The 72,089-nt window shown below is 35.7% G+C and overlaps 1 protein-coding gene across 1 annotated transcript; it reads left to right on the top strand.

The window, feature by feature from the left end:
* Positions 1-47,114: 47,114 nt before the first annotated feature.
* On the top strand, positions 47,115-49,269 carry IAA31 (indole-3-acetic acid inducible 31). Its single transcript, XM_090018367.1, has 3 exons — positions 47,115-47,475; positions 48,928-49,033; positions 49,130-49,269. The coding sequence occupies exons 1-3, from the start codon at positions 47,115-47,117 to the stop codon at positions 49,191-49,193; spliced, it is 531 nt and encodes a 176-aa protein (XP_089874493.1). The 3' UTR covers positions 49,194-49,269.
* The last annotated feature ends 22,820 nt before the right edge of the window (positions 49,270-72,089 follow it).

The following is a 72,089-nucleotide window of genomic DNA, read 5'->3' as shown; positions in this document are numbered from 1 at the left end:
TGTTGGATCTTGAAATGACCTGCAATGACATGAAATGCAATGAAATGATTACAAAATATAAACCTTGAGCAAGGGATTTGAAGTCCCGAACCTCTGACAGAGACAAGGATTTGAAACTTCCCGTTCGAGGTTGAGAATTGATAATTGGATTCAGATCTGACACTGGATCTAATCAAATGTGAATTGAGTCTCGGATATAACTAAATTTTTCAAGAAGGAAACTGATTCAAGCTTCGGTTAGTGGTTGTACCAGCTGGGGGAATGATAAAAATAAAGTTTTGAACAAAATGACTGAGAAATGATTTTGCCCCTGCAGGGCATGGAGTGACACTAGAAATGAGGTTTGAACTAGTCTTGACTGATTTACACTGAATCCTAGGGTTTCTGAACTCAGGTGAACTAAAATGACATTGACTCAAACAATCTCCCCGACTGAATGATTGAGAAATGGTACAATTCTTAGAGAAATGACCACTGAAGTGAAGTGGGTAATGATAATACACTGTGTTTGAGCTAAAATAAAGGTCAGTTATACTGAGATAAACTATATCTGAAGCTCAAACACTAGCTCAACTGACTGAATTTAGCTCAATTTCGGCTGAAATGAGTTGAAATGGGCTACAATGGACTCTGACATTATGGAAAATGGATTTGAACTGAAACTGAAATACTTAAATTCCTGGTGAGCTGAAGTTAGACTCAGAGGAACATGATCGACCAAAATTAACTGACTTGAGAACAATTGGCTACAATTCGAGCAAGAAATGAGCTCATTTCTTAATAAATGAACTGATTTTAGCTGAAATGGTCTGAAATAAACATGATTCGCTCATCATGAGCTCAGAGGAGCTAGAAATGACAAACATTCTAACTATTCTGAGCTTAAAAATGAGCTTGGTCGACTCTGACTGACTGAGATCTAAGGTGACCTAGGGGTAAAATGTGAATTTTACTAACAAAAATGGTGACATGACACCTAAACTGAGACAGACTTAGGGTTACACTCCTAAGGGGATTGGCATCTACTGAAAAGGGGTATATGAGGATGGATGAGGAAAATTTGGGGTGTTTACAGAAGATAGCTCATAAAAGCAAATCATAATTTTCATAGTATACAACGATAAACGCTTGTTCAATTTTTATTTACGAAGTCCGATTATTACAATGATTTATTCAGTGGCAATTGTGTGTTGCACTTATTAAAATACATTTATACACTTATAGAATGTCATGTTATAAAAAAGAATTATAGAATTACAACAAAGAATTATGGAATCCCAACAAATAATTAGTAGTATGTCAATTTGTATTTATGAAGTTACCGCGACAACGATATGACTTTGTTTGTCTTTGTGAACGATATTGATATGTTTGTAAAACACTAATATAGATCTGTGTGAAACCCAATTCTATGTAAAACCCTACTTGACCTGACCCGACCCACTGTCTAGGTCTAAAACCCTAATCTATTTAACCTTTCTTCCTCTTTTCTGCGGCAATGCAACTTCTTCTTATTCTTTTTTCTCCTCTGCCTTCATCTTCCTTCTTCTTCTTCCTTGTATACCGGGGCAAGCACAAATATTCTGCATGATAGACAGGGAGTGATGCTGATGACCATCTATTTGATCTATTCCTACTGTCGTACCCTTCATCGTTCGCAAACCATCCTTCGCAGTTGGAAAAATATATGTGTAATATTTGATATACTTCATGACAAATATGCTACAGTTGTGCGAGCTTCATCTTCTCCACGTGTTCGTATCCCATACATTTTGTATCTTCGTCAGCTATGCCTTGAAGCTTTCTGCGCAAGCAAGTTGTATTTCATGCGCACCTGGATTGTATTAAAAGTATATCACTATTTGGATGTATCCTCAGCTGCACATAGAATCGGTTTGCAGCAGGAGGGAGGATGAGGAGCGAATGATGGAGCAACAAGAAAGGTAGAGGAGGGAGAATGAGGAAAGAATGATGGAGCAACAAGAAAGGTAGGGGAGGGAGGGAGGGGTTGAAGTGGAAAAAAGTGTAACCAAGGTACATAAATCGCTCCTGTTTATCATGATTTACTGTGATAGGTATTATTATGTATATCAATTACTGTGATAGAAGTTACTATGTATAGCGATTACTGTGATAGTAATTACTATGTATAATGATTACTGTGATAGTTATTACTATGTAAAGCAATTACTGTGACCTATGTATAGCGATTATCATAATAGTGATTAGTACATATAGTGATTACTTTGATATTGATTATTGTGTATACGATTACAGTGATAGCGAGTGTACAACGATTGTTATATATAGCAAAAACTGTATACAACAACGTGTAAAAGTATAAATGGGACTAATTGTGATTTGATACGAATAATATGCTATTTTGTATTACAGGAAGGTCAAAAGAGAAGTATATCACCAGGTGAAAAGCTCAAAGAGTGGTGTCAGTGGCTTGTAGTTTTGTCGTGGTATGAACAACTGAGTGAATATCAGAATGACAGATTACGAAATATGCACTTCAACGGCCTTCTAGATGAGCATTATTTTGAAATGTGCTGGAACACCATGACCAACCTGGTCAATAAGTGGAATCATAAGATGAACACATTCCAGTTTGATGGTTTTGAGATCACCATGACCCTAGAAGATATGGCATAAATTATGGGTCTTAATTGTCATGAAAGTGTTGTCCTAACATGGGATTCAAACTATAATGCAAGGGACAAGTGCATGACCCTTCTAGAAATATCGATGGAGGGCTGAGGTCAATGTATTTTTGGTGGAAGTAATTTTATATCGATGAAAGTTTCTTCTTTTCGTAATAAATGGGAAGGTCGGTCCGCTACATGTGCATCTAAAACAGCTAACCAAGAGTTGTGCGACTTCTTTATTTTTTGGACTTACTTTATTTTTGGATTTGTCTGGTTCGAGGTTAAGTTACCTGTGGCTGCAGTTTTGAAAGACTTAGATGAAGTTGACAACTATGCATGGGGTGCTGCTGTGCTCGCACACTTGTACAGTCAACTTTACCATGCGATTAAGGGTACAAAAATCGTCAGAAGGTTTTGACCATTTGTCCAGGTAATTGTTTATTACATATTTAGTAGTTGTGTACTAAGATCGTTGATGGTTATAGTCTTACTAATATATTGTTTTTGTAGGCTTGGACGTGAGAGCATATTGTCGACTTGCATCCTCAGTGTGACCCTGCGATTTGTGTTTTTTCCAAGATCATCCAGTGGGCTATAATAAATGTCATAGATGGTCTGTAATTAAATGAGGTAAATGGTTTAAAATCATTTATAAGCATTTTAACATTTTTTATTAATAGAAATCATTGAAATGTTTAGCATTCTTAAGTAATCATCGCTGCAAGATTTTGTCTTCATTAGTACAAATCGTTATCACATTAGCATTTAACATTCATTAGTATAAATTGTTCTAATGTTTAAAATTCTTAAGTATTGATCGTTACAGGATTTTGTATTTAGTAGTATAAATCATTATCGCTTTAGCAAATAACTTTTATTAGTGTAAATCATTGTAATGTTTAGCATTCTTAAGTAATGATCGTTGTAGGATTTTGTCTTCGTTAGTACAAAGCATTATCACTTTAGCATTTAGCATTCATTACTGTAAATCGTTGTAATATTTAGCAATCATTAGTGTAAATTATTTTAATACAAAACACTCATTAATAACAATAATTGTAATATATATAGTACTCATTATTATAAATCGTTTTAGTATTTAGCATTCATTAGCATAAATAATTATGTTTATACCTAAACCACAATATCCAATGTACAGGTTGTGTGGAGACCATATGGAGATGAGGAGGACGAGGACCAAGAGGTTGTTGCTAAGGCTGCAAGACTGTCTGGCTGCGATATTTGGCTGTTTAACAAATCTGAAGCTGAGTCACAGCATGGTAGTCGAGTTCTCCTACAAGCTGGCTTGGGACAGTCGACCCCAAAGCAGCCTGTGTGGGGCCAAGAACGTGAATTGGCATGAACGCTTCAGGAAATAATTGGATAGCTGGAACAAATAAGGTGTTCGTGTCATAACATATGATTATAAAGAACGACAATATGACCCCAACTATTTCAAAAAATATTGAAAACCCATGCATTGAAATCTGAAGATTGAGAAGAAGCAATGTGGAAGTAAGGTCCCTCCTGTCTCCCAGCATGTCATCTCCTAGCATAGAAATAACTTCCATCATGTCCCTCCGGCTACAACTACGATTCCCTTAGTTGCAGTACACAATAAGGAGCCAACACAGCTCACAAAGAAGAAGGTACTCTCTGCCACATGGTTAGAGATATTGGAGAGGGAGAATAAGGAGTTACGAAAGCAGGTGCGAAATTTGGGGAGAGAAATGCAGTCATAATATGATACACTGGTAGAGATGATTACCAGTGGTTTTAATTTGATCGAGGGAACCAAGAGGCCACCGAGGAAAGAGAGACCACTAAGGAAAAAAAAGTGACGATTTGTATGTCATAGTCCATCTGAGTCATCAAGTACCACTGAATAAACATTATGTAATTTTTGTATCTCGATAATTATTTATTATAATTTTATAGTTCTTTATTGTAATTCTATAATTCATTTTTGCAATATGACATTCTATAATTGTATAATTCTTTTTTTAATAAGTGTAGCACACAAGTGCCACTGAACAAATCATTGTAATGTTTGGCCTTCATAAATAAAAATCGAAGAAGAGTTTAACGTTGTGTACTGTGGAAATTATGATTTGCTTTTATAAGCTTTGTCTTCCTATTGCGATTTACATAATGATTGATAAAAGGCTTAAACGATTTGTACGTATGAAGGCGATTTACACAATGACTGATTCATAAAAGGTGGAAAAGAAAAACTATAAACAAATCAACATGATGTTTAGACTTAGTAAAGTATAAATCGAGGTAACTTCAACGATATAAATCGAGGTAACTTCATAAATACAAATTGATTTAAGTTTTATACTAAAACAATATTTTAGTAATAGTTGAAAATCAATATGAGTAAATCATGATATTACATATCAATATCATTCACAAAGACAAACAAAAATATATCTTTGTTGTGGTCACTTCATAAATACAAATCAACGTGATTTACAACCATATTCATTTACAAAAATATAAGTATTTAGTTATAATACATCATGACCAATGGTTTGACTTAAATACAATACATGATTATCATCATCAAAGAAAACAAACAACAGCATCACCCCCACGTCCAAATAGTGATGTGCTTGGAATGCAATCCAGGTGCGCATGAAATCCAGCTTGCTAGTGCAGAAAGCTTCGAGGGAGAGCTGACAAAGCTGCAAAATGTATACGATCCCATCATCATTGATATGTTTCTACAGGCAGAGTTAATGGACACACACAACTGTAGATTAGACAAATATTTTTTTCAACTGTGAAGGATGGTTTGAGAATGATGGAGGGTCCGACAGTAGGAATAGATCAAATAGATGGTCATCAATATCACCCTATGTCAATCATGAAGAATATTTATGCTTGCTCCGGTATGGCGACAATGATTGAGGATGATTATGGTCGTTATATTCTGCGTAAACTTCAATATACTTCATGACAAATATGCCACAGTCATAGTCTCCTTGTTTGTTTTAGATCGAGCACATATAAGGCTTCGCATGACCAGCAGGCAACCAAGCCCTTCGTTCATGCCTGCGGGTATTGATTTAGGGACGGCGATTGTGGCGTATGTGTTATGAATATATCGATGTATACACAGAAGATAACCACTATAATCATCATCGAAGATTATCTAGATCTTTCCTCATGGCGTGAAACAACTAGGTTATCAACATCAAACCCCAGCTATCAAGCACAGGTAGAAGAAACACAGAAGAACAAAGAAGAAAGAAAAATACAAGAAAGATGAAGAGGATGATGAAGGCGAAAGAGAAAAAAAAAGAAGTTGCGCTGCCGTAGAAAAGAGGAAGAGAGATTAAATAAATTAGGGTTTTAGACCTGAACAACGGGTCAGGTTGGGTAGGGTTTTACATAGAATAGGGTTTTACACAAATCTATATTACGGTTTTACGCACGTGTACATCTTCTTCTTCTTTGTTCTTCTTCGTATGTCATTCTTTCTTCTTCTTCTTTTTCTTTTTTTTCTTTATCTTTTTATTTTTTCTTCTTCTTTGTTCTTCTTTGTTCCATCTACCTGTGCATGATAGATGGGGGGGTGATGCTGATAACCGAGGATAGATTTGTTCTGTCTACTTTGATATACTTCATGACAAATATGTCACATTTGGTACCTCTTCGTTGCCTTGGTCGTGATGCTGATAAATGTTGATATGTGCTTGACCATTGGATCCATTCTAAATGGTATGTCAAGTGGAATGCTGATATATACTTCGAGGATGAAAACATCTATGTTTTCTTCAATGATGAGGATGGCATCCTCTGTGTAAACTTCGATGATGATGGCCATGCATTGTATCTAAGTCAAACCATTGGTCATGATCTATTGTAACTGTAAAGCAATGGAGTATCTAAGCCAAACAATCTGTGTTTTCTTTGATGATGATGTTTTAACTTTGATGATGATGGCCATGTATTGTATCTAAGTCAAACTATTGGTCACGATGTGTCTATGAAATGTTTGTGGTTGTAAATCATACAGATGAACTATGATATTTGTTGCAACATTTATATCTCACAACTAGCTTGGATCAATACATGTTACTTGGATATAAAAACAAAAGTTGTCATGTTACTTGATGACTTAAAAGTACAAGTCAGAAATGATTTGTCCTATCATGATTTACACAATGATTGATAAAAGGCAAAAAAGAGAAAGAAAAAACAAATTGACATGATGTTTATTGGTAAAGTATAAATCAAGGTAACTTGATAAATACAAATCAACTTACAACCATATCGATTTAAGTTTTATACTATAATAATATTTTAGTAGCAAAGACAAATCATTGTGGCCGACATAGCCGTCATTGCGTAAATCATGATATTTGTTGCAATATCTATATCTCACAACTAGCTTGGATCAATACATGCTATCTGGATTTGAAAGCAGAAGTTGACATGTTACTTGATGACTTTAAAGTAAAAGTCGAAAATGATTTATCCTATAACGATTTACACAATGACTGATAAAAGGTGAAAAAGAAAGAAAAAATAAATCAACATGATGTTTATTGGTAAAGTACAAATCGAGGTAACTTGATAAATACAGATCAGCTTACAACTACATCGATTTAAGTATTATACTATAACAATATTTTAGTAACAAAGGCAAATCGTTGTGGTGGACATAGACGTCATTACGTAAATCATGATATTTATTGCAACATCTATATCTCACAACTAGCTTCGATCAATACATGCTATCTGGATTTGAAAGCAGAAGTTGGCATGTTACTCGATGACTTTATAGCAGATCTCCAAGCATAATCAGATTAATTTCTCGAGATTTATATCTCACCACTAGCTTGGATGAATAAATGCTACCTGGATCTAAAAGCAGAAGTTGGCATGTTACTCGATGACTTTATAGCAAATCTCCAGGCATAATTGGATCAATTTCCCAAGATCTATATCTCATAACTAGCTTGAATCAATACATGCTACCTGGATCTGAAAGCACAAGTTGGCATGTTAATCGATGACTTTATAGCAGATCTCCAGGCATAATTGGATCAATTTCCCAAGATCTATATCTCACAACTAGCTTGGATCAAGACATGAGAAAATAATTTGCTTATATGAGCTATATTTTTCTGAAATATATGTTATATAATGATTTACAGAATGACTAATATAAGGCGGAAACGATTTGTATTATGAAGATCTTATCTCAATATTCTATTTTCTATAGCAATTTGCAAATGAAATAATGTTTTTTAATTTATGCACAATGTAATTTATTTGTTTATTATATACTTTGCATGCAATTTTTGAAAATGAGCGAGATGTAAAATGATGTTTCCTTTATAAATGAATGACATGTCGCACAAGTTCAGGAGGGTGTTGCTTTGCTTTGCTTTGCTTTGTGAGTAAGGAACATATGAACCAATGTTTCCTTTATAAATGATATGTTCGGGAGTTGAACATATAACGTGCTTCATTGTAAAGGAGGTATCGATAAAGAGGAAAGAGACAACGACAACTACATGGCCAGCAACAACGAATCAGGCATATATTTTATAAACCTTGTGATGAGTATCTTCAAAATTTGTCTCTTTTATGTCGTATATTAGATTTTTTTGTGTGCTGTAGAAATGAATTGCAATATAATGTGACCAATCATTTATTGAATATTTTTCTAATGTTAGTGGAACATCCACAAAAAATGGTGTCCAAAAACTCAACAAATTGCTCTAAGAGAACATCAACCGGCTACAAGATGAATTTGCAGAAGGAAACACTATCAGTAATTTTGTATGTATAAAACCAATATTAGTTATACATTTATGTATGCCATGGGTATGTATATTAACACGTATATATTTATTATAAACAAACTATATATGATTTCGTCATGTATATTCAAAACAATGCAACAACCAATACTAGACGTGTCATCAGCCCTTATTTCATGGTATATCAGTTCTCTTATATGTTTATTTTCTTTTTTGATTTCCTCTTGTTGCTTCATAATTTAACCTTACTATTATCAATGTTTTGTTCAACAGAGTTTCATCCACCGACTGCCATACACCATTGGATTTTAAGATGGACTATAATAATGGGGTAACGATGATCATTGTGGAGACTCTTGGTCAAGTGAAAAGGTAAGTAAAGAAACTTGTTGTCCAAGGTTTGTGAGGCATAACAATCCTAACACGATTTCTACTATCAATTTGTAAGATATTATATTGATTTAAGATATTTTTTTGATTCTTAATATCAATTTGTATATTGATTCTTAATATCAATTTCTAAGATATCAGTAAGAATTTCCATATCAATTTGTAAGATATTTTATCATCAATTTGCATATATTGATTCCTACATTGTGGCGATCGTCTAAGCATTGTGTCTTATATGTGATGAATTTACGAAAACAATAACTATGGTGCTACAACTTATTGGACTTTCACACTGTTATAGAATGTGACATTATGCATTTGGTAAGTTTCTATCTATAAGTGTATCGTATCATGTACGGTGGCTCAGAATTTACTTGCTTCTACATTAACCACAAGTGGGATTCTTTAAAGACGTCTTGGGTGTCGACATTAGCTAGTGGAGGTATCACTGCACACTCGATGCTCCTTTACAAAATACTGACATCGATTGTGGCATATTTGTAATGAAGTATATAGAAGCAATATACAATTGACAAGAACCTGATTTCGACGTTGTATGCTCTACACTTAAACATGTTTTATTATCCTATATTATTGGGGACTCAATTTTTATAGTGGTCTCATATTACCTTTTTGTTGCAGGATGGTATACATGGATTCCGCACAAAACTATGCAAAAAATTGATGGAGTTTCTAATTGCAGAAGAGAAAAAAACTCAGATGGTAAGAATGCCTAAAAGGCAATGAACGATGCCAGCCCCCCAGGAGTAATATGTTGTACAGAGATTTGTAATAGATTTATAGACTGGGTATACAAATTTTGCAAGACTGTGTATACAAATTATATAAATCTCTCTAGGTTGAAATAAAAATTCAATAATTATCCCGATTTCAAGAGGAATGCTGATAAATACTAATAAATGATGATATCAAGAGGAATGCTGATAAATACTAATAAATGATGATATCAAGAGGAATGCTGATATATACTTTCAGAATAGAAAGATCTGTGTTTTCCATCCTTTTACATAGGACAATATCTAAATTGATGTGGTTGTAAATTGCACCGATGGGCTACATGATAAATCGATTTTATTATACACATCAATAAGTTAGACTATTATTTGTAGGAAAGGCAAATCGTTGTCTCTGACATAGACGTTATTGTGTAAATCGCTATAGGACGCTATATGGTATAACGATTTATATAACATGTTGGAAGAAAAAAAGTATTTTGTATTTACAACGATTTGTACATGTGAAGGTTAGATGAGACAACAATTTTTATTTTTAATATAATTTATTTACAGAACAACTTTTTGCACAACGATTCAAATACAATATATGTACAATGATTTATACATGTGAAGGCTAGATGAGACAACGATTTTTACTTATAATACAGTTTATTTACAGAACAATGAACGATGCGAGCCCGCCAGGCGTAATATGATGTACAGAGATTTGAAATAGAATTTGTATTGTATATAAATTTTGTAATAGACTATGTATACATATTGCTATGTACATTCCTTTTTAATCAAATACAAAATATATACATCTATCTCAATTCAAATACAAATTCTATATATTGTACTTTTAATTGTACTCATATAATCTGTGTTTAAAAGGTTAACTTTTACCACGATTTGTACTCATGTACAGTGCAATTTTCATCCACTTGTGGCCGACATAGATGTCATTGTGTAAATCATGATAGGACACTACATAGTATAATGATTTATATAACAAGTAAATCGCCATAGAACCCTACATGGTATAACGATTTATATAATGTAGACGTCATTCTTATATCATTAGTAAATCATGATAAAAAACAACAAAGATGATTTACTAATGATATAAAAATTAAACCACAGTGATTTAACAATGATCACGCACAGGTAGTAAATGTAACTTATCGACGTGGTTTACAACCACAAACGTGTCAATGATAGCGATTTAATACTAGCGATTTACCAAATGGGGGAAGTCGGTAAATGCTATATTAATTAGCACCCCTTGTACAAATCGTCATCACACGTTTAACATTCATAAATAAAATTTGCACTGAAAGCAAAAAAGTATTTTATATCTACAATGATTTGTACATGTGAGGGCTACACGAGACAACAATTTTTACTAATGGTATAAGCATTGAACATCGTCGATTTATAAATGGTATCAAAATTGTAGCTCTGTATGCTAGATGATACAACGATTTATACATGTGAAGGATACATATTACAATGATCAATCATGAAATGATCAATATTTACAATGATTTTTATAGTGCAATTTTTATAGTGTGATTTCAATTACACAAGCCAATCATCACAGAGATTTATTAAGTTACATCAAATTATGTAATTCATAAATCACACAGGTTTATTATGTTGTATCATGTTAATAAAATCTTATGTTCCATCATGTTAATACAATCAAATACAATTATGTAGTTGAAGAATTCACACGTGATTTTTGTGTTTCATTGCTCACTTTTGAATTGAACTGAGCCTGTCATGAAACAGAACAATATAAGAGACTATATTAAGTTTAATAAAAAATGTAAACATCCTCCCAACATTGATTACATACCAAAAGATTTGTAAAATTGATGTCATCGTTTCACTCAAACTCGTCAGAAAAATTGAAGGTTCCAACATTGTAGTGCATGTCTGTAGGGTATTACTGCATGTTGGAATTTACATAAGTTAGATATTGATAAGTTACACGTAATACAATTTACATGAAAAGCAATATAATGTATTACATACCTGTTCATGCGAAGGGCTTGGTTGCTTTTTCTTAGGGGTTGGTTGTTTCTTAAACCTTTTGTTGCCAACCAATTCTAGTGCACCCTTTGTCATCCTTCGACTGTGATTAGAGACAGGTTTCCTTTTGATATCCTTTGCTAGGTGAATTTTTCTATCATAGTCTACAACGTTGACTCCTGACTTGTTGAAGACGATGTTTACGCTTCAGTGTAACTTCTCATGCGGGTAAGGAGAAGCATTCATTGTTCTCCTCCATTTTCTTAGACTGATTTTCATGAGCTACAATAAACTGATGGTGAATTAACTGCACATTTTCAAATAAGTCCCTTGACACTTTTCTCATGCATACATAGGCTTCTTCACTTTTTGATGCCAAATCTGCAACATGCATAAGTGACCTACATAATTGTTGGTAACGGGAGACTATGTGACACTTCTCATCAACACCAGATGGACTAACATTATTTGTATCCAGCAGTTCAATATTTGTTTATCTCGTCCATCTTCACATTAAATATGACTTAGGTATTTCTTGTATCTTCTCTTGATTAAGTGCCTTTAATGCATAATGACATAAAATACTTTTAAATTCATACATTTTGCATGTAAATTCAACTATTCTGTTGTCAACATTATATGTAACATATGCTTCTTGCATTTTTGAATGATTTTCGCCCTCCCATACAAAATAGTATTTGTGCATATTCTCGGTTCGCATACGTCCTTCTATGTTGCAATTCATGACCTGTATAACCTCCTTCTTAATCCATTCAAATACAGTTAGTGTATACAGATCTGCAGATCACATTAATATTTTTATGCCCAAAGTTACAGGGCATGTGTTGAAGCATTTCATATCTTATTCAAGTTGATTCTATCTAAGATCGTCTGCAATTAATTCATATTTTTCCATGAAGTGAAACATTATTAAACATGAATACAAGGTTTTCTTTAGTGTGGCATGCATAGATTCAACACTTTGTATGCTTATCATACCTGTACAAAAGTATTGTCTTTCATATGTCAATGCCCACTTCTCTTTGTCTGCATATAAATTTTGTAACCACACACAATATTCAAGGTCGTATATCTAAATCATTTTCTCTCAATCAGACATAAAGGTGACCTCATCTATGTTCTCAAACATACACCTTGTAAACTTTTTATAAAACCATATTTTCTGATTAAATATGTGTCCTATGTTCTTTGAAAGATATGCCACAAACATATGCGATGATGTGCATTTAGCTATACATGAGATATTACAGCCGCAATTACATGATCACCATCTGTAAGTAAAGCTTCAGGGTGCTTCTCATTCATTGCCTGTGTAAATACACTGAACAACCACTCAAAGGTTTCCTTAGTCTGGTCATACAAAAAAGTGTTGCCTAATATGCAATTCTGTGAGTGATAGTTTACTCTGATAAACTGCGCAAGCCACTGTTCAGTATTAATCTTCATTGTCGTATAAAAAACAAGCACAACATTGAAGCATTCATAATCTACTCTTGACTTTGAATCTGCCCAAAACATATTCACAACATATCCATCTTCATCCAGTTGCATTGCACTAAAGAAACCAGGGTCATTGCTTGATTTCTTTTGTAAGTAATCAACTAAAGAACATATTTCTCCATTCTTCATGTTATCTATCCTCTTCCTTCTCAAGTGGTGTCTTAGATCCATAAGTGTGAATGACACATTCTCGTGACCATCATATATGTGTGCACATAAATTGTATGTCTTTCTTTGTGCAATGCTGACGCTATCAACTATTTCAGCAATTGCAATATGCACTTCAGTTACTTTATGATATGACCTTAACATAGGAGTCATAAATAAAGCTGTTAATTCATGGTTATGATCACTGATTAAAGTACAAACTACATATTTTATATTCGGAAGTCTTCTTAATACCATTCTCGCTGGACAACCACATCTTGAATCTGGCTTGCTCCTTATTGGATTTCCACTTGACTTCTTCTAACCTTCCTTAGAACAAACATATGTCTTTCTCACCACGACACTCTATACATTTTTTGACCAAGAATACCTTCTAACACTGAAGCCAGGTTTTAAGGCATAATCATTATAAAACTTGTATGCAACTTCCTCGTTATTAAACTGCATTCCTTCTATGGAAACAAAGTCAAGTGTACTATGATGTGCATTCCCAGTGCCTGCACCTTTATCAAGTGTACTATAATGATCGTCTACTTCATTATCAAATTGCATTTCTTCTGTTGGAACATTCAAAGCAAGAGTGAATCTAATGCCTGCACCCTTCTTATCATGTTCATCATTAGTGCACATGTTCACTTCTTCAGGTCTGTCATTAGTACAAATGTTCACTTCTCCATAACTTTCTAATGATTGAGATACATCATTTTCACTGCAACCAGATGATAAGCTCACTACTGTCATAATCAAGATATCAATTTGTGTTAGCCAACGCATATGTTTACTACAATTTATTCAAAATACATATAACAATGAATACTGATTTGTTAAGCAAGTTAAAGAAATGATTGAATAAATCACAATATAAAAGCAACATCGATTTGTTATTTGCTTATACTATGCATCGAGTTGTTATTTACCATGCCAATAAAAGAAATGATTTATCATATATGTGTGTTGATGATAGCGATTCACATGACAATGATTTAATTATATCTATGACATTGTGAAGTGATTTCAATATAAATCGCTAAATAAGCAGCGATTTGAATACGCAAATTAACACCGCAAGCGCGCAATAATGTAAATTTCGTACGCACATATTTTAAAATCATACTATAAATATCTTACAAATAGATACTAGAAAACACATAATATCTTACAAATTGATATACATATCACATAATATATTACAAATTGATATGGTAATTCAACATAATAGCCTACAAATCGATATTAACAAACAAAATAATATCTCACAAATCGGTAGTATATTACTACAACTATGATTTGCGTTACATTGCATATACTGAGTGAATGAACGATACCAGATAGGGTAGAGGCCCTTCATCACATCTGTAACGAAGCATTCTTTTTAACAGGTCGCAGCGTCTTACAAATATCTTCAATTTTCCAACCATCGAAAAGCCAACATCCACCTGCAATAACAAAACAACGCCTTACACTACAAGCAAAATGCATATTAGCGACAGATTCTATACATCGCTAGTCCATTGCTAATCCATCGTTGTACATCTTTGTGATAGATTTTGCGACGGACTAGCAATGTATATCACATGTCGCATAACACTAGTCGCTAAATTATGACAGAATTTATTTGTCACCAATCCGTCGCTATGTTGTGACGGCTTAGCGACAGATGATGTACGTCACGAATTCATCGTTAAATGGTAGCCGATTTGGTTATGCAACGAAATTTAATCTGTCGCTATTTTTGTCACTACTATTTATCGATGGATAAGTATATGTCGCTGATTTCTGTTGAAATGTGGTGATGAACATTAGTGACGGTTTAAATTTCATCGCAAACCAACACCTGCTTCAAATTGGCGATGGAGTAGCGACGAATAATATCCGTCGCTACTTCGTCGCTAATTTATAATAAAAATTTTAACTTTTTTTTGAAATATTTTAAAACTTAAAAAAAAATTCTTGTGCAATTCATATATTCTGCTTATAAAAAAATAGTACACATAAAAAATACATATAAATTAAATACAAATGCTAAGTTAAACAAACTTTAACAACCAAATACAGTCCTTGTGAAGTTATAATTAGTTACAAGTTTGTCAAATGAATTAAACAAAAAAATCTAATCCTCGCCAAGATTTTGAGCATCATCCTTATCATTTTCTCGATCTGCCCCTCCCTCCATGCCTCCATCAGCTCATCTACGCTGATCATCTCCAACATCCTACAAAAGAGAACCAAAATGTTAGTATTTATAAACAAAACATAATGAAATAAATTATATGCAATCCACCTAATCTAATGCAACAAAGTAAATGGCTGAATGAATGACACATAGACTAGTAATAAACTGAAGGACATTAACAAAATTATAAGGAAACATTTATAGTAATTCAATCATACATACCTGATGGGCACCTGAGCTCATGTTGAATGCAGATGAAGTTCCCCTGTCCTGAAAAAAGTTGCACAACTCATTACGGACAATGTTGGGAATGACTTCATTTAAAAAGTATTGTATTTTGTCCTCAATACGCTGACAGACACCATCCCAAGACATAGCAAGATCAATATGACGTTGAGAGTTGATGTTGGTGGGAGAACTCTATAAGCCCAGGCTGTAGGAGGCAATGACTAGTGTGGTGTTCATGTTACTCCCAAACCCAAACACACGACCCTTTTTGGGTTCACTTGTAGCAGTCACCAATGCTACATGATCAAAAGTCAGATGCTGAGAGGAGTCATTGCCATATCGTTGTATCATTTGTTGCTCGTATGACTCCTACAAAGTAATAATTAAAATATGAATTAAGAATTAAGAATTATAATATTTATGATAACATAATTCAAAGTAACTTGTATATTATAATGTTTATTAATACAATAAGTACATATCGTTGTCGCTCTTGCCTTGTCTGATACAAAATCTCTCGTGCTCTTGCGTTTATGTGTTTCAATAAACACATCCTTGTAAGGCACAATGCCTCCTTTTTCTGCTTCTTGCAATGTTACATGATCAAAAAAATTGATTAATAAGTATGCAGAAATACTTATAAATTTGATTATAAAAATATATATATATATATATATATTGATGAATTACCATTTTCTTCTGGTGGCTCTCAAAAGTTCTAGATCTACCTGTGTATAGCTGTGTATCAGGCATCGTTGCTCGGTTTTGTGTAGACTTTATTGAGCAGTTTCGAAATTCATTGCTCGCCCACTTGTCGCACATGCCCTCCCAATAATCTCTTCTGACAGTAGGAGGCCCATGGCCCTTCCACTGCAGTGGATCATCTATCCCACCAGCTGCTTTTTTTGCTACAGTCTTCATATTGTGCAATATGTTAGCAAAACGATTGGCAGCCACCTTCTGCCACACTACCCTTGCGTCTTTCTTCTCGTTTGCAGTCACGAAGCAATGGGAAGCTTACAAATACATTCAAAAAGTTAGCACACATAAATATAAAAGACTTCTTGTTATGATAAATGATTGCATACCATGAATGAGGAAACTAATCTGTCTAACACCTCTCTTGCGTACTCTTTTCATTATGCTACCGGTCCTAAAAGATGATGCAGTAATGACTTTATAATTCCTCGTATTACTTCTTGTTGCTCAAATCTCGCACTGCACATGAAAAAATACACATTAACAATCGACTGTCAATATACATTTTTTATAAGTTAAATATTGGACAAGTGACAATGAAATACTTACGGTCGAGCATTGATATACACTATTTGAATTACTTGTCGTGAGTCACACTGAGAAGACCCTGCATCCGGCATAGGTGGGTCATGTGTAGGTGAAACAGCACTTACAGAACAATGAGTTAGAAATTCACAAAATGTATATTTCAACTAATCAAGTATATAATTATTTAAATGATATACCTATCAAAGAAGCCCGTGAAGATGAAGGATCAGACTGGCTACCACTGGGTGCTCAATGAGTGTGTCCTCCACGAACCATATTCTAACAAAAACAATGTACTAGCAATACATTTAACCATTGTAATACATTTCAATATATTCAAATCATTACAATACATTTCAATACATTCAAATTGTTCATATCAAATTAAAAAAAACTTCATGCAAGACATTCAAACATTGCAATACATTTCAATATATTTAAATTAATACAATACATTTCAATACATTCAAATCATTCAAATCATTCAGATCATTCAGATCAAATTGAAAAAAACTTCATGCAAGACATTCAAACATTGCAATACATTTTAATATATTCAAATCAATACAATACATTTCAATACATTCTAATCATTCATATCATTCAGATCAAATTAAAAAAAACTTCATTTAAGACATTCAAACATTGCAATACATTTCAATATATTCAAATCAATACAATATATTTCAAAACATTCAAATTATTCTAATCATTCAGATCAAATTGAAAAAAACTTCATGCAAGACATTCAAACATTGCAATATATTCCAATATATTCAAATCAATACAATACATTTCAATACACTCAAATTATTCTAATAATTCAAATCAAATTGAAAAAAACTTCATGCAAGACATTCAAATATTGCAATATATTCAAATAATTCTAACATGTTACATGTGCATTCAATTCATAACTCTATACCTATCGAACATATATAATCAATTCAAAAAATATCCGAGACATGCAATACATTTCAGTATATTCAAATCAATACAATAGATTACAATACATTCAAATCATTCAGTTATGTATTACACGATGTATTTCACTAGCTCGTGAATGATTCATTATCACTTGTCTGACTTTCATACTCTTCTTCTTCTTCCTCCTCCTCCTCTTTGTCATCATCTTCTTCTTCTTTATTTAGCGCTCATTCACTTCGTATATCATTTGGATCACATTCTTTCATGCATGTGCCATCAGACAATAGAGATATGACATCCATACCATGTGCGACATTGTGACCATAAGAGAAGTCATACATATCATCTGATTGATAGTAATCACCTTCTTCAACAATCTTATCTTCCTGTAACTGATCATACTCGGGGTATAGTTTAGACTTCACCTTACAAACTGCCCACCGTTCATTTCTATCTGACTTCCTTGTACTCGGATATGAAGTATAGTAAACTTGTTGAGCTTGCGAGGCTAATATGAATGGTTCATATGTTCCAAACCTTGATTTATGATTCACCTCCACAATGCCTGAGACTTTGTCGACTCTTGTTATTGTGGGATCAAACCATTGACACTTGAATAAAGTTAAGCTATTATTTGTGTCTAAATAAGTCAACTCCATTATTTATTCTATAACACCGTAGTAGTCATGTTCATTTTCACCATAGTTGCTACCCTTGACGCACACGCCACTATTCATCATTGACTTGTTGACATCATAGTCTTTTGTATGGAATCGATAACCATTTACGATATACCCGTTGTAACATTGCACAACTTTAGATGGACCATTTTGTAAATCACATATTCCTTAATCTTTAACGTCACCATGGCGGACCTACAAGCACAAACAATGACTATGATCATGACAAATTAAGTATCTTATTGTTGTATAAAGGGAAAGAATGTATATAATCGTCCTTACCAACTCTTTCAACCATGCCACAAATTTATTTTTACGTTCTTTCTATACTTCTGCATCAGTGAGTTATGGAAGTTTTCTTTGCAACTCCAGATCAAATCGTTTGTACTTAACATAAACTTATTTTATCGAACCATGTATGCACGTATAGAACTTAGTGTTACGTATTAAGTATACTTACTTGATGTATGGGTCGATTGTTAAGCAATTAAAAAGGATATATATTTGTGTTGTGTCTTGCTCTCGATTTTTCAAAAGTCTTGACCGGCAACTGTCAAATGCATGCTCAAGTGGTTGAAATATAGACAAATTGTCAGTTACAGTTAATTGTTCTCCATCATCATTACGAGGTAGGCATGTGTAATGTGTTGGAATGTGAGTTTCAAAGTACATAGATGAGAAATTTAAAATCTCTTCTAAGGTGTACGCCTCACAAATAGAACCTTGTACTCTTGCTTTATTCTGAACCTTTTTTTTTTAGGTCAAATATGCATCTGTCAACAATATACATCTTGGATTACAATAAATTTTTTAATAGTATTGAAAAGAAAATTTTAAATAAACATATACCTTTCAAATGGGTACATCCACCGATATTGCACAGGTCCACCAACCCTAAGTTCATATGGCAAATGTATGATCACATGTTCCATAACATCGAAAAATGTTGATGAAAATATCTTCTCTAGCTGAAAAATAGTAGTTACGACAGATTTCTCAAGATTCTTTATCTCAAATACTACAACTTCTGTTGCACACAATGTTCTAAAAAATCTACTCAATTTGAACAATACCCCCCATATAGGTTTGTCTAATATAGCATGGAATGCTAGGGGTATCAACTGTTGCATAATGACATGATAATCATGGCTCTTCAACCCATATAACTGTCTCTCGTCTATCTTCACAGTCTGAGCAATGTTAGAAATGTAGCTATCTAAAAATCTCAATTGTCTCATCCATTGACATACAAGCTTTACTTGATCTGGTCCAAGCATATACCTTGTCTTTGGTTTCAATACTTTGTCATTATACTCTTTGAGTTCCAATTTTGGTCTTTTACATACCACTTTTAAATCCATACGTGCCTTCAGATTATCCTTTGTTTTTTCTTTCACATTCATTACTGTATTAAACACATTATCGAACACATTTTTTTCCACATGCATGACATCCAAATTATGTCGTATCAATAAGGTTGGCCAATATGATAGTTTCCAAAATATAGATTTCTTTGACCAATTGTGATCATTCTTAAATCCAATAAAGGGCGTTAGCCTACGGGCATCTGTCAGTCCACATGGAAAGTATCAGAATCTTCTTAAAATCTTTATGCCAGACAACGTTGTTGTTAAACCTTCCATTTCAATTGTGCCTGCTCGAAACACATTCTTTCGTTGTCAGAACGGATGATCGTTGGGTAGAAATTAAGGATGACAATCAAACCAGCATGACTTTCTTCCATGCGTCAATCTAAACAATTTTGTATCCTCAATGCAGTACGAACATGCTAACCTCCCATGTGTGCTCCAACCAGATAGCATACTATATACAGAAAAGTCACTGATTATTCATAGAACAACAACCTTCATATTGAAGTTTTGTTTTTTTGTGGGCATCGTACATGAGAACACCGTCATCCCACAGTATTTTCAGTTCATCAATCAATGGCCTCAAATATACCTCAAGAATTTGGTCCGAAGACGTCAGACCAGGGATCAATAGAGACAAGAAAAGATTTTGATGCTTCATACACAAGCTTGGAGATAGGTTGTATGGGGTGACAAATACCATCCAACACGAGTATGGAATTGATCTACCCCCAAATGGATTAAATCCATCTGTACATAAACCTAGCCTAACATTTCTCACTTCTAAAGCAAAGTTCCGATGAGTACGATCAAAGTACCTTCAAGCTTCTGCGTCAACAGGATGTGTGATCTAGTCTTCATCATGTCAAACTTTATTTGCATGTCATATCATTTGTTTAGTTGTCCTTGAAGACATATAAAGATGGTGCAATCTATGGATGAGAGGAAAGTAGCAGAGTGGCTTATATGACACTTCTTTTGACCTTGTGCTACCATTTTCCTTTGTCTTTGACTTGAACCGAGGATATCCACATGATAGACATGATCTGTTATTTTTTTAATCTTTGAAATACAGCATGCAGTGATTGGGACAAGCATCTATCTTTTGATACCTCATACCTAGAGCATTGATTATAACCTTCGCACTGTAGAGATTTTGTGACAATTTCTCATCTTTGGGCAACATACTTTTCACAATAGAGCACAGACGATCAAATATTCAAATTAAACTCGGACTTCAAATTCAGTAGTTGAAGAACTGCAGACAAGATAGTGTGACTCTCGCAACCATTCTATAATGGTTCATCATCATCCCTAAGTAAGTCACAAAATGTACTAGCTGGATCGTTTGTTGCTTCTTCCTCTAGCCTAGTTGGTGCATCACTATGTCCCACACCAGAACCCATTTTCGGTCCTGCAGCATCAAATATCAAATCTGCATATGAATTATTGTGCACCATATCCACCCATGTATCAAAATTATTCCAAAATTCTTCACCATGAAGCATCCAATTTTGATAACCACTAACAAAACCATTCCTATATAGGTGATGTCTAACGCCATGAGGTTCTACAAATCGATTGTTCTTACACATCGTGCAGGGGCATCTGATCCGACCGGTGGGATCCACTGTACTGATACTTGCCATTGCAAATTCAATAAAACTGCCTACACCATCCATATATTTATATGATACCTCATTATTAACTATCTTACGATACATTCATTCACGGTTTGCAGCCATTTTGTCCTATAATATTATAGATATTATCATCACCAGTTAAAAGAAAATCTTAATAATATGTAGATTTTTTTGTGCAATACACCATCATGTCATATTTATATACATCAAGAGGATATTTAGAAATTTGAAATCACATTATATATAAGGATATATTCATTTGAACAAAAAATTTATGATACAATTTCACATGGAAGGCATAATCAAATAGAAAATAACTTCATGTAAGCATGGATACAAAAACATCAAACATTGCAATACATTCAAATCATTCATGTCAAAACATATATCAAACATGTGCATGCAGTAAACACGCTCCAATATCCCACTAACTACTACCATATTGAGCATGGAATCCGTACTCCAAAAATAAGAACACTTCTACTCATACATTAAAATCATGCTTAACATGATCTCCAAACTCGATCAAAACAGTCCTAGATATCCACAACTATGTGAGTGTGTGAACAAAAAAATGTTGCATCCAATAAATTAAATAACATGTGATGTGCTTGCATTACTTACTCACCACGGGTATTTACCCAATTTTGCATTGCATTTTTAGCCACATGTAATGCTTAGCACTAAGCATCATGTGTCTTTGGCTCAGCAACGTACCTGCGAAGCATAAATATACAGTACAATACAAGAAGGCGAGCTAGGGGGTTATTTGCGAGGTCGCCGAAGATAGGATAAAAGCATTGGGGATGTCCAGAATACAAGCGAAAAAGAGGGGAAAGGGGGATGTCCGGACGGAGGTGTCGGCCTAAGTCGGGTGCATGGCAAAAGGGGCTTGGCAAGGCTGTCAGAGAGGGGGGGGGGGGGGCATCGGGTGTCGACAAGCGGCGGGAAGGGAGGTGACGGGCAGCGGGCTGGGGGCAAGAGGAGGGGGGAATGGGGGTGAGAGGAGGCAGGAAGGGTGGTGGCGGGCTGGGGGTCGACAGGCGGCGAGAAGGGGGGTCAAGGGAAGGCGAATTGAGGGGAGAGAGGAGGCGGGAAGGGGGGTGACGGCCGGCTCGCCATGGGGCAACAGGAGGGGGTGGGGAGTCAACAGTGGCGGGAAGGGGGGCGACGGTCGGTGGGCCATGGGGCAACAGGAGGCCGGTCGGGGGCCAACGGGAGGAGGGGCGGAGGCGAATGGAGGCGGACCGGGGGGGCGATGGGAGGTGGGCTCGGGAGACACGACAGAGAGGAAACAGAAAAGAGAAAGAAAGGGAAAAAATAGGGATTTATGGGGAAATTCGTGACGGATTCACGATAGCCAAATTTTGTCGCTATTTGACGACAATTCAGCGACAAAATAGGTCTGTCGTTGATCCGCCGTTAAGCTATAACGGATATGGCGACGGAATAAAATCCATCGGTACGTTGCGATGGATTATTGACAGAATATTTTCCATCGCTAAAATCAGAAATAAATGATATTTTAGCAATAAATATCATTCTCTCTCTAATCTGATGGTACTTTGCGATGATTTTTTTTGTTGCAAATGTCTGTCGCTAAATAGGGTTTTTCTTGTAGTGTTAATGGCACTCACGATGACCTACGTTCTTCAACAATAGCATGATGACATGGAAAGGTACTCACGACGCCTTAATGGCACTTGTTGTAATGTTTATGCATCATTGTTTTTTTCATACTGCCTAACAAAAATGAAGAAGAGAAGACTGTAAAAAGAGATGGCCGACAAATCCTCCTATAACACCCACCAATGATCGAACCAGTCGATCAATTTGTAGTTATCTCCATGAGGTAGGAACGAACCCGGAACTATTTTGTAACACAAGGCACGAACGAGAAGGCAACAATGTGGTGTAACGCAAGCTAAAAACTAAGGCGAGAACCTGGACTCGCGGGAATGTGCAAAGCTATTTACGGGAAGACATTTCCGTCAAACACATATCTATCTTATGGGAGGACATTTATGTCAGATGCATATCTATCTTTTTTATATGTTATTTACCTTTTTTATATGTTATTTTATTATAAAATCATCATGGGTAACATTGGCATATGAATTATTGCAGGTCTCAAGATATTCCTGCGTACACACCCGAACACATGAATTTGTGTTTGGGGGCGAACACACAACACCCTCTCCTGACTGCCACCAGTTGCAATAATAAGCCAAACTGACATTCTTTGATTTTTGGTGATGCACATTTCTCGAAGTCTCCTTGACCGTGCCACCTCGCGGGACCAATCTACTTACTCTAACGCCTTCACAGTTTCAGCAAACACACTTACCTCAAGGACTACGAGGGTAGGGTTTCACTAAGACAACTCGTATATGCGTAGGGTATCATTCATACTTGTTTAGGATAACAAATGTTTTTTTATATAAATTGCGAGTTTTAGGTATGCGGTTGCGAATTTGGTAAGCTTTGGACATGTATCAGGTTTTACGTGTTGTATGGGTTAGCATGAAATTTCAAATGCTTTTATGATCTTTTCAGAATTTTGCCGAAAACACATCATGTTTTGTGTGTGTGTGTGTCTATATGTGTGTGTGTGTGTGTGTGTGTGTGTGTGTGTGTGTGTGTGTGCGCTCGCACGAATGGTGGAGTGTACGTCTATGATCTATAGAATTGTGTTTATTGAGCTTCGTAGTGGCCTGCATGAAATGTTATGTAATTGTAATCTTTAATGCATGTATATGTTTTTGTAAGATCACATAAAATCTTGAGCTTATGACAATGTGTATGGTATTTTATGAGCTTTGTAACATATTTACAAGCTTTTTAATATTATTCGCATGAAATGATGAGCTTTTGGCATTTTCGGCATGAACTACAAGCTTTTAAATGATGCATGAGTTGCCTATGCCTGAATGTATATATGAAATTTTGAGTTTTATTTTTTCTGTGCATGCTTGGTTGTAGGCACAATTGATGCAAAAGGGGTGTATGATGGGCATTTTAAGACTTGTTCCAGTTTTCGCCAATAAATCTACTCGGGAAACCTGGGATATTTCTATAAAAATATCTGTTTGCCCATAACGCCTCCCCGATGTACCCATTAATCCATAATTGAAATTGCTAGGACCTTGGTGATCCAAGACGATTAGTGAGACCCCACAAACTACGATTGAGTGGATGATTATATCACGTTGTGATGTGACACATGGTTCCTTTATGCGATCACGATATTGGGAAAATTATTCATAAATTGCATAATTACATGTAGTGCTGTTGGATATGTGAGACCTGCTTACACGCATTGGTTGCTCAAAAGTCAGCTTACGGTTCCTGTGAACCATGGTTGTTGCCGAGAGGGTGGTGTATGTTTCCCCCCGATGATTCACTGAATCCCACGTCTGTGTTCGGGGCTTTGAATGAGCACCACGTATACAAGCACATGGGGCTCGTATTCCCGTGTATGTTGACATAACTTTGCATCGGACTCTGGTGTTGTTGCAAAGACTTAAGTACCCTTTCTTGCTATTCTTCTCATAAAGTGATGGTTTGAGAAAATGACAAAAATGCCTTTCATTCAAAAAAGAAAAAACAAACAGTTCAAAAAAAGGACAAACATGTCCTCCATCCAGAAAGTCAAAGATGATGTTGACTCTTCAAAGTCTTCTTCTTCTTTCTCCGTAAAACACTGTAAAACCCCCTCTCTCTCTAGAGAAGAAATCAAGGGAGGATTCTTGAAAAGACTTAAGTGCCCCAAAGATGATTATTTAAGACCCAGACTTTGCACTGCAGGATTATCCGAGAAAGAAATCTCCCCTGGAGGAGGCCATGAACATCAACCCTCTCACTCCCTTCTCTTTCTGCTTCTGTGCACATCCAGCAGAAGATCCTACATTGCTCCATCAAGCACCGACTGACCTGCACATTGACTCTTGTGGAGCCTGATTCAGAGTTTTTACCCTTACAGGAGGAGGGTTTAAGGGCTCCTCCCATCGTGGGTATCATCATTCAACTAAATGAGTTATAGATCCTGATTCAGAGTTTTTACCCTTACAAGAGAGGGGTAAAACCTCATCTCACTCTCTCTCCCTTCTCTCTCTACTTCTGTGCACATCCAACAAACGATCCAACATTTCTCCATTAAACACCGACTGACCTGCACACTAACTGTAGCATCGTTCAACTTGATGAGTTGTGGAGCCTGATTTAGAGTTGTTGCCCTTACAGAAGGGGGGTTTGGGGGCTCCTCCCAGCGTGGGTAGCATCATTCAACTTGAAGAGTTGTGGAGTCTGATTCAAATTTTTTATCCATTCATATTTTAAGGCATTAGATCTCATGTTTGAACATCCACGCATGTGCAGTTTGCTTTCATCATGTTCAGTTGCTTTCTAGATTATACTTTGAATTCTGGTGCATTTTAGATCTATCGATTTGTACGTAACCAGAGCTCATTTTAATCTGAATTTTTTACTGCAACTTTATGTATATGTCTTCATGCTCTCCACTCAAAATCAGATCATTCTGAGTTTGTTTGGCCAACTTTAAAAATCGAGATTCAAAACCTGTTAATTTGCACCGTCAGGATTTTAGCAGAATCAGGACCAACTTGCGGGAGTGATTTCTCCCTAACCAAAGATGATCTTTCCGATCCGTAAAAAGGGTTGTTTTTTAAATTAAATCTAGTTTGTTCATACCAAATTTCAGTGATTTCTATGGTGTTTTCATACCAGTTTTAGGTCGAAAACCATAACCCTGTCACCCTGTGTCATTTTAACGACTCAGATTTTGATCCATTTTGTTTGAATTTTATTTCCATAATGGAAGATTATTTTTCAATTCTGTAAAACGGGTTCTCTTTGTTTATGTGTCTAGTTCATCCCTATAAATTTTCAGAATTTTTCATGGTCAATTATTATTTTATTTTGATTAAATACCAGAACCTTGTATCCAGATTTTATAAATGTTCTGATTTTGGCCCCCATATCATGATTGTTGTAGCACTTCTTCAACAAATCGTTATTTGATTGACAATATTCTTCAGCAAATTGTTGTTATGATTTTTTTGGGTCTCTAATGAGTCCCTACTATGATTTGTAGTATTTTTGGGTCTCCAACGAGCCTCATAATGATTTATAGTGTTGTTCGGTCTTTTAACTATGATTTATAGTGCTTTGGGGTCTCCAACGAGCCTCACAGCGATTTGTAGTATTTTTTTATCTTTTAACTATGATTTATAGTGTTTTCGGGTCTCTAATGAGACCCACAGCGATTTATAGTGTTGTTGGACCTCGCTATAGCGATTTGTAGTGTTTCTAGCTAAACACTACAGCGATTTGTGATACAAATCGCTATCTGAATCAGGACCAACTTGTCAGGGTCATATCTCCTTAACTAGAATTCAAATTTTTAAATCTGTAAAAAGTGGTATCTTCGTTATGAAGTCTAGTTTATTCCTGTAAATTTTCAGCGATTTCTATGGTCATTTGATACCCCATTTGGATCTAAAACCAGACCCCTATCAGTCTGCCTTATTTTAGTGACATAGGTTTTTATTTTATTTTATAAGAGTCATATCTCCCCAACGAAAGATCATTTTCCAAATCCGTAAAAAGGGTTTTCTTCCTCTATGTGTCTAGTTTATATCTGGAAAGTTTTATAACTTTTTATGCTCATTTGATATTTCAAATCTGTTAAAAACTGAGACATGTTATTATTCCATTTTAAGTGAGTGGATGGAAGTTAATTATAACTTGTTGGAGACATGTCTCGGTTTTTAACAGGTTTGAAATATCAAATGAGCATAAAAAGTTATAAAACTTTCCAGATAGAAACTAGACAGATAGAGGAAGAAAACCCTTTTTACGGATTTGGAAAATGATGTTCCGTTGGGAGATATGACTCTTACAAAATGAAATAAAAACCTGTCACTCAAATAAGGCAGACTGATAGGGGTCTAATTTTATATCCAAATGGGGTATCAAATGACCATAGAAATTGCTGAAAATTTGCAGGAATAAACTAGAATTCATAACAAAGACACCAATTTTTACAGATTTGAAATCCGATCTCTGGTTAGGGAGATATGGTCCTGACAAGTGGGTCCTGATTCGGATAGCGATTTGTATCACAAATCGTTGTAGTGTTTAGCGAGAAACACTACAAATCGCTATAGCGAGGTCCAACAATACTATAAATCATTGTGGGTCTCGTTAGAGACCCGAAAACACTATAAATCATAGTTAAAAGACTGAAAAATACTACAAATCACTGTGGGGCTCGTTGGAGACCCCAAAGCACTATAAATCATAGTTAAAAGACCGAACAACACTATAAATCATTGTGAGGTTCGTTGGAGACCCAAAAATACTACAAATCATAGTAGGGACTCATTAGAGACCCAAAAAAATCATAATAACAATTTGCTGAAGAATATTGTCAATCAAATAACGATTTGTTGAAGAAATGCTACAACAGTCATGATATGGGGGCCAAAATCAGAATATTTATAAAATCTGGATACAAGGTTCTGATATTTAATCAAAATAAAATAGTAATTGACCATGAAAAATTCTAACAATTTACAGAGATGAACTAGACACATAAACGAAGAGAACCCGTTTTACAGACATGAAAAATAATCTTCCATTAGGGAAATAAAATTCAAACAAAATGGATCAAAATCTAAGCCGTTAAAATAACACAGGGTGACAGGGTTATGGTTTTCGACCCAAAACTGGTATGAAAACACCATATAAATCGCTGAAATTTGGTATGAACAAACTAGATTTAATTTAGAAGACAACTTTTTTTACGGATCGAAAAGATCATCTCTGGTTAGGGGGAAATCACTCCCGCAAGTTGGTCCTGATTCTGCTAAAATCCTGACGGTACAAATTAACAGGTTTTGAATGTCGATTTTTAAAGTGAGCCAAACAAACTCAGAATGATCTAATTTTTAGTGGAGAGCATGAAGACATATGCATGAAGTTGCAGTAAAAAATTCATATTAAAATGAGCTCTGGTTACATACAAATCGATAGATCTAAAATGCACCAGAATTCAAAGTATAATCTAGAAAGCAACTGAACATGATGAAAGCAAACTGCACATGCGTGGATGTTCAAACATGAGATCTAATGCCTTAAAATATGAATGAGTAAAAACTTTGAATCAGACTCCACAACTCTTCAAGTTGAATGATGCTACCCATGCTGGGAGGAGCCCCCAAACCCCCCTCCTGTAAGGGCAAAAACTCTAAATCAGGCTCCACAACTCGTCAAGTTGAACGATGCTACAGTTAGTGTGCAGGTCAGTTGGTGTTTGATGGAGAAATGTTGGATCATTTGTTGGATGTGCACAGAAGTAGAGAGAGAAGGGAGAGAGAGTGAGATGGTTGATGTTCATGGCCTTCTCCAGGGGGAACTCTTTGCCTCCCTTGATTTCTTCTCTAAAGAGAGAGAGAGTTTTACAGTGTTTTATGGAGAAGGAAGAAGAAGAAGATGACGATGAAAAGTTCAAACAGACATTTTTGATGACTCAGGTTTGTTTCGTCGGATGACCATCGGGAGGAGCCCCCAAACCCTTCTCCTGTAAGGGAAAAAACTCTGAATCAGGCTCCACAACAAATCAAGTTGAACGATGCTATCCACATTGGGAGGAGCCCCCAAACCCTCCTTCTATAAGGGTAAAAACTGTGAATCAGACTCCACAACTTATCAAGTTGAATGATGCTTCCCACGCTGGGAGGAGCCCTCAGACCCCCCTTTATTTAAGGTTAAAAACTTTGAATCAGACTCCACAACTCTTCAAGTTGAATGATGCTACCCACATTGGGAGGAGCCCCCAGACCCCTCTCCTATAAGGGTAAAAACTCTGAATCAGGATCTACAACTCATTTAGTTGAATGATGCTACTCACGCTGGGATGAACCCCCAAACCCTCCTCCTGTAAGGGTAAAAACTCTGAATCAGGCTCCACAACAGTCAATGTGCAGGTCAACCTGTGCTTGATGGAGCAATGTAAGATCTTCTATTGGATGTGCATAGAAACAGAAATAGAAGGGAGAGAGAGTGTGAGAGGGTTGATGTTCATGGCCTCCTTCAGGGGAGATTTCTTTCTCGGATAATTCTGCAGTGCAGAGACTGGGTCTTAAATAATCATCTTCGGGGCACTTAAGTCTTTACAACCACTCCTTTTCAAGAATCGTCATTTTTTTTTTTTGCACCAATGGAGGAGAGGGTACTTAAGTCTTTGCAATCGCATCAAACTCCAACGCTAATTAATGCTGACAAACATGGGGATACGAGACACACATGCTTACATACGTGGTGCTCTTTGGGACCCCCGAGCATGAGATGTAGCTAACTGCCCTGTTCGGGGGGGAACATATAACCTGCTTTGGTTGTTGCCTCGTTACCACATGTGTATTACAAACATGTGGATTGTTGCCCGTACTGGTATTGTGAGACATTAATACATTCAAGCACGCCTGTGAAGTGTTCTTATGAGCTAAAATGAATTGGGTACATATAAACAAATCACCCGATTGATGAGCAATTTTGTGCTCACTGGTACGAGGCACCTGTCCTTATAAATAGATGATCCGGCCCATTCAATCTACCTTGAATAAGGTAGTTGGTATAGTCTCATTGACATGTTTTAGTTGTGCTTCTTTGGTCCTTAGTCACTTGAAGGTTAAATGGTACATGTTTGTCGTAGGTGGTAAGACCCACGCCCTTTGGCAATAGGGCAGGTTGCATTCTTACTTTTTTAATTTGAAGGACTCGTCTCTGAAGAGTCTCTTGGTGATTGTATCATCTCATTCGAAGTATTTAAAATACATAACATAATAAACCCCCATGATGATCTCAGTTGCTTTTGTGCGTACTCATAAGTTTTGAAACAAAGACCCGGTAACATCACAGTCCCATTGAAATAAAAATATGCCCTATAAATGCTAAACATTAATGATTGTATAACAATATTTTTGGTAAGTCACTTACACCCAGATAAGGATAATATCACCCAATGGTTTTTTATTGATGGTTGTTTAATAATGTACATTATGTCTGCATGTTGATAATGTCAATTAATGCATATTATGACTACTGCAGGTTGTTAATGCCTATTGATACATTTTGTGACTGCATGATTCCAATGCAACTCTCAAAATACTTCATTTAAAGTGGCGGTGGTCTACTGTCAGTAGAAAACATAAAGTAGAAGGAGGTGGATAGGGGTTTGCCAGACGAAAACAGAGAGGGTAGGCACCTGTCGGCTGGAGAAGAGGTGCTGCATTTTCACAGGGAAGAGGGAAGATAAGGCGGGCAGGAAGGTGGCCGGATAAAAAACAGAGAAACGGAGAAAACAGAGAAGAGGAGGAGGAAGTGATGGCGAGGACAGTGGCCATTAGGCCATTGTGTTTACACACATATAGGGTAAAGAGGAGAGGAGGTGGTGTGGGCACTGGCGTTGCTGGGTGTGTCTGCAATCAGAGGAGGAACAAGAAGTGTCGGGTGATGTTGGGTCTCTGCAAAAAAACATAGGGAGGGGGAGTAAACACACGCTTGTAGGCGGGGGGGTGGAGGGGGGGGTGTTTGGTGCATGATTTCATGTATGAAATCATGCGTGAAATGGGGGTGAGAGGGGGCTGAGGTGAGAGATACGACTGAAGTGAGGGGATGAGGGGGTTGGTGTTTGGGTTGGGTTCAATTATATCCAACCCTACCCCATGTGGGTTATAGGGATGTGACCCATTTGGGTTCACTTGGTAAGACCCTTTTGAGTCTCATTGGATTAAAAAATATATATATTATAATATTATTAATTTGGATTGGGTCTATGAAATATATCTAATAAGTGTCAAGGACCCAACCATTGCAGATCCAATTGAATCGGGTCTAACTCCAAAAACCCTAGGATCCAAATGATGTGGATCTTAATTGATCTATGTTCAAAACTATCCTATTTGGATTGGCCATATTGGATCTCCATCAAGATTCATATCCAAATAGTTTTGAGATTCAATGGGTCCAAGGGTGCCCCAATTGAACATTTCGACACTAAATTTATATGGGTTGTTTTTCTTGGATCTCTCATTAAGATCCAAACCCAAATATGTCTATAAGACCTTATAAAAAATTTGAATTTTATTAAAACCTCACTTATAATTGAATGAAATTTAATTTCATCATCTCTTTAGTCATTAATTTATTTGTGAGCCTTGTAGAAATATGAATTAATCATTTTTTACCAATTAATTGCTAATTAATCGTAAATAATAATTAATTATGAAATAATTGGTGTTCACTCGAAAATATACCAATAAATTATCAAATAAGGTAAATAACAAATTATGAATGAATTGAAAATTCATCAATATTTAGGCCAATATTTTATTCAATTTTTTTTTTAAATTTTATGGGTCTTATAGGATCTGGTTCATTTTCAGAAAAGTTGATAGTGTTATGCATTGACACGACTTGGTTGGGCAATGGGCCGGCCTGTTAATAAGCCGGGCCGACTGTGCCGTTGACTGGTCAGGGCCCATTCATGCCCGACCAGTCACACACATATATAGAGAGAGAGATTCACATGCACACAACCTCACACACAGTCCCCTAACTCTTAAAAGTTGATGGGCTGGGCAGGGCCGGCCAGCGGCCCAACCTGTGTCAGCCTGTTTCAAGCCAAGTCAGGCTAGAGGCCTAGTTTGGGTCGAGCTAGGGTCTAATTTAAAAGCTCAGGACCGGCCATGATCGTCCGGGCCCATTGCCCACCTCTAGCCATATGCACACAGCCCTTTAGGAAGACCAAACTTCTCAAAGGGGCCTATCCATGAGTGTGTTCATTGAGTGCCAGAAAAAACAAAAGGGCGTGAAATATAATAAATTTTTAAACTAAAGCAGATGGTGAGTGGTGCTCTCATGATTAAGCAAAAGAAAATCCGCGTCATAAGAAGCGGACACGAATGTGACCTTTCCTGGTACTGACCAACATGTGGATGCCCGCTCCGTTGAGAGTCCGGATCGGGTGCAATATGATTGCACAAAAATTTGTGCGTTAAGCATCCCTTGGGTCCACACCTGACTAGGGGTGGCAATCGGGCCGGGTTGGCGTGTCAACATACCTCAATATGAACTTGGCCCGTTTATCAAACAGGTGGGCTGTGGCAAACATGAACCTGATCCATTTATTAAACGGATAATCCGACACGACACGGTTAATGGGTCGGGTAAATGGGTTGACGGGTTAGCAGGGGGTTGGTGGGTCATGTTCGGGTAAACGGGTTGACCCGCCCGTCTAACCCGTTTATTAAATGGGTCATCCGGGTTGGCGGGTTGGCATACCCTTAATACGAACCCGACCCGTTTAATAAATGGGTTAGGCGAGTCAACCCGTTTACGACACGAACCCATTTAAGCCAAACCCGAACCTGGCTAAGAAGCGGGTTGGCGGGTCATGTCAGATTTTACCACCCTTATACCTGACAGACCCTGTCCCCCAAGATGGAGGGTGATAAGGTGCTTAATGCACAAATACTTGTGCAATCATATTGCACCTGATCTTTTCACTACCAGCAAAAACATGCATGCTTCTCCAATTTGACATTGATATTCACGAGGCATCATATAGGTGTCACAACATTATTAAGAAGAGGGCGCGGTGCCTAGGTGAATGGGATTGGGACTCATCAACTCACCCTAAGCCCTCCTTGAGAGAGAAGAATATGGAAAAGCAGTGAATTTGAATCACAGACATGCACATTAAGGTGGGGTTTACTAGCCTTTTAAGATGGCATTGTATCCAATACTGGGGGCAGCAAAATATATTGTTGGTGGGAGTGGCCCAAGGACATGTACCCCAAGCTTCATAGTAGCCCACCCCTTCACATGTCCACATCCACTCCTCACCCCAGTAATGAAGTGTACAGAGTGAATGAGCATTGAAGAAAGGGAAATTGATGCTTCAATTGAGGGACATGGGGGGACACCTTTTGGGTAAACAACCAGTCTTTGCTGTGCATTTCTTAAGGAGTAAGTAAGAAAAAGTAAGAAAAGGTGCCACCCCTTTCTTTCTATTGGCATAAGGCTAGGAGGTAGGGCCCGGCCCAGGGATAAACTGTTCACAGCATGAAGTTGATTGGGTTGCCTTGCTTTGGGGTTTAACATTCCATCAATGATCTAATTTCTCACTCAAACTGTTGTCTAGCTACATGCCAGACTGATACAACATTTCCTCCAACCGAATTGAACGGAGTCGTGTGTGCACGTTTATGTTTTCTGGCAATTTTTGAAAAATATAGTCATTTTTTGGGATAAAAAAAAACTTTTAATTTTATAAATTTAAAATTACTAAAGTATAACTACTGTTTCCTTTTGAAAATGTTGTTTGTAAATTAATCTAACCCTAAAGTGTTAACATAATTTTCAAAAATTCCTCCACAAATCTTTTTGGTGATTTGAGCAGGTTTCAACATTGTAACTTAAAAGAAATTATTTATCTTATTTTAATATAAAATAAATAAATGACTATATATATATATATATATATATATATATATATATATATATATATATATATATATATATATATAAAACTTGTAAAATTTTAAGATTATAAATAAATAAAAAGATTATCTTTATTCCCAACTTAGAAATGTATTTCTATCTTTTAGATGTCAATTATGGGTATCTTATCAATTATTCTTTTCTGACCAATAAGGGTAAAATAGTTATTTTAAAAATTATTTCAGACAAAATACGGTTAAAATATTTAAATTATCATAAAAACTATTTATTTTAGTGTGTCACAAACTCATCTAGGTGTTTTTGAGGTGTTTTGCACTTAACTAGATGCATTATGATGGTTTTAAAAAAAATCTCAAAAAGGGTATTTTGGTCATAAAATAATTTGCAGAAAATATTTTGATCAAATAAATTATTATTTTAGAAAGTACCAAAATCATGAACTATTTAGAGTTAGTATAATTATTTAATCTGAATAAAATGTAATAATTTATTTTAGAATAAAATAAAATTTGTGGAATTTAGTATGGACCCGAATCTCACATGGGTTTGGATCCGAAGTAGGGTTTTATGGATTTTAGAATAAGCCAAAAGACCACTAACTATATATATTTTAAAATATTCTATTTTTGAAATATAAAATAGAATACATGCGTATTAAAATTTTTTAAGGGTTTTACATATTTTAGAAACCGAATTCAGGCTTTGGACTTTTTGGATCCAAACCCGATCCACATAGAACCCGGATTGGACTTGCACACTTGAGAGGGAAAGAAGATGTGAGCGGGGCTCACTAGGGAACCTGACTCACTCTCTTCTCTTATCTTTCTTTCTCCCTCCCAAAGCCGAAAACCTAGTTTTTCCCCTTCTCTTTTTTTTTTATTTCCTCCTCAAACCCCAAAAACCCTTCTTCTTTCCTTTTTGCTTGAGCGGATGTCCGTTTCTTCCTTCTTCCTCTCTTCATCTCTCCCTCTCCTCTTAAATCCCCTTCCCCAAAGGGGCAACATCTGCCATCACCTCACGTCAGGAGCCACCCAATGCCTTCTGCACGGCCACCAGCCCCCTATCGGTAAGTCCTTTATCTTCTCTCGCATTTTTTGTCTTTCCTCTTCGCTCCTTTGAAGAAGAGAGGCTCACCTCACTTGGTTTTGGCGTAGGGGTCTACGGTGGCCATTATTGAAGCTTAGAGGAAGGGGCCTACTTGATTTGGGCATTGGAGGCCACCATTCTCATAGACAACCATCTTCTTTTACCTCCATCATCATCTCTCTCTCACGATTTTGTGGGGAGGTGCTGTCCAATTTTCTAGAGGAGCTAATTTCCTCTTCATCCCATTTTTGGATTCAAGGAAGGACCCCCTATTTTGGTGAGTCTCTACCCCATCCCCTATTTCTTCTAAATTTCTTGTATTTTGGGTATTTCTACACTAGCCGATTTACCCTAACAAGGTTTTTTTTTTTTTATGACATTCCCTGCATTGGGAGGCATGCCCAGCAAGTTGGACTCATTTCCACGTCCATTAGCGTGCAGAGGTATGTAATGTTCGTTGCTTCCACTTTTATTTAGTGATTTTTTATTCTTTTAGCAATTTTCTTACTGATTTTTTATGGTCTTTTGCTTGCCTCATTTTGCATGTCTGATTCTCAGCATTGGCAATGCACTAAAATGTAATTATCAGTTTTAGTTGTAGTAGCATAAATGCTTATATATATATATATATATATATATATATATATATATATATATATATATATATATATATATATATATATATATATTGCACTTTTCTAATTAATTTATAGGTACAAAAAAGAAAATAAATGATACTTATTGCTAAGTATCGCTTACAGCTAGAAAAGCCATGTGCATTAAATATAATGCAAAAATGCAAATCGGGTAAATAACCATGGTAAGTATGTAGTGCAAATGCATCACACAGTAAATTTAATTAATTATATGCAACACCTTCATGATCACACACTTTACTTAGTTGTGGATATCTAAGACTATTGTGGCAGTAGTTCAGAGATCATGTTGAGCATGATTTGAATGTATGAGAATAGATATGCTTTTATGCAATACCATTATGTGCACACACCGCACTTAGTTGTGGATATATATAATTGTTGTGACTATAATTTGGAGATCATGGTGAGCATGATTTGAATGTATGAGAATAAAAATATTTTTCTTATTGTAGTTCAAGAGATCATGCTTGTCGTGATTTTAGATAGTGAAATATGAAGTATGTCTGGTGTAGATATATATTTGAGCTTGCATTTATGTGAAATGAATATTGCATGCTTGATGTGATTGACATGACCATTGTGAATGCTTATATGAAATAATGATTTTGTAAAGCATGTCATGTATGTAAAGTATCACGAATATAATCTTTGAAATGAATGAATCATGTGTGCGAACATGAATAAGTTCTTACATGTATCTTATTTTTGTGTTGAATTAGGATGTGACATGTATCATGCATGAGAAATTCAATCATTTATGACATGTTTCATGCATTAAAATACATACGGTTGAATCATGTATAAGGCATGTTATGACTGAATTATACATGAAAGCATGTTACAAATGAATCATGCATGAGAACATGTGTAGTTGAATCATGACACGATAGGATCATGCATGAAAGCAAAAATGAATATGTCATATGATATGCATGGTGACATAGTTACAAGACATATAGCATGCATGAGAGCATGTAAGGTTAAGTCATGCATATGACATGAACTATTTTGTTGTGCATGAGGGTATGAACTATTGATATCATGCATAAGGACATGAGAGGGTTATTCTATGAGATAATGATACTAGAATGTAACCTATGACTTAATAATAAAGATAACACTGGACCATTGGTCCATTTGATGTGACAGTGAAGTTGGGCTTTTATAGATGGCTAGGTTTTATCCCGATGTTATGAGATAACTGAGTCCATCCCGATCTCTTTGTCTTCCTAAGAGAGGGAATGACAGTACAAGCCTCGCATGACATATTGAGTTTTTAAAGGCTAAAGGCGCCGTTTGTTCTCGTCCCACGAAGGATAGGGGATATGTCTACCAATGAGTTCTATGTGGTAATACCATAGCTCTGTAGAGTTAGGGATGCATGCTTGATTTTAGCCTGCGATTTTGGTTCGACGTAAGCCAATACTTGGGACCATGGGTTTGTTCTCTCAACTGTTGCATTGTAATGTTGAATCGATAAAAAAAGAACCAGTTAAGCCATAAGAGGGCAAATAAAATAAATAGAATAATAAATACTCTTATGATTGTTTCTGGATGTCCATATCATCTTTTGTACCAGATGAGTTTGAATAAATAAGAGAAATAATGAATTAATTTTTTTTTAAATCACTACTATGATATGCATAAACATAGATGTGAACATGTAGAAACTACTAAGGGTTGCAGCACATGAATTTTACATGTAAATAAAAAACATGTTTATGGTCATATGATTGACTTGTTGATGCACGTGAAGTTCTTATGTGTGTGAGATACATAAAAAAGGTCGAATTAGGGCTTGTTCCTTATATATCTTAATGCGAGAGTTCATTAATGCCTTAAGAAGGGATCTCAGAATTTGATAATTGAAAGAATGCATATCATGGTCATGAGTTGGACATGAGTATGCTCTTTTGAGAAAAAAGAATGTGAAAGTTTACATTTTTATAAACAAGTATGTCTTATTGCACTTGAAAGCATGCATATATCAAGTATGCTGAGATGGTTTAATATGATTTCGACCTATTGGTCATATGTGTTCTTTTAGAAACATATGTTATGTTTGTGAGAGACCCTGATGTCCTGCATTATTTGATAAGCATGTGCATGTGTTTTACGCTAGACACTGTCGAATGAGATTTGGCCTAATTATGTTTATGCAGATATATATAAAGTATGTATTGTCAATCATTTATGTGAATACCTATCATGGATATGAATAAATGTAACGTTTAATGCCATTGATGAAAATGAATGTGATTTTGAATATTATAGATGCAACCTACGCAATTATGAATGTCATGGAATGAATGATTATAAATGTGAATGAATGTTATGCGAATGTTTAGATATGGATTCTCTTAACCCTCATTTTTGTAAATGATGGGAATCACACTACAAATCTGCCATTACAAACTTGATATACATTATTCAAGTTTAGTTTTGAATTTTATATGGGCAAGTGGTTGATGCCCTACAACATTACAGATAACCTCCTAGATGACTGAGGCAAAGTGCGAGTTGTTGCATGGCTAAAAGCTCCACTCTTACCTACTATGATCTCTGAGGGATCTAGACAGCTTTGATGATTATAAACTTGTAATGATTTAACCATGTTATTTTTGGATCTTTATGTTTGAAAACTTGTAATATTTTGGCATGATAATATTTATAAATTATGTCTTTCCATTTACAAGATGATTGTGCATATGATTTTAAAATTTTAAATTTTTATGTAACTCCTTAATTGTCTTAAACCTTAAATAAAATTTGTCTTTCGTATTTTTCTACGTGTGAGGATCCTTAGAGTAATAACCTCAATCGAGTTGTATTTATAGATGATTTTGTATTGGATCTGATATTGGAAAGCTAATATACGTTTGTGCTTACGCTCAGGTGGATTGTCCAGTATTTGGACAGTTAGAATGTGGTCATAAATGAACTTGTTGATATATTAGTCTCGTAAATTATAAAAAACTTTGTAACAAAGAAAAAAAATTAAAATTTTCTCAAAAATTTGGGTTTGAAAAAGTTTTAAAAAGGTTGAATTTCTTAGGGACGTTACTTTATATATAGTAACGATATAATGCTCTCAAGCACCAACTCCCTTTCAAAGTCGTTGGATCTTCTTTTAAGATCGGATAATTGTGATGCATCTTAAATATGCATGCAACTTAAATAGTAACTGCATGCTTTCCAAATTCTCATTAAATCAATGGTCAGGAATTTTCGTAAACAATATTTTTTATCAGAAAAATACGATGCAACAGTTGATTATTGTCAAATGGACTATGCCTAACACATCTGCTGGGTGGGCTTTGCTAAAAAAAGTTGAAAATACCAATTCACATGTAGTTTACCGGTTCATGGTTCACATATTTCAGTGTTCTCTCTCTCTCTCTCTTTCTCTCTCTCTCTCTCTATATATATATATATAGAGAGAGAGAGAGGTGGTTTGGTGGGCTGGGAGTATTGTTTTCCGTTTCAAGGGCGATTTGAGTTGAATGCATGTCCGTTGTAGCTGCCTATATGTCGTTGCTTTTAAGAGGCCATGTTGAATAATTTATACCTGAAAACGACCAAGCTCCTTTTTTGACAAGGAGACATTGCTTTCCATAACCCCAAACAGCAATCTTCATCTTGTCTCCCTCATCCTACACTCTCTACCCACCTCATTTAATAACACTAGACACCATGATAATATCATTTACATAAAATAATCAAGTCCAAAGACTGCAGCTTTTTGACTTGTCCCCACGGTTTTCTGCAAGTAGTCTCTACATATTTGCTTTCTTTTTAGGAAGTCTCAGTCTTGTCCCTTACATCCCGAGTGCCTTCATTTGCAATATGATTTGAAAATAACCAAACACTGTTACTGTAAGTAAAGTCATCACCGCCCAAAACGGAAATTATTACAGGAATTGCAAAACTTTTACTAATTTTCTGTGTTCACGAATTTAAAGCAGTAAATGGAATGCTAAAAATGTTGGAAGCTTGAAAAAAAAACAAGGAAGATGCTTTAAAGAGAAAAGTAAAGGAAAGAGTAGTTGAAATATTATTGAGAATTCATGCTTCAAAGAAAAGATAGAAAATATGGTTCTTGAAGGATAATATTTTCTATTAATTCTAAAAAAAAAAAAAGGAAAAAACTCTTGACTTGTTTACACGGGGTCCTCAGTGAGAGGGAGGTGCCATTTACTTGTGAAAGTGAAAAACTTTTAGTTTGCAGAGTAGCTCTGGCCCTAGTACTCAGCTAGGCTTACGAGTACAGCCGAGTCTATGCTAGAGCAACTAGTGAAATGTGGGCCCCAACTATGAAGATAGCAAAGACCTAGCTCTGAATTGCAAAACTATGGATTCTGGATTTTGACTTTGCCCGGACAAAGTTCAAGTCCTTTGCAATTGTAGCTGGGGCTGTCATCCGATCGGGTCATTGTTGACCCAAACTCGCCATTATAACTAATAATGGGGTTTGGGTTCAGGTCTTGTTGGGTCACAAAAATAGAATCCCAAACACAGACTCACATAATTTTAAAATTTTATTTTATTAAAAATATAAAAAAAAGTAATTGGGCCGATCAAGTACTCAGCAAAAAAACCGAGTCAGGTCAGGTACTCAACAAAAATCATGAAAAAACCGAGTCAGGTCGAGTACTCAACAAAAACCATGACTCAAACCCTGCTTGCCTATTGCTCTGAGGTTGACCTGAATATTATTCTGATCAGCACTTTCCATGCCCATACCCGATAATTCAGGTTTGGGTCGGGTTGAATACCCAATACAAACCGGACCCGTTGACAACCCTATTTGTTGTAAATGAACTTTGCAAGATTTCATATCCCCACTAATAATACTAATAACGGAAAATGATGGCCCTGTATGGCAAAAATGATTCATTTTAAAAAATTCCCCATAATTTACCAAATTCGTCAAATAGATAATTCCACAGGTTCTCAAATTTTTAGAACCTTTTTACCTTTCTCATGTGCGAACATCACGAATTTTGCAACCCCATGCGAATTTTCTCAAAAATCTGGAGAACATTTTTTATTTTCATATCTATATCTCAGTCATTCGACATTGAAAACCCATATTTTTATTATCATTTAGAACATGAGACACTGATCTCGAACTTTTCTGTTTTGAGTTAGAATTGAAAACCCATCTAGGGTTCTCGTTTCTGAGATCCAAACTGAAACAAAAAACTGTTTTGCAGACAGTTACAACCGAACAGTCTGTGTTCAAAAATGTGTTTCTTTTCAACCGTTCACCAGATCGATGCGATCTTAGTGGTGTTGGAAAGTTAACATATCGATCTTTCTCTGTTGTTTTTTCTATTTTCCTGAATTTTTGGCACAAATGGCCAAAAAATAGCATATAATCACCGGGATAGGCATAGTTTAACTCTTATTTTATGAATATTTTTGGGGTTGTATCTCAGCTCTCGTTCGTCATTTTTAAGTGAATGATATCATTGAAAATATATTTTTGTCTAGAATCTCTATTACTTTTTGTGTTTTTTTGGATTCATTCATTCTCTAGGTAAAGAATTAGCGACAAGATGAAGTATCGTCGATGAAGTGTTGTCGATTTGTGTTTTGTTGGAAATAATCACCGAAAATGAAACGTCATATTTAATGCAGCAGTAATTTCGCACGTTGAAAAGAAATTTGGCCTGAAACTTCATGAGTTCAAAAAATATTTCAAGAATTTTATAAAATATTTTAAAATTTTGCAACCAACAATGCAAAACTCTTGACCAACTTCACAAGCAGTGTCGCGATTTTTATATTATAGATGCGAAAATCGTAAGGAATTTCACAACCCCAATGAGAAATTCAAAATTTCATACGAGGGTTGTTAAGTTTCTCATAAATTTCACAAGGAGGTTGTGAAATTTCATATTTGTATCCACCATTCGCAAGAGATTTGCAAAAAAAATTGTTGAAGGAGGCCAAGATTCAGAGTTTACGAAAATAGGGCATCCGGATGCAAAATGGGTTGAGAAATAAAACGTCATTTAAATAGAGAGGAACTTTACAATTTTTTTTTTACAATATCGTTGCGATACTTTTTGAATTTCGTTGGGGTGTTTCCTACTAAGCGACGCGTTGTACTCTATCGGCCTGGAGACAGTGATAAATGGGCAAGGGTTACTAGGTCGTCGCCCGAAAGTGACGCGTCACACCGGTGTCCGAGTGTGGTGTCAAATAGGCAAGGGTTCCCTCACTTTGTTGGATGGGTGGGGGTAAAGAAGTTAGTCCAAGACTATAAAATTAGGTTAGCCACTTGGAACATAGGATCTTTAACTGGTAAGTTGGTAGAGTTAGTAGATGTTATTGCAGGAAAAAGATTGATATTTTATGTCTACAAGAGACCAAATGGGTTGGTGAGAAAGCAAAAGTGATAGAACCTTGGGGATATAAGATTTGGTTTACAGGAATAAATAGGAATAGGAATGGAGTAGGGATTGTTATGAGTCGTGAGTTTATAGATAATGTAGTTGAAGTCCGTAGGAAGGGTGATAGGATTTTACTTATTAAATTAGTATTAGGTACGGATATTATTAATATTATTAGTGTTTATGCACCTCAAGTAGGTTTAGATGATTTCATTAAGCATCAATTTTGGAAAGATTTAGATAGAGTAGTACAAGGGATATCTTATGGAGAAAAGTTTTTCATCGGCGGTGACCTTAATGGGCATGTAGGCATTAGTAGGGATGGATTTGAGAGTATCCGTGGAGGCTATGGTATAGGAGAAAGAAGCGAAAGTGGAGAAAGGATTTTAGATTTTGGTTTGTCCTATGATATGATCTTAGCAAAATAGATTTTTTCCTACTTAGAAAGAGAGATAGGGGTTGTTGCATCGATTGTAAGGTTATACCGGAAGAAAGTGTAGCTACACAACATAGAGTCTTAATTTTAGATCTTAGAATTAGATAATGCCGCAAAAAGGATAGACATAGGATAGATCCTAGAATTAAGTGGTGGGCACTGAAAATAGCTAAACAAGAAACGTTTGTAGAGCAGGTAGCTAAGGAAGCTGATTGGTGTCTCGAGGAGGATTCAGAATCAATGTGAAATAAGATAGCGGGTGGCATGAGAGAGGTGGCTAAGAAGGTATTGGGTGAGTCTAAATGTGGTGCACCACTAGGTAAGGATACATCGTGGTGGAACGAGGATGTCAAATTAGATATTAAGCTTAAAAGAGAGTGTTATAGAAATCTAAGTAAGAGTCGTGATAATGAGAATTTGGAGAAGTATATGATAGCAAAGAAGGAAGCTAAAAAAGTAGTTCAAAACGTGATGGATAAGGTATATAAGAAAGTTTATGACAAGTTGGATACCAAAGAGGGCGAGAAGGATATTTATAGGCTTGCAAAGATGAGAGATAGAAAATCGAGGGATCTAGGTATAGTTAGATGTATCAAAGATGAAACGCAAAGGGTTTTAGTCAAAGATGAAAAGATTAAGGAGAGATGAAAAGATTATTTTGATAAGCTATTTAATGAAAGTCATACTCAGGATCTTGGAGACTTTTCCATTCTTTTTCATGTGATGAATCGTGACTTCATGCGCAAGATTCAAAAGAAATAAATTACAGAGGCTTTGAAGAAAATGAAATCAAGAAGGGTAGTTGGCCCAGATGGTATACCTATCGAGGCTTGAAAATGCTTGGGAGAGAATGATTTAGAATGGTTGACAAGTCTTTTTAACAAGATCAAATAAGATGCCTAATGAGTAGAAGAAGAGTACTTTGGTGCCTCTATATAAGAATAAGGGTGATATACAAGATTGCACAAACTATCGTGGTATAAAACTCATGAGTCATACTATGAAACTTTGGGAGAGGGTGATTGAGTATAGGTTGAGGAAGGTTGTCATGATATTAGAGAATCAATTTGGTTTTATGCCTGGAAGATCAACTATGGAAGCTATACATCTTCTTAGACAACTTATTGAGAGATTTAGAAAGAGGAACAAAGATTTGCATATGGTTTTTATTGATTTGGAGAAGGCATACAATAGAGTACCTAGGGATGTTCTCTGGTGGACAATGATGAAGAGAGGTGTTTCTCTCAAGTATATTAGTATAATTAAATATATGTAGGAAGAAGTAGTAACCAATGTCCGCACTTGTGGAGGGGTGACAACCAATTTTCCTATAACGGTTGGGTTACCAAGGATCTGCTTTAAGCCCTTTCCTATTTGTTATAGTGATGGATGAGCTTACGAGATCAATTCAAGAAAATGTGTCATGGTGTATATTGTTTGCTGATGATATTGTTTTGATTGATGAGTCTAGAGTTGGGGTTAATGCTAAGTTAGAATTATGGAGACAAACATTGAAAGCAAGAGGTTTTAAGTTGAGTAAGAGTAAGACAGAATGTATGAAATGTCGGTTTAGTAAGCAACGAAGTAGTGATGGGAGTGTAGTGAAGCTTGGTGAGCAAGAAATACCGGTGGATGATTGTTTCAAATATTTGGGATTTATCACTCAAAAGTATGAAAAAATTGATGGAGATGTAAATCATAGGATAAAAGGTTGGGTGGATGAAATGAAAAAGTGCAACTGGAGTGTTGTGCGATCGTAGAATGCCATTGCGGTTGAAGGAAAAGTTTTATAGGACAACTATTAGGCCCGCTTTACTATATGGTACGGAATGTTGGGTTGCCAAGAGACATCATATTCAAAAAATTAGTGTAGTTGAGATGCGTATGCTTAGATGGATGTGTGGAAATACAATAAAAGATAAGATTCAGAACAAGGAGATACATAAGAAGGTAGGTGTTGCACCCATTGAAAATAAGATGAGAGAGAATCGTTTACGGTGGTTTGGACATATTTGGCGAAGGCCTAATGATGCTCCAGTTAAAAGGATGGAGAAATGGGAAAATATATTATTTAAAAGTGGTCGGGGTCGGCCTAGAAAGACATGGATGAAGATGATAGGAAAGGATATGAATGCTTTGAACCTCACCGAGGACATGGCATTGGATAAAAATGATTGGAGGAGAAGGATTCATGTGGAAGACCCAGAATGATTATATTTTTTGGTTCATATTGCCGACCCCAATTATTTTGGGATGAAGGTGTAGTTGTTGTTGTTTGTTGTATCATTGTGATACTCTTTAAAAATTTTACAATATCGGACTTTGATAAGGTTTTAGTAATTTTGCAATAGTTCATGTCATACTTTTAAAAAAATTCTCAAGGTAAAGGATTTTTACAATAATTTTTAGAATATTGTGATATCAATTGAGAGTTAGTTGATGAGTTTCACATGTTCAACAACTTTTAGACCTGTGATTTGCACAAATAAAAAAATTCATAGCCGTAAAGGTAAAAGCGTTCATTAAAAAAATGAGAAGCTGCTAAATTAACCTTTTGACAAATTTGATAAATTGTGAAGCATTTTGAAGAACACGTCAAATTTGTCGTACCTCATTTACCGCGAGTAATAATAGTGGGAACACTGGTGTATGTCTGTGAGTCAGCCTCAATTGGCTGATTCATATTGTATTGGCCAGAAATCGATACGTACAAAACTGATTTAGCTTAAAAGAAATAAAAAACAATTTTAAATACTTTGGCACTATTTTGCAACATGTGTCATTTCTGGATGAAAGTTGACGGATTAAGTTCCATTCAGCTCCGAATCAGAATCGGCTGGTTCACCTGAACGATTCAAAGCCTGATATGATGTTGACAACATTGAGCAGAAATAATAATAATAACATGAATGGGAGCAAGAAGCAAAAGGTGGGTCCATGACGTGGGGTTGATCTGGGTTCGATTCTGGCAGCAGGCTGTCTGATCAAATGGAGGGGATGTTCCCTTCGTGTATGGGAAAAAGGAAAGAAAAGCAGACCAAGACCAAGTGCTTGCTTTGATCCGATGGGATGATACTTAAAAAGAAAAAGAAATTAGAGGGAGAGAGGAGGGGGGAATAAGGCCCCCCAAATATCTGAGACAGCAGTGTAACATCGTATGGTATTGTAGTTTATATATATATATATTATAGTTGTGTAAGCATATACAAGGTGCATTAATTTAATCTAACCCCATAGATGTCTTCAAGTCCGTTTGCTAGAGATCATACTTTGAATGGTGTTTTTCCAATGCTAAAAATGTGCGCGCCCAAGAAACCATTTTGGTATTTGAAAATGGATTTGCACAAACATTGAGCTCACGTCTTTAAAGCATCATGTAAACTAGGAGTGGCAAAACCTGACACGACCCGCCAACCCGCCTCTTAGGCAGGTTAGGGTTTGGAAAAAACGAACCCATTTAATAAATGGGTCGACACGCCTAACTCGTTTATTAAGCGGGTTGGGTTCGTGTTAGGGTATGCCAACCCGCCTGACCCGTTTAATAAACGGGTTAGGCGGGTGGGTCAACCCGCCAACCCGACCCGCAAACCAGAGAACCCGTTTACCTGACCCAACCCATTTATTAAATGGGTTGGTGAGTCGTGTCGGGTTACCCGTTTATTAAACGGGTCGGGTTCGTGTTTGCCACAGCCGACCCGTTTAATAAACGGGTTGGGTTCGGGTTGAGGTATGCTGACCCGCCAACCCATCCGATCTACCCGCCAACCCGACACGATTGCCACCCCTAATGTAAACCTCAAAATCTAAGAACAATACATTTAAGATCTTGGAATTGTGTATAATGAAAGTTGCAAAATCATTACACGCTCACCTAGCTATTTTGATATCCCAAACAAGATTCAGGGCTTGTTTAATTGCCTGCTTATGTGACACGAGTCAATCACATGATAGCATTCCATGGGCTTCACAGCAACATATTGAAGGCCTCATTCAGAATGCTGTCATGTGATTGGCCTGTGTCACATAGGCGAGCACTTAAGCGATCAGTGTATCCTTTCTCCATCTTATAAGCTTGAAATTTGAGACCCGACTGTTTTCGTGACAAATATCCATGAATTTGTTTTCGTGTTCAGTCCGCGTGTCCGTATGGTAGGCTTTATATATACATGTCATTAAGTTACCGATGACCCATACCAAACCTGAAAAAGAAAAAGCAAGTGCACTAGACCACTTGTGGTCAAGCTACGCCACATCTGCCACGTATGCCTGCCGGCCACCCTAACGACAGCCCAACGACTCTGGTTGGGAGCTTCCTCTCTCCTCAATCTCATTCATACTGCTATTTATAGAGATAGAGAGGGTGAAGGATCTCTCTCTCTCTCTCTCTCTCTATGGAGGAGACTTGCGACTCATCCTGTTCCTCCATAGACAGTAGCAGCTACGCTTCTCTCTCCTCATCTGCCTCTTCTCTAATTAACCAGCATGGAGATCTCAGTACAGAGCTAAGTCTGGGTCTTAGCATTTCAACCCCTCATCGGTTGCATCCTTCTGGTGATAGGGACCGACTCTCTGGTTGGCCGCCGATCAGATCTCACCTTAGGAGCCAGCTCGCCGTGCAGAAGCCCAGTACCTTTTTTGTGAAGGTTTACATGGAAGGACTTCCCATCGGCCGTAAACTCGACTTGTTTGCGATTGGTGATTATGACGGACTGATAAGGGCGCTCAGAGACATGTTCAAGACGAGCATTTTCTGTAAGTATGGTAGCCTATCTCTCATCCCACACCTGCGAGCAAGTAAGCCCAATTGAACTGCGGGATCACATGATCCTCAATCTTTCGGTTCAATCGAAAGCTAGATGTCCACAACAATGATTCTTTCTTGAAGGTTCCCAAAATGACTTTAGACTCTCTCTCTCTCATGTTATACTACATATATACAGAGATACATGGGTGTAGGGTAACTGGAATATGTAAACCAGCAAAATATGTAAACTGGTTTACACGAGATTTTCATATTTTTTTTATTTTTTTCTAAAATTTTACCGAATGCAATCTAGATGCTTAGTTTTATAGAAATAGACTCTTAGATCATCCAATTACAAGAAAGATCTTTTAAGTCTTGAAAATCAAAGGCTCAAAATTTTTATAAATATTCAAGCATACAAAATCACATTTCTTTATCTGATTACGATGATCCAATAATCAGATTCCAAGCAAATGGACCACACCGAATGCATCTGCAGGGTTAGATTTGCTAAAAACTTATGAAAATCTGGTTCATACTAGTTTACATGTTCTAGTTTACATACGGGATCCACACACAGACACGCACATATATATATATATATATATATATATATATATATATATATATATATATATATATATATATATATATATAGTGTTTTCTAAATGTCCTAAACACTTAAACAAAAACATAGTTGCAAGTATTTTTTGCTTAATCTAAACTTTTTCACGTATTTATGCAATATATTTACCAAGAAAATTTTATTTTTTTATCATCAAATTATAGTGCAATATGAGCCATTGGTTTCATATTGTTGTAAAAATACAGCTAATGTATCCTGCACTAATTGAGCTATATTATATCTGTAGGTTCAGATTAAGCTAACACCTATACATATGTTTTTTTTTTAAGTCATTTAGGACAGTTTAGGACCTAAACTGTTTATATATATATATATATATATATATATATATATATATATATATATATATATAGAGAGAGAGAGAGAGAGAGAGAGAGAGAGAGAGAGAGAGAGATGGGTACATGCTAAATGAAACGTGCTAAATGGGTTTCTCTTCTCTCAGGTTGTTTCTTTGCAGTTCCGACCCCATAAATGTGTTGGGCATGGTTGATTTACAAGGAATCCACACCTGGATCAGATGTTTTCAATGAAAAATGATACTTAGAGCCTCAAAAATTTACAATGATTTTGGACCATTAATTTTTCTAATGTTATAAAAACCCACCCATGTGTCAGAATCGAACACTTTAAGAGCTGATCCCTATAAAATCAAGTACATAGATTTCATCTGTATGGTTAGAATTAAAAATAAAATAAAAATAAAAAAGCTGAAAACTCATTTAGCACGTACCATTATATATATATATATATATATATATTGCAGTTTCTTTAAAATATTGACCTTTTACTAATATTTTCACTTTTTTTCATTCAGTTGGTTTAGGCTATGATATGGCACCTGAATCATCATATGAGATGCATGTATTGACCTACGAAGATAAGGAAGGAGATTGGATGATGGTGGGGGATGTTCCTTGGGAGTAAGTTTCATATCTCTCCAATTGTTTTGTGCCTCACTTAAACTTCCTTGAAGTATTCTGAGTTTTCTAACACATTCTTTGTTATTCTAATTGCAGAGTTTTTCTTACTAGTGTCAAGAGATTGAAGATCACAAAGACTACTATGAACATTTACCATTAATCTTTCTCTCCAGTTTTGCTCTCTCTCTCTCTCTCTCTCTCTCTCTCTCTCTCTCTCTCTCTCCAGTTTTGTTCAATAGATACAGCCGCAGAATAATGCTGAGGCATAAATATTGGCTGAAATTTGTTAATATGTACAGCTTTAGGACAAGAAATATGATTTTGAATATTAATATATATAGCTATGCTATATTTTAAATAAACCTTGTTGTTCTTGTTGGGATGTAACACCTCCGTAGCTTGCTTTGAATGGGGAACTTCTCCACCAAAGTTCCCCCCTTCTTAAGTAACGTGTAACTAACGGCAAGTGTGGTTGCTTATGTGTTTGATGTACTTCATCCGTCTCACCAGAAAAAAAAGGCATTTGAATATGTCTGCATACGCATGCGTGGTCATCCTAATGCCACTACCGATAAAAATTATGAAAATAGCTTTTTATGGAACATGAACCAAGTATGATTTATGTGATCTACATCGGACCTCCCTAAGCTTTTTTTAGTAGGTTTGGTTAAACCCAAGTCTGGATTCAGCACCAGCACCAGCACCTCAAAATTGAATCCAGATCCGGACCCATGGGGTTCCATGAAGGTCTGACCACTTGATGCTGTCACATATGATAAGACCCATCGTAGTGGGTCTGACACTAGGGGCATCTCAAGAGAAGTTGAGGAGAGGGTGGTGTATGTTCGCCCCGATGATTCACTGAATCCCACGTCTGTGTTCGGGGCTTTGAATGAGCACCACGTATACAAGCACATGGGACTCATATTCCCGTGTATGTTGACATAACTTTGCATCGGACTCTGGTGTTGTTGCAAAGACTTAAGTACCCTTTCTTGTTATTTTTCTCATAAAGTGATGGTTTGAGAAAATGACAAAAATGCCCTTCATTCAAAAAAGAAAAAACAAACAGTTCAAAAAAAGGACAAACATGTCCTCCATCCAGAAAGTCGAGGATGATGTTGACTCTTCAAAGTCTTCTTCTTCTTTCTCTGTTCAAAAAAAGGACAAACATGTCCTTCATCCAGAAAGTCGAGGATGAGGTTGACTCTTCAAAGTCTTCTTCTTCTTTCTCCGTAAAACATTGTAAAACCCTCTCTCTCTCTCTAGAGAAGAAATCAAGGGAGGCAAAGAGTTCTTTCTGGAGAAGGCCATGAACATCAACCCTCTCAATCTCTCTCCCTTCTCTCTCTACTTTTGTGCACATCCAACCCCGGTGCGGATCCCGCTGCGCGGGCAACGGGCGGGGGTCCAGGGGGGGCGCCCCTGGCGGGGGCTCGGGGGGCAGCGCCCTCCGGATTAAATTTTTTTTGGGCCTTCCAACAACGATTTGTAGTATTATCGGGCTTTCCTACAGCAATTTGTAGTATTTTCGGGTCTCCAACGAAACACTATAGTGATTTGCGGAAGACACTACAAATCACTATAGCGATTTGCGGAAGACACTACAAATCGCAAATCGCTATAGCGATTTGTAGTGTCTTCCGCAAATCTCTATAGCGATTTGTAGTGTCTTCCGCAAATCGCTATAGCGATTTGTAGTGTTATTCAGTAAGCAAATCGTTGTAAATCGCTACCCGAATTAGGACCAACTTGTCAGGGTCATATCTCCCTAACCGGAGGTCATATTCCAAATCCGTAAAAAGTGGTGTCTTCGTTATTGAGTCTAGTTTATTTCTATAAATTTTCAGCAATTTCTATTGTCATTTCATTCCTCATTTTAACTAAAAACCAGACCCCTATTATTTTGTGTTATTTGAGTTGAACAACACCATTCTCGCTTGACATCCACATCTTGATTCTAGCATGCTCCTTGTTGGATTTTTCATTGATTTCTTCCAACCTTGCTTAAAACAAAAATATGTCTTTATCACCACGATACCCTATGCATTTTTTGACCACGACACCCGGGACCCGTGTCGGGGGGAGCCCCCGGACCCCTCTCCTGTAAGGGCAAAAACTCTAAATCAGGCTCCACAACGAATCAAGTTGAACGATGTTACCCACGCTGGAAGGAGCCCCCAAACCCTCCTCCTATAAGGGCAAAAACTCTAAATCAAGCTCCACAATGAATCAAGTTGAACGATGCTATCCACGCTGGGAGGAGCCCCCAAACCCTCCTCCTATAAGGGCAAAAACTCTGAATCAGACTCAAAAACTCATCAAGTTGAATGATGCTACTCACGCTGGGAGGAGCCCTCAGACCCCCCTTTCTGTAAGGGTAAAAACTCTGAATCAGACTCCACAACTCTTCAAGTTGAATGATGCTACCCACGTTGGGAGGAGCCCCCAGACCCCTCTTCTGTAAGGGCAAAAACTTTGAATCAGGCTCCACAACGAATCAAGTTGAATGATGCTACCCACGCTGGGAGGAGCCCCCAAACCCTCCTCCTGTAAGGGTAAAAACTCTGAATCAGGATCTACAACTCATTTAGTTGAATGATGCTACCCACGCTGGGAGGAGCCCCCAAACCCTCCTCCTGTAAGGGTAAAAACTCTGAATCAGGCTCCACAACAGTCAATGTGCAGGTTAGCCGGTGCTTGATGGAGCAATGTAAGTTGTTCTGTTGGATGTGCATAGAAGCAGAAAGAGAAGGGAGAGAGAGAGAGTGAGAGGGTTGATGTTCATGGCCTCCTCCATGGGAGATTTCTTTCTCAGATAATCCTGCCGTGCAGAGACTGGGTCTTAAATAATCATCTTTGGGGCACTTAAGTCTTTACAACCACTCCTTTTCAAGAATCGTCATTTTTTTTGCACCAATGGAGAAGAGGGTACTTAAGTCTTTGCAATCGCATCAAACTCTAATGCTAATTAATGCTGACAAACATGGGGATACGAGATGCACATGCTTACATACGTGGTGCTCTTTGGGACCCCGAACATGAGATGTAGCTAACTGCCCTGTTCGGGGGGGGGGGAACATATAACCTGCTTTGGAAGTTGAGGCCCTAGGCGAGGCCTCCAAATGAGGCCTTAATTTTTTTTTCATTGTACATAAAAATTATAATTATTTATTAAAGGGGTTACACTTTTTTTTTTCTTAAATTCTTAATATCCTTCATATTTACTAATTGGGTTTATATATATCTATTCATCATACTATCAAAAAACATAAAATATTTTAAAAGATATTATCCAAAATCCACATTTCTTGTTTTTAATGATGCAAATGTATTGATTAAATCTTTATATTCAAGCTTTGTCATTATATCTCTTTCAATATAGCATATAGCTAATCCACTTAATCTTTCTTGTGACATAGTTGTTCTTAAATATGACCTAATCAATTTTAATTTTGAAAAACTTCTTTTTGGCAGAAGCAATGATAACATGTATGGTCAAGAATAGTCTATAAGCAATATATGTATTTGAAAAAAAAATGATATTTTTATAAAGTTAGTGTGTCAATTGGATTCTTTATCTCTTTTTCTAAAATTTCTCTAAAGACTTTTAACTCTAAAAATAAATCTGAGTCATCTATATCTAAATATATATCAAATTTTAAAAAACATGCAAGTTTAACACAACAAGCTTTTAAACTTTCATCATCTAATGTTCTTAGTTTTTCTAAGTCAAATAAAAAGCCAAAATAATCTTCATATTTTTTAAATGTTTCAAATCTAATGTTAACGAAGGAGATGGCTTGATCAACAATAAATATAAAATAATTAATTCTAAAATATTCTTTTGCTGATTGCATAGATTCATTACTAACAATCTCATCAAATTTGTATTTCCTAAAAAATTTATGTTTTACATTAAAAATAGGCTCTATCTTCATGCTACTGACAATCTCTTTGGCATGAGTTAAAGATGATTCAAATTCATTTTCTCTAAAAAATTTAAAAAATGTAAGAATGCCTTCTATTTGACTTATGGCAACATCAATATGCATATCTTTAGATTGCAAATTTTTACTAATTGTATTAACGGTAAACAACATATTATACAAAATAACCATCCCTAATAAAAGTTCAAAATCTTCTATGTCATGTGTAGCTAAAGTTTTTGCTCCACTTCTTATTTTAGCATATTCACTAATTTTTGATAATTTAAATAATGCATCTCTTATGTATGGTGCTTGGTGTAGTATTTTTTTAACACTTTCAACCCTACTTTGCAACATGTTGTGGATAATGGTTTAAGACTTAGAAATAAAATAGTGTCTCTTAAAAAATTTTAGCGTTATGTAAAAGAAGAAACTAAGAAAATAAGAAAAAAAATATTGTATAATTCTAAAAAAAGACATAGCTTTAGGACAAGAATTAGCCATATTACTAAGTATTAAGTCAAAATTGTGATAACCATAGGGTGTGTAAAATGTCCTATGATTTAAATCTAGTATTCTTTTTTGCATACCTTGATATTTTTCTTTCATATTAGATCCATTGTCATAACCTTGTCCTCTTTCATTATTAATATCAAGTCCAAGACCATTTATTAGTTCATTAAAAAAACCTTGTCCAGATCTGTCATCAACATCTAAAAAATCTAAAAAGAACTCTTCTAATTATATTGGAATAGTGGAAACATCAATACATCTTAAAATAAGTATCATTTGTTCGTGATGACTCGCATCGAGTGTACAATCAAGTATTATTGAAAAATATTTTGCTTCTTTAAATTTTAAAATAATAACATTTTTAACACTATTAGCTAACAATAATATCAAATTATTTTGTATATTATGACCAAGATAATAGTGTTAAAAATGTTATTATTTTAAAATTTTAGTAAGGGTTGAGTGATTTTTTTTCTTGATATATCTTCTCATTCCGTCCACGAAATGCTAGGTTATTTTTTGCAAGAGTCTTAACAATGACAATAATCCCTACCATTTTTTTTTCTAATATTCTTTTTCTCTATTAATTTTTTCTTGAATACTTTTGTCGATTGTCTTGTTTTCTAATAATCTTTTACCTAACTCAACCCAAGCATTCATGCTACTAATATGTTTCACTTGATATTTCATGATTTTTTAATATTCTACTAAGGTTCTTCCAATCTTTACTTCCTTTATTAACTAATTTAATTTTATTAAGTTTCAATGTAAATAACTTACAACAAAAACAAAACACTTAATCAACATCTTTCGAATAAATTAACCATTTTCTATCATGTTTTTCCTCAATTTGGTAATTCTTGGTGATAATGGCACATAAAAAAATGTAGTCTTTATCAAGAGAAAATTCTCTTTTATTTTCTCTAATTGGGCCTCTTTCAAATAATAAATCTCATAATTTTATATCTATTGTTGGCCAATGTCCTCGGTCATAAATATTGATAGAATCATCAACTTTATTTGTGGTTTTCCTTCTAAATGTTCTTAAAGTTCCTCATTTACTTTTTCATGTTCTTCCTCTATATTTTCATGATTTTTTTCAGGTGTTATTCTTGGTTCTTCTAAATTATTTATAATTTTCTCACTTTCTTTTATTTCAACATCTTCTAAAATTTCCTCATTGTGGGTAATAGTAACATCATTCAGGTAATTTATATTTTTTCTATCAATAACAAACCTATCAAGAGCACCCTTTAGAGAAGTAACTAAAATTTTATTTTATTTTACGTTTTTTATGTTCATATTTAAATTTTTTAGAATACATAATAATTTTAACAAGGTAGGAAATAAAAATATAAATAAAAGAATAATAAAACTTAATATTTTTTTTAGAATGAATCCAATAGTTGTTAGGCACACCACACACGTAAGAGACCTAGTAAACCTAAACATGGAGCATATAAGATTAAAATTTTTATTTTTAACATAAGCATCAAATTTAAAAAAAAAACACTTATGGTCCATATACATGAACTGATGAACAAAAATTTTGTACATTATTAAATATTAGTCATCTAAAACTAAAAATAGAGGATAATATATTGTAAAAATATTATTGGACTAGTATTTAGGATGAGATTGTTATAATTAGTGGTGGCAAAATCTGACCCGACCCGCCAACCCGCTTCTTAGCCGGGTTAGGGTTTGGCTTAAATGGGTTTGTGTCATAAACGGGTAAACCCACCTAACCCGTTCATTAAACGGGTTGTGTTTGTGTTAGGGGTATGCCAACCCACCAACCCGTTTGACCCGTTTAATAAACGGGTTAGGCGGGCGAGTCAATTACCCATTTACACGAACTCGTCAACCCGCAACCTGTTTATATATATATATATATATATATATATATATATATATATATATATATATATATATATATATATATATAAACTTATCTAACCCTAACTCCTAACTTTACACTTTAGTCACCCACCTAACTCCTTCCTACCCAGCCGCAGCCGAAAGCCCGAGACCTCTCCTCTCCAGTGGTGGTGTGTGCCTGTGCGGTTATCGTGTCTATGTTATCGGGTTGACCCGATTAATAAACGGGTCGCCGTGTCGTGTAATTGTGTCATGTTGACCCGACCCATTTATTAAACATGTTAACCATGTCATGTCGGGTTACCCGTTTAATAAATGGGTCATGTTCGTGTTTGCCACATCTGACCTGTTTAATAAACGGGTCGTGTTCGTGTTGAGGTATTCTGACCCGCCAACGTGACCTACCGACCCGACCCGATTGCCACCCCTAGTTATAATTCAATTGAAGGTCATACGAATGATCATATTGGAACTTGAAAGATGTAAAAAAAAGAATATGCTAATTAGTAATTACTATGATCCAAGTTGATCAATCATCTTTTACACCGATCCTAAATGGCTATTTCTAGTTTGTACTTAAACTGACTTAAAGCCACCTATTTTAATTTATGCACATTCTATACTTACTCGATTTCTATACCAAAAGCCAAATGACTGTTCACTTTGCAACCAGACCAAGCTTTACACGAACTCATTTTGGTACCAATCTTAGATTCAAACCGATGGGTACCAAAATCATTTTAATAGTGGGTTTACATCATCATTGGTATTAACAAAATTAGTTTGCTATATGATAAATACCTTTCTTGACCAAGGAAAAATAAAAATCATAATAAAATCAAATATTTCCATCTCTAAGTTAGTGTGTTCCTTTCAATTTACCAGTGCTTAGTGCATAGAGTGAAGTTTCTTAATGTATAATCCTGTTAGAAGATAATTATCAATTTATATTTGAATCCACTAACTTGATGCAGATCTACAACTTGTCATACTTGGGACTCAAACTCAGATCAAATTGGGTTGAGATCTACTTGTTATATAACATGCATCTATAATCATGTTTGGATCTTGGTTCTCCCGACTCATTCTCATTCAAGCTATGTGCATTAATTTTTAGATGCAAAGGGTGATGAATTCTCAACTTTTTAGGTGGCTAGTAATATAAAAGTAAATATTAATCTATGAATTTTACAAGGTTAAATATCGTGGTAGTATTATAATAAAAATGTGGCATTATAAATCTTAGATATATGCTTACAAGATTATGTACATATATTTCAAATTCAGATTCATTTATACCTCGTAATTTGAATTTAATTCCTAATAAAATGAAGAAAAAAAAACAAAATTGCTAACATTATAGAGGGCCCACTAGGTTGGGACGTCCCACGCTAGGGATGCCTCTTTTCCAACTATTTTAACTTGAAAGAAATGTCTAACTTTCATTTCTTATGCCAAGTAGTCAATGTTTTATTTTAGGAAACTCTTTTTTTTCCTTGACTTTAGGTTCAAGGAGGTTCTTTATAAAATTTCTAAATTTTACAATGTAGAAATTGTTTCATTGGATCGGCCCACATAGGGGGGCATCCCACCCTATGGAACACCTACTTTTTATTAAATGTGATAAGTTTCTAAATTCCATTCCATAACCTTTCCAAGTTTCAAATTTTTAAATGGACTTCCATTTTGGATTTCAAGTCTAATCAAGATCCAAATCCAAATTGGACTTCTAATAATCTAAACCTAAATTCACCTTAAATTTAATTCAAAATAAATTAAATTCTAAATACAAATTTGCTCGAATTAAGCTAAATTCTAATTCTAATTTAAACCCAATTTAACATTGAATTTAAATTTAACACTTATTTTAAAATATCAAATCATATTTTTTATATTTATTAATTATAAAAAATTATAGGTATTATATTCAACTTCAAATTCAAATAAGATTCAAATTGATGATTAAGTCAAATTTGAGCTAAATTAAAACTCAAAATTCAATTCACAATAAACTCCAAAATTAGATCCAAATTAAATTCAAATTAAATTCAGATTAAATCTGATTAAAAATCAAACTCAATTAATTTCAAATTCCTAATTTGAAATTCATTCTAAATCCAAATTAAATCTTGAATTACTCTTTAATATCATCTTAAGTTCAAATACTATCTTAACGTTAAATTTGTCTTTAGTCCTCATAAAAATATCGAAAATTCGCGGGGTTTACATCCTTCCCTCTTTAAAAAAAAATCATCCACAAAATTTAACTAGGGTTACTTACTGAATAAACAACACACGGATGCCTTAGCCTCGCATGCGATTGAGCATATAGCAACCCCATGGAAACAACCCCCAACATAACCTCACCACCAAAGGGACAAGGTCTTTCGAACCCCAACCCAAAGACTAGTTGATGATTGCATACCATAGCGAACAACATGATCGAGACTCGTTTGTCAGCATCGTGCTTGCACTCGCACAACCCTGTGCCACCATGCAAGGTTGACATCGCGCCATGGGCCACCTCCCCGTGCATCCAAGGCCATTGCCCACGTCCCATGAAAGATTTGCACTACACACGGACACCACCATGCACTCTCAATGCTACCTGTGAGATATAGGAGGTGTATGTGCCAAGACAAGCCAACCAACTCAAGCAAGAGATCCCTTATATAGGTGTTTTGGGAGCTGAGTGCCCGCTGGTCGGAGGAACCCGAATAACGCTTGGAGAACCATAAATTTTTTTGACTCTCAAATCATTCAAATTCGACTTCACCAATGTGTTCCTCATATTCCATTTACACGGTGTATTTTCAATCTTGGCCCCAAACAACTCCAAATGCACAATAGACTTTTGCCTTCAAGATTTTGTGCATGTAGTCGTGCGCACGTGCCACGCTCGTGGTGATGATATGAACCCACAAGGAGGACTAGCCAGACCCCACAAGCTTTGGTGCACATGGGCCATGCACAACGCCCAAGGAGGATCCCATGCATGACTTTTATGAATATGCATTTTTGTCTTAGCTGTTGGGGATGCTTTTCCTCTTTTTTGGTGTAATTAAGTGGATTACCAACATGACACCACTTAGCTTAGTTAGGCAACATCTACTTTTTGTTTGCATGTTTATCATGGGCCAAAAATAGCAATAGGCACCCCATGCTCGAACACTTTTGTGACTTTTTTATACTAGCCCAAAAAGGGCCTTTTGAAGGCTTAGGCCTTAGGGTTGGGAATGACATTCTCACCCTCTTTTGTATGAGACATATAAAAGCCTCTAAGGCAAACTCACCCAACTAATGAAATAGAATTTTGAATTCTCCTTGAAGGGCGACTCACATTTCTCCCTATATCTTCTTCCTCATTTGGCGTACAACCATTTCAGCAGTGGTTCAGCAACTTCATTGTTGAACCTTAAGCTTAAGACGTGGATCTTTTTAAGCCTTGATGTAGTTGTGTGGTTCTCAACTCCTCACCCACCACGATCAAGGAAGTAGTAAGCGTTCGTGCTTCCAACCTCCTTCATCGGTAATTGTCATGGATCGAGGTAGGTGGCTGCTTCCAGTCTCTTCCTTGTAGCATCTGGTTCAACCTTTTTAACCTTCCCAGACTTTGGCTCGTCACAAGGAGACTGCAACCTCCATAGGTTGTTGGCCTTCCCTGTGACCCTACGCTTGGTGCATCGGTTGTGCCATAGCCGCATGCGCCCAGACCCTTGGGAGTAGGGCTTGTTCTAGACGTGCGGTGGAGCGTGCTCTCACACGCACACACCTTCACACAGTCACCTCAGCTTGCACGCCTCCTATAATAGGCCACTCATGTGTAGCTTGATCTTTTCACATGTATCGACCAGTCCACACGTACCACGACCTAGAATTGACTCTCCTTAAGCCTCCTTCAATCACGTGAAGACCTTCCTAAGGGTGAAAGTCCTATGGTAGGGTGTAGAGAAAGGAGAGAGAGGAGCTTGAGAGGGGGTGAGAGAGAGAATGCTTGAGAGAATAATATTTGGCAAAATAAGGGGGGCGTGAGCCCCTTCTCTCTTTAAATAGAGCAAAATTTAGGTCAAGGACTAGGGCTAACCTCAGCCTTTGATCTAATCTCAACGGGGTTACTAAATCTTAAGGTAATTTACTTTCCTTTCTTCTCTTTTTTTTTTTTTTTGTCTTAAAATTTGCATTTTATTTTTTCTAACTAGTGTAGCCTATAATATGTATATTATAAAGTATACTACATATTATATATATCTTACCTTAACCTTAGAGAGAGGGTGGGTCGACCCCCATGGTTGACCTCCCTTTCCATTTCCAAAATTCACATGTTTCTTCTTTCTTTCCTTTTTCCATGTCTTTTTTTATTTACATAACTTAGTTTAATATATATATATATATATATATATATATATATATATATATATATATATATATATATATATATATACATACATACTATGTAATAGTCTACATGGGGTGGTCAACCCATGTAGTCCAACTCTTTTCTAATTTAAAAATGCCAACTTCCTTGACAAGCAAGCAAGTTGACTATTCAACTTCTTCTTTTTTCCTTTTCTTATGCCTTGCACTATAAGAAAAATGCCAAATAGCGACGGACTTTTGTGATGAAATTTTTTCGTCGCAAAGTTACGATGGATTAGCGAGAAAAAAACATTTGTCGCTAAGTTCGTAAATATTTACGAAATTAGCGACGAACAAACATTCATTGTCAACTCCCTTGCTAAGTAGTGACGGATTAGCGACTGAAATTTTATGTCACAAAACCCAACGCACTTAGTGATGGAATAACTCTGTCGCTAGTTAGCGATGAAGTTTGCGACGGAAAAATTTCATCGCAAAAGTTCGTCGCTAACTGTCGATGTAAATCCCCATAGGGCACGGAATCGATTTTTTTTTACTCTCACTCACACCGCTCTCTTTCTCTCTCACCCGCGCCGCTTTCCGTCCTCTCTCTAGCTACTGCCCCCTCCCTCTGTCCAGCTACCGGCAAAATCCCCCCTCACACCCTCCAACTACCGCCCCGTCCCTCTCTCCGGCTACCAGCGACCGCCCCCCAGTCTCTCAGGTAACTCCCTACCCCAGTCTTCTTCTTCTTCATCATCTCCTTCTCGCTTTTTCTCTTCTTCATCTTGTTTCGGCAGGGACGTCACCCCTACCATCTGTCATTTTTCAGCAGACCGGCAAGGGTGATGCCCCTGCCGCCTGTCATTTTTCAGCAGACCGGCAAGGGTGATGCCTCTGCTGCCTTTCTCCTTGGTCAAGCAGGGCCGAGCCCTTATGCATCCTGCCTCTCTATCAAGCAGGGGCTTCGCCCCTGCCGCCTTATTTTCCAGCAAGGGAGATGCTCCTTCCCCTCTCATTTTTATGGTAGGTAGGGGCAGAGCCCCTACCTGTCTCTATTTTTTTTTGGCAGGCAGGGACAATGCCTCTGGCGCCTTTGCAATTTTCGGTAGGGGTAAAGCCCCTGCCTCCCTTATTTACCAAACAAGCAGGGGTGAGGCCCCCTGCCACCATGGGATGTTTGGCAGGGGCCCTGCCCCTACCCATGTTTTTTCTCGTCTGGCAAGGGCGATCCTCCCTGCCGCCTCTGGATTTTTTTGGTAGGGGCCTCGCCCCTGCCTTTGTTTTCCTTAGGCATGCAGAGGTGAGGCCCCCTGCCGCCTTTGAATTTTCGGCAGCCCTCTGCCTCTTTCCTCTTGGTCAGGCAAGGGCTTTGCCTCTGCCGTCTTGTTTTCCGGCAGGCAAGGGTTCACCCCTTGCCTCTGCCACCTTGTCCTTTGTGAGGCAGAGGCCTTGCCCCTCCATCAATTTCCAGCAAGGAGGGCGAAGCTCTGCCTCCTATAGTCTGCCAGGGGCCTCAGCCCCTACCGCTCGGGTTTTTTGACAGGCAAGGGGCAAACCCCCTGTCTCTGTGTGTTTTTGACAAGCAGAAGGGTGCCTCGATTTTTGTTTTGTTTTGTTTTAATCTGTTTTAACATTCAACTAAGTTTCTTGTGTGATTTTCAACAGGTTTTACTGTTTTTCAGTAAATATAAGGAGCTCTGAGCACTGTGCTTGTAAAGGATTTTTGGTGAAAAGCAATTCAAATCGGGTAAATACCTGAGGTGAGTAAGTGATGCAAGCGCATTATATGTTATTTAATTTATTAGATGCAACACTTTTTTGTTCACACACTCACTTAGTTGTGGATATCTAGGACTACTTTGATGGAGTTTGGAGATCATGTTGAGCATGAATTCAATGTATGAGAATAGAAGTGTTCTTATTTTTGGAGTACGAATTTCATGCTAGGCATGATAGTAGTTAGTAGGATATTGGAGTGTGTTTGTTGTCGGTACATGTTTGATATTGTTTTGATATGAATAAGTTGAATGTATTGCAATGTTTGATGTTTCTATATCCATGCTTGCATGAAGTTATTTTCCATTTGATTATGCCTTCTATGTGAAATTGTATCCTAAATTTTTTGTTCAAATGAATATATTTGTGTCATTATAGCATTATTAAGATTTTTTTAACTAGTGATGAAAATATCTGTAATATTTTAGGAAAAAATGGATGCAAATCGTGAATGAATGTATCGTAGGATAGTTGATAATGAGGTGTCGCATGAATATATGAATAGTGTTGACAGTTTTATTGAATTCACAACGACAAATGTCAGTACAGTGGATCCTACCGATCGGATCAGATGCCCTTGCACGATGTGTAAGAACAATCAATTTGTAGAACCTCATGACATTAGACATCACCTATACATGAAGGGTTTTGTTAGTGGTTATCAAAATTGGACGCTTTATGGTGAAGAATTTTGAAATAATTATGACGCGAGGGTGGATGTGGTGCATAATAATTCATATGGGGACCTCATATTTGATGTCGCAGAACCAGAAATGGGTCCTACTTTGGGACATAGTGATGCATCAACTGGGGTAGAGAAAAAGCAACAAACGATGCAACTAGTACATTCTATGACTTACTTAAAGATGTTGATGAACCACTGTGGAATGGTTGCGAGAGTCACACTATCTTGTCTGTAGTTCTTTAACTACTGAATTTGAAGTACGAGTTTAATTTGCGTTAATCATGTTTTGACCGTTTGTGCTCTATTGTAAAGAGTATGTTGCCCAAAAATGAAAAAATGTCACAAAATCTCTACCGTGCGAAGGTTATGGTAAATGCTCTAGGTATGGGGTATCAAAAGATATATGTTTGTCCCAATCACTGCATGTTGTATTTTAAAGATCAAGAAAAAAGCAAATCATGTCCATCATGTAGACATCCTCGGTTCAAGCAAAAAACAAAGGGAAATGGTATCACAAGGTCAAAAGAAGTGTCGTATAAGTCACTCTACTACTTTCCTCTCATCCCTAGATTGCAACGTCTTTATATGTCTTCGAGGACAGCTAAACAAATGATATGGCATGCAAATAAAGTTCGACATGATGAAGACATGATCACACATCCTGTTGACGTAGAAGCTTGGAGGCACTTTAATCGTACTCATCAGAACTTCGCTTTGAAAGTAAAAAATGTTAGGTTAGGTTTATGTACATATGGATTTAATCCATTTGGGGGTAGATCAACCCCATACTCATATTGGCCAGTATTTGTCACCCCATACAACCTTCCTCCAAGCTTGTGTATAAAGCATCAAAATCTTTTCTTGTCTCTATTGATCCCTGGTCTGACATCTCCCGGACAAAATCTTGAAGTATATTTGAGGCCATTGATTGATGAACTGAAAATATTGTGGGATGACGGTGTTCTGACATACGATACCCATAAAAAATAAAACTTTAATATGAAGGTTGTTGTTCTATGGACAATCAGTGACTTCTCTGCATATAGTATGTTATCTGGTTGGAGCACACATGAGAGGTTAGCATGTCCGTACTGCATGGAGGATATAAAATCGTTTAGATTGACGCATGGAAGAAAGTCGTGCTGGTTTGATTGTCATCGTCGATTTCTACCCAGCGATCATCTGTTCTGACAATAAAAGAATGTGTTTCGAGCAGGCACAACTAAAATGGAAGGTCAACCAAAAAGGTTGTCTGACATAAAGTTTAAGAAGATTGTGATACTTTCTATGTGAACTGACAGATGCCCGTAGGGCAACGCCCTTTATTGGATTTGGGAAGGATCACAATTGAACAAAAACATCTATATTTTGGAAACTACCATATTGGCCAACCTTATTGATACGACATAATTTAGATGTCATGCATGTGGAGAAAAATGTGTTTGATAATATATTCAATACAGTAATGAACATGAAAGGAAAAATGAAGGATAATCTGAAGGCACTTATGGATTTAAAAGTGATATGTAAAAGATCAGAATTAGAACTCAAAGAGTACAATGGCAAAGTACTGAAACCAAAGGCAAGGTATGTGCTTGGTACAGATCAAGTAAAGCTGGTATGTCAATGGTTGAGACAGTTTAGATTTCCAGACGGCTATGTTTCTAACATTGCTCGGGCTGTGAAGATAGACGATGAACAGTTATATAGGTTGAAGAGTCATGATTGTCATGTCATTATGCAACGGTTGATACCCCTAGCATTCCATGATATGTTAGACAAACCTATATGGAGGGTACTGTCCGAGTTGAGTAGATTTTTTAGAACATTGTGCACATCTGAAGTTGTAGTATCTGAGGTAAAGAATCTAGAGAAATCTATCGTAACTACTATTTGTCAGCTGGAGAAGATATTTTCACCAGCATTTTTTGATGTTATGGAACATGTGGTCATACATTTACCATATGAACTAAGGGTTGGTGGACCTGTGCAATATCGGTGGATGTACCCATTTGAAAGGTATATATTTATTTAAAATTTTCTTTTAAATACTATTGAGAAATTTATTGTAATCTGAGATGTATATTGTTGACAAATACATGTTTGACCTCAAAAAAAAAAGGTTCGGAATAAAGCAAGAGTAGAGGGCTCTATTTGTGAGGTGTACACCTTGGAAGAGATTTCAAATTTCTCATCTATGTACTTTGAACATCACATTCCAACACGTTACACATGCCCACCTCGTAATGATGATGATGAATAATTAACTGGAACTGACAAATTGTCTATATTTCAACCACTTGGACATACATTTGACAGTTGTCGGTCAAGACTCTTGGAAGATCGAGAGCAAGACGCAGCACAAATATATATCCTTTTCAATTGCTCAGCAATCAACCCATATATTGAGTAAGTATAGTTAATATGTAACATTAAGTTTACATGGTTTGGTAAAATATGTTTATGTTAAGTGTAGACGATTTTATCTGGAATTGCGAAAAAGCTTTCACAACTCACTGATGAAGAAGTACAGAAAGAACGTGAAAATAAATTCGTGGCATGGTTGAAAGAGTTGGCAAGGACGATTGTATACATTTTTCCCTTTATACAACAATAAGATACTTGTCGTGATCATAGTCCTTGTTTGTGCTTGTAGGTCTACCATGGTGATGTTAAAGATCAAGGAATATGTGATTTACAGAATGGTCCGTCTAAAGTTGTGCAGTGTTACAACGGGTATATCATAAATGGTTATCGTTTTCATACAAAAAACTACAATGTCAACAAGTCAACGATGAATAGTGGCGTGTGCATCAAGGGTAGCAGCTATGGTGAAAATGAACATGACTACTACGGTGTTATAGAAGAAATAATGGAGTTGACTTACTTAGGAACAAATAACAGGTTAACTTTATTCAAGTGTCAATGGTTTGATCCCACAGCAACTAGAGTCGACAAAGTCTCAGGCATTGTAGAGGTGAATGACAAGTTAAAGTTTGGAACATATGAACCATTTATATTAGCCTCACAAGCTCAACAAGTGTACTATATATCATATCCGACTACAAGGAAGTCAGATAGAAATGAATGGTGGGCAATTTGTAAGGTGAAGTCAAAACTATACCCCAAGTATGATCAGTTACAGGAAGACAAGATTGATAAAGAGGATGAATACTACCAATCAGATGATATGTATGACTTCTCTTATGGTCACGATGTCACACATGGTATGCATGTCATATCTCTATTGGCTTATGACACATGCATGGAAGAATGTGATCCAAATGATATATGAAGTGGATGGACGCTAAATGAAAAAGAAGAAGATGATGACGAAGAGGAGGAGGAGGAGGAAGAAGGCTATGAAAGTCAGACAAGTGATGATGAGTCATTCACGAGCTAGTGAAATACAACTTGTAATATAATTTGATCTAAATGATTAGAATAATTTAAATGTATGGCAATGTATTATATTGATTTGAATATATTAAAATGTGTTGCAATGTTTGAATGTCTTGCATGAAGTTTTTTTCAATTTCATATGAATAATTTGAATGTATTGAAATGTATTATATTGATTTGAATATATTGAAAAGTGTTGCAATGTTTGAATGTCTTGCATGAAGCTTTTTTCAATTTGATATGAATGATCTGAATGATTTGAATAATTTGAATATATTGAAATGTATTGTAATGTTTGAATGTCTTACATGAAGGTTTTTTTAATTTGATCTAAATGATTAAAATGATATGAATGTATTGAAATGTATTGTATTCATTTGAATATATTGAAATGTGTTGCAATGTTTGAACGTCTTGCATAAAGGTTTTTTCAATTTGATCTAAATGATTAGAATGATATGAATATATTGAAATGTGTTGCAGTGTTTGAATGTCTTGCATGAAGCTTTTTTCAATTTCATATGAATGATCTAAATGATTAAAATGATTTGAATATATTGAAATGTATTGCAATGTTTGAATGCCTTGCATGAAGGTTTTTTCAATTTTATCTAAATGATTAGAATGATATGAATGTATTGAAATGTGTTATATTCATTTGAATGTATTGAAATGTGTTGCAATGTTTGAATGTCTTGCATGAAGTTTTTTTCAATTTCATATGAATAATCTGAATGATTAGAATGATTTGAATGTATGAAAATGTATTGTATTGATTTGAATATATTGAAATGTATTACAATGTTTGAATGTCTTGCATGAAGTTTTTTTCAATTTCATATGAATGATTTGAATGTATTGAAATTAATTATGTTGATTTAAATATATTGAAATGTGTTGCAATTATTGAATGTCTTACATGAAAGTTTTTTCAATTTGATCTGAATGATTAGAATGATTTGAATATATTGAAACGTATTGCAATGTTTGAATGTATTACCAGTACATTTTAATTTGTTAGAATATGGTTCGTGGAGGACACAGTCATCGAGCAACCAGTGGTAGTTAGTCCAAGTCTTCTTCTTCACGGGCTCCTTCGATAGGTATATCATTTAAATAATTGTATATTTGATTAGTTGAAATTTACATTATATGAATTTCTAACTCATTGTTCTGTAGATGCTGTTTCGCCTACACATGACCCACATATGCCAGATGCAAGGTCTTCTCCGTGTGACCCACGACAAGTAATTCAAATAGTGTATATTGATGGTCGACCGTAAGTATTTCATTGTCACTTGTTCAATATTTAACTTATAAAAAATATATATTGGTGATCGATTATTAATGTGTATTTTTTCATGTGCAGTGCAAGGTTTGAGCAACAAGAAGTAATACGAGAAATTACGAAGTCATTACTGCATCATCTTTCAAGACCGGTAGCACAATGGAAAGAGTACCCGAGAGAGGTGTTGGATAGCTTAATTTTTTCATTCATGGCATGTAATCATTTATCATAACAAGCAGTGTTTTATTAAAATATGTGCTAACATTCTGAAAGTATTTATAGGCCTCCCATCGCTTCGTGAGTGAAAACGAGGAGAAGGACACAAGGGTAGTGTGGCAGAAGGTGGCTGTCAATCGATTTGCCGACATGCTGCACAATATGAAGATTGCAGTAAAAAAAGCAGTTGGTGGGATAGATGATCCACTGCAGTGGAAGGGCCATGGGCCGGCTACTGTCAGGAGAAATTATTGAGAGGGCATGTGCGACAAGTGAGAGAGCAATGATTTTTGAAACCGCTCAGCAAAAGCTGCACAAAACCGATCAGCGATGCCCGATGTGCATCTACACACAGGTGGATCTAGGACTTTTGGGAGCCAACAGAAGAAAACGGTAAGTCATCAATATATATATTATCAAATTTATGAGTATTTCTGCATACTTATTAATCAATTTTTTATATCATGTCACATTGCATGAAGCAGAAAAATGAAGCATTGTGCCTTACAAGGATGTGTTTGTTGAAACACATAAATGTAAGAGCACGAGAGATTTTGGATCAGAGAAGGCGAGACTGACAACGGTATGCATTTATTGTATTAATAAACATTGTAATATACAAGTTACTTTAAATTATGTTATCATAAATATTGTAATTCTTAATTATTAATTTATATTCTAATTTTTATTTTGTAGGAGTCATACGAGCAGCAAATGATACAACGATATGGTAATGACTCCACTCAGCATCTGTCTTTTGATCTTGCAGCATGGGTGACTGCTACAGGTGAGCCAAAAAAGGGTCGTGTTTTCGGGTTTGGGAGTAACATGAACACCACACCAGTTGTTGCCTCCTGCAGCCCGGGCTCACAGAGTTCTCTCGCCAGCATCAACTCCCAACGTCCTATTGACCCTACTGTGTCTTGGGATGGTGTTTATCAGTATCTTGAAGACAAATGCAACACTTTTTAAATAAAGTCATTCCCAACCTTGTCCGTAATGAGTTGTGCAACTTTTTTCAAGAAAGTAGAACTTCATCTGCATTCAACATGAGCTCAGGTACCCGTCAGATATGCATGATTGAGTTGCTATAAATTTTTTCTTATAATTTTTTTAATGTCTTTCAGTTTATTACTAGTCTATTTGTCATTCAACCATTTACTTTGTTGCATTAGATTAGACGGATTGCATATAATTTATTTCATTATGTTTTGTTTATAAATACTAACATTTTGGTTCTCTTTTGTAGGATGATGGAGATGATCAATGTAGAGAAACTGATTGAGGCATGGAGGAAGGGGCAGATCAAGAAAATGAAGAGGATGATGCCCAAAATCTTGGCGAGGATTAGATTTTTTTGTTTAATTTGTTTGACAAACTTGTAACTAATTATAACTTCGTAAGGATTGTACTTAGTAGTTAAAGTTTGCTTAACTTAGCATTTTTGTTTAATTTGTATGCATTTTTTATTTGTATTGTTTTTTTATAAGCAGGATATATGAATTATACGAGAAATTTTTCTCGATTTTCAAAATATTTAAAAAAATTATTTAAAATTTTTATAACAAATTAGCGATGGAGTAGCGATGGATAATATCTGTCATTGTTCGGTCGCCAATTTGAGGTAGTCGTTGGTTTGTGGAAAAATTCAAGCCATCGCTAATTAGCAATAGAAATTAGTGACAGATAATCATCCATCGATAAATGGTAGTGACAGAAATAGCGACAGATTAAATTCTGTCGCTTAACCAAATCGATCTTAGTTTATCGATGAATTCACGATGTACATGATCTGTAGCTAATCCATCGCAACATAGCGATGGATTGGGGGTAGATAAATTCTGTTGCAATTTAGCGACTAGGGTTATGTGACGGATGATATCTGTTGTTAGTCTGTCGCAAAATTCATCGTAAACATGTACAACGATGGATTAGCGGTGGATAGCATTTTTATTGTAGTGTTGGTTTCCTATTCTATTCATGGGTCCAGCCCTTGCTGGACCCTTTTAGGTCCCTCTAAAAATGGCGCCACCCCTTATGGGGTTTATTTTTGACAAATATTAAGTTTTGACTTTTTTCACTTTTACCTTGTTTTTGGTAACTTTCAAATTAACCTCAATTTAATTTTTTTTTTATTATTTTCAACTTTAAATTAGGATGCCACATAGGATGGGTTGCCCCACCTATAGACTCCTACCATTTTATAAATTTTAGTTAATTTTTAAAAATCATTCCATGAAATTCAAATTAAATTTATTTTAAATTCAATTGAAATGTTTTACAAATTAATTTATAATTTACATGAAATACTAAAGCATATAATTTAGTTAAATTAACACCCAATTTACATGAAATGCTAAAGCATATAATTTAGTTAAATTAACACCCACTACATTTTCATTAATAAAATTCTAACATTAAAAATATTTAAATTATTTATTTTAATTTGTTCCCTCGAGACTAAAATTCAAATTTTACCAAAAGTGTGAATCGAAATTCCAAAAACTCTAGGCATGTAAGGTTATATACATTTTTTTTACTTTTTAAAATTTTCAACAAACCCTATGTTATCATTGCAAAATTTTACTTTTGTAAGTCAAATTGACCTTTGAAAAAGATTTTGAAAATAACTCTCCTTCGTTTTAAAATGCAGGATAATTCCAAAGAATGGGACTCTCCTGTCGGTACGAGATTCAACCATTCCTGGCACCATAACCAGAGGTAATTGAACAAAAGATCAATCTGGTGTTTTGCTTTATTCAAGTTGTCTAAATCGATGTTCTATTCCCTAAATGCACAAAGAATCAGGCATGTGCTATGAATTTCAGAAAATGTAGATCGAAAATATGATATATGCTTCAAAGATTTGGAAATACTTGTAAATATTTACAAATGAAGACATCTTGAAAATCGTGAATCATGTCTGAGAAGCCTCTTTGAAGGTTGATTTCTGAAGAAAAGATTGAATTCTGAGAAAACTTTGAAGATTTTTTTGAGAAAAATGATTTTTCTAAGTTTTGAACCCTTGAATTGATCAAAAGGATGGGCGTGTAGCCTTGTGAAAATCATTCATGATGCAATCTAAACCTAGATGAATGAATGAACGTAACTTGTAAAAATATTTTTTGAAAAATTTGAGAAAATCATTTGAAAAAGAAATTTATATGCCATATAGAATTTTGATGAAATAAATTCTCTACATATCCCTGACTATGACCACGAATATGTATTGAATAATGCCTTATTTGGTTCTAAAAGAAGAAAATAATTGGAAAAAACTTTAAAATATGCAATGATTTCTGAAGATGCCTAAGAGTGGAGGTTGATTGTAGCTTAGAAAAAGATGATAAATCTAGGTTTTGTTCGTATTCTGACTATGACCACAAATACGAAATCCACCGAGTTTATCAACTCCTTAGAAGCTAGTGCATGTGCTATTCGTGTAGACCATTGTGAGTTCAAATATGCATGAATCATCATCCATCACACATTAATATTATTGAAAAATAAAATTATATGCAATGCAATCCTATTATAAGCAGGAAAAGTAAGTTCTTATTCTAAAGTTTGCATTTAATTTACATCACTAATTAAATTTAAATAAAGAAGAATAAAAAAAATACAGTCTTGAATATCCCTGTAAAACTAGAAAACTTGTTTGTGAAAATATGTTAGCTTTTTTGAATTTATCTATTAATATCTAGAAATCATTGGATTTATCCATATATAAGCCTTTTTTCAGGTTTTCCTAAAATAAATATAAAAAAATATGATACAAAATTAAAGAAATAATAAAGATAAACAAATTTGAAATTCATAATTTGGAGAAAAATGATAAAAATACTCTTGAAAACAAAACTATGGCCTTGAAATCAGGGTTTTCAGAAAAGATTTTGGTAAAACTTTGGATTTAGGACTCAAATGGATTCAAATCAAAGCCAAATCGGGTATGAAGTACCATAGCATGAATATAAACATGATCAAACATTAAAAATATCAAACTTTTTATAAAAAAATCGAAATATCACAAAAATAGTGATTTTCGCTCGTGTTTTACTCAAATCGGGACTTTGCGGGCACCCTATTTTCAAGATTTAATCAAAAAATATATCAAATGAATTAAAAATCAATAAAAATCAACATGAATGGTTTTAATAACCCTAAAATTAAATTTTATTCAAAAATATATATTTTTGATATTATTTTAATAACAAAATTGAATAAAACCCTAAAATACACGATTTTGCCTACGGGCACATACCTATCACAGTGTCAGACCCGAATCAGGAATCAAATCACCATGAAAATTTATAAGCATTTATAGAGAGATACTAGACATAAAAATAGATATTTTCCTTTTTACAGATCAGAAAAATCATCTTTGGTTAGGAGATATTGTTCCAAAAATATATGCTCAATTCCGACGAATCAATAACGAGTTGAAATAAGTACATCCGATTTTGGGTATAAGGAAATAGCAAATCCTATTCAAAAATTATAAAATTTTAGCAGTGAACAGCAGATACACAGAGGAAGAATTTTCATTTTACGGATCATCGATCGGATCTCTGGTGAGGGAGATACGATTGACACAAGTCAATCTAGGGTTTAGACAATGCATAACAGACTCTGTAAAACCGATTCTACTTTCTAATAGAGGAAAAATAGCAAACAGTTGCATACAAATATGAAAAATTTACAGTATATACTATACATCAAGACAAATACATTACAACTTACGGATCATCCATCGGATCTTTGGCGAAGCGGATATCGCCTCGACAGGTTCTTCCCGAATCCACATAGCGATTTCATGGTTTAAAAAATAAGTTTCAGTTTTCTATTTTTTTTTACAGGGTTCCAGAATCCAAAATAATCCACTTTTGTGTGGAAAGTTACTGACAAACGCTTAGACCAACCTTAAAAACATCATATTTTTTTGACAGAAACTTAAACATGAAACAATGTGATTTCCGTGTGCCCGGGATTGAAAATCGAGTATTATCA

The sequence above is a fragment of the Nuphar pumila genome, chromosome 10 (genome assembly GCF_984573655.1).
Source record: "Nuphar pumila chromosome 10, dmNupPumi1.hap1.1, whole genome shotgun sequence".
NCBI classification, from domain to species: domain Eukaryota; kingdom Viridiplantae; phylum Streptophyta; class Magnoliopsida; order Nymphaeales; family Nymphaeaceae; genus Nuphar; species Nuphar pumila.
The sequence above is the reverse complement of the archived record's forward strand: the minus strand, read 5'-3'. Positions and strand labels throughout refer to the sequence as shown.

Bases quoted from the DNA above. Each gene is read 5' to 3' on its own strand.
- IAA31 (XM_090018367.1), top strand. From the start codon at position 47,115: ATGGAGGAGACTTGCGACTCATCCTGTTCCTCCATAGACAGTAGCAGC. The intron at 47,476-48,927 runs GTAAGTATGGTA...TTTTTCATTCAG, and splicing joins GTTCAAGACGAGCATTTTCT to TTGGTTTAGGCTATGATATG. The intron at 49,034-49,129 runs GTAAGTTTCATA...TTCTAATTGCAG, and splicing joins GTGGGGGATGTTCCTTGGGA to AGTTTTTCTTACTAGTGTCA.